The 52500-nt window shown below is 36.5% G+C and overlaps 1 protein-coding gene across 3 annotated transcripts; it reads left to right on the top strand.

Annotated features, from left to right (window-relative positions):
- The first annotated feature begins 12275 nt into the window (after positions 1-12275).
- On the top strand, positions 12276-47963 carry galcb (galactosylceramidase b). Of its 3 annotated transcripts, none has more exons than XM_061987710.2 (17): positions 12276-12458; positions 12596-12664; positions 12727-12790; positions 18629-18742; positions 23092-23231; positions 23464-23502; positions 27269-27399; positions 31605-31760; positions 31855-31979; positions 34127-34254; positions 35664-35753; positions 35825-35914; positions 35984-36128; positions 40022-40202; positions 41784-41947; positions 44252-44328; positions 47079-47963. In XM_061987710.2, the coding sequence occupies exons 1-17, from the start codon at positions 12279-12281 to the stop codon at positions 47229-47231; spliced, it is 2046 nt and encodes a 681-aa protein (XP_061843694.1). In that variant the 5' UTR covers positions 12276-12278; the 3' UTR covers positions 47232-47963. The 3 variants fall into 3 exon arrangements, with proteins under 3 accessions (XP_061843694.1, XP_061843695.1, XP_061843697.1); XM_061987711.2 differs by lacking the exon at positions 27269-27399 and adding an exon at positions 23654-23781; XM_061987713.2 differs by lacking the exon at positions 18629-18742.
- Positions 47964-52500: the final 4537 nt, after the last annotated feature.

The raw sequence follows: 52500 nt of genomic DNA, 5'->3' as shown, positions 1-52500 counted from the left end.
ATTCTCTGCAAACATTACAGTAAACATGATTGTAAATAATAATAATATTAATAATAAATAATAAATAAATAATAAATAATAATATTAGCGGGGCCATTTCATCATTATTCTCTGCAAACGTTACAGTAAACATGATTGTAAATAATAATAATATTAATAATAAATAATAAATAAATAATAAATAATAATATTAGCGGGGCCATTTCATCATTATTCTCTGCAAACATTACAGTAAACATGATTGTAAATAATAATAATATTAATGATAAATAATAAATAAATAATCAATAATAATATTAGCGGGGCCATTTCATCATTATTCTCTGCAAACATTACAGTAAACATGATTGTAAATAATAATAATATTAATAATAAATAAATAATAAATAATAATATTAGCGGGGCCATTTCATCATTATTCTCTGCAAACGTTACAGTAAACATGATTGTAAATAATAATAATATTAATAATAAATAATAAATAAACAATAAATAATAATATTAGCGGGCCATTTCATCATTATTCTCTGCAAACATTACAGTAAACATGATTGTAAATAATAATAATATTAATAATAAATAATAAATAAATAATAATATTAGCGGGGCCATTACATCATTATTCTCTGCAAACATTACAGTAAACATGATTGTAAATAATAATAACATTAATAATAAATAATAAATAAACAATAAATAATAATATTAGCCGGGCCATTTCATCATTATTCTCTGCAAACGTTACAGTAAACATGATTATAAATAATAATAATATTAATAATAAATAATAAATAAACAATAAATAATAATATTAACCGGGCCATTTCATCATTATTCTCTGCAAACATTACAGTAAACATTATTACTAATAATAATAATATTAATAATAAATAAACAATAAATAATAATATTAGCGGGGCCATTTCATCATTATTCTCTGCAAACATGATTGTAAATAATAATAATATTAATAATAATTAATAAATAAATAATAAATAATAATATTAGAGGGGCCATTTCATCATTCTTCTCTGCAAACATTACAGTAAACATGATTGTAAATAATAATAATATTAATAATAAATAATAAATAAATAATAATATTAGCGGGGCCATTTCATCATTATTCTCTGCAAACATTACAGTAAACATGATTATAAATAATAATAATATTAATAATAAATAATAAATAAATAATAAATAATAATATTAGCAGGGCCATTTCATCATTATTCTCTGCAAACATTACAGTAAACATGATTGTAAATAATAATACTATTAATAATAAATAATAAATAAGTAATAATATTAGAGGGGCCATTTCATCATTATTCTCTGCAAACATTACAGTAAACATGATTGTAAATAATAATAATATTAATAATAAATAAACAATAAATAATAATATTAGCGGGCCATTTCATCATTATTCTCTGCAAACATTACAGTAAACATGATTGTAAATAATAATAATATTAATAATACATAAACAATAAATAATAATATTAGCGGGGCCATTTCATCATTATTCTCTGCAAACATTACAGTAAACGTGATTGTAAATAATAATAATATTAATAATGAATAATAAATAATAATAATATTAGAGGGGCCATTTCATCATTATTCTCTGCAAACATTACAGTAAACATGATTGTAAATAATAATAATATTAATAATAAATAAACAATAAATAATAATATTAGCGGGCCATTTCATCATTATTCTCTGCAAACATTACAGTAAACATGATTGTAAATAATAATAATATTAATAATACATAAACAATAAATAATAATATTAGCGGGGCCATTTCATCATTATTCTCTGCAAACATTACAGTAGACATGATTGTAAATAATAATAATATTAATAATAAATAAATAATAAATAATAATATTAGCGGGGCCATTTCATCATTATTCTCTGCAAACATTACAGTAAACGTGATTGTAAATAATAATAATATTAATAATAAATAATAAATAATAATAATATTAGAGGGGCCATTTCATCATTATTCTCTGCAAACATTACAGTAAACATGATTGTAAATAATAATAATATTAATAATAAATAATAAATAATAATAATATTAGAGGGGCCATTTCATCATTATTCTCTGCAAACATTACAGTAGACATGATTGTAAATAATAATAATATTAATAATAAATAATAAATAAATAATAATATTAGAGGGGCCATTTCATCATTATTCTCTGCAAACATTACAGTAGACATGATTATAAATAATGCACTATACAAAGTCTTTTCAATAAAACACTGACACATATGTAACTTTTAAAACATACAGTATAGTGCATGAAAAGTGAACTATGAGTTATTTAAATATTTCAAATGATTGAATTACTGTAGATATGTTTATATTTCTATGTGGTATTGTTATTTACAATGACCCATTAATGTAGTATAAATGATAGCATGTACATATGACAATATTAATAATGATAGCATGTACATATGACAATATTAATAATGATAGCATGTACATATGACAATATTAATAATGATAGCATGTACGTATGACAATATTAATAATGATAGCATGTACATATGACAATATTAATAATGATAGCATGTACATATGACAATATTAATAATGATAGCATGTACATATGACAATATTAATAATGATAGCATGTACATATGACAATATTCATTTGTTGTATTTTGCTCTTGTTCACCTGCATGAATATATTCCTTTATCAAAATGTCAAATAGATTTAGCCAAACGATAATTAAACATATGTGACACAGTATTGAAATAATGTACAGTGTGTCTGGAAAGTATTCACAGCTTCACTTTTTCCACATTTTGTTATGTTCCAGCTTTATTGGAAAATGGAATAAATACATTTTTGTTCTCTGTCATGACTTGGTCCGGGGTGTGTGCTTTTCCAGGATGCAACGGAAAGTTGGCTCGTGCGAGACGGGAATTAAGGTACATGATTTATTTATTAACTATAAATACAAAAAAAAGGATCAAACAAAAAGCGCGCACAGTGGCGGAGAATAAACTATGAACAATTAAACAAAACTTGCAAACTATGGCTTGAATAAAGAAAACTTACTTGGCATGGACAAAAAAGGAGCAGCGTGAACATGGACATGAAAAAATGGACAGAGCATACATGTGGTGTGAGGTCGTCAGGACGAACAACAGAAAATGAATGAACTTAAATACTATGGACATGATTAACAACAGGTGCGTGACTCAAAACAGGTGCGTGACATGACAGGTGAAACTAATGGGTAACTATGGTGACAAAACAAAACAAAAGTGCACAAAAAGTCCAAAAATAAAACCTGATCACACAGACATGACATTCTCAAAATTCCACACAAAATACCTCAATGTGAGTAATATTATTTTTTTTTTTTTAATTATTAAAAATTAAAGACATGTAGTATATATATATATATATATATATATATATATATATATATATATATATATATATATATATATATATATATATATATATATATATATATATATATATACAGTATATATATACAGTATATATATACACATATATACATACATACATACATACATATATATATATATATATATAATCTCCTGATGATTGAGGGAACCCCTCATGAAACAGGCCTGTAGAGATGAAGTAGTCTTGTGATTTTTTTCCCACACATACATATATACATACATATATATATATATATATATATATATATATATATATATATATATATATATATATATATATACAGTAATATATATATATATATATACATATATATATATATATATATATATATATATATATATATATATATATATATATATATATATATATATATATATATATATATATATATATATATATATGTATATATATATATATATATTACTGTATATATATATATATATAAATATGTATGTGTGGGAAAAAAATCACAAGACTACTTCATCTCTACAGGCCTGTTTCATGAGGGGTTCCCTCAATCATCAGGAGATTATATATATATATATATATATATATATATATATGCATGTTTAAAATGTATTGAAAAACATTTTCACATTGCGGTATTGTGTGTAGAATTTTGAGGAACAAATAAATGTATTCCATTCTGGTATATAAGGCTGTAAGAAAACAAAATATGAAAAAAGTGAAGCGCTGTGAATACTTTCTGTATACATAATTTGGTATTTATTTAATTTAATTTATTAAACATTTTTATTTTCAGTTATTTTTTTCTTTTGATTATTTATTAGTATTTAAGTTTCAGGTAGCCTCAGTTTTACCATATTTTTATTCATCTTTTGTTATTCAGCACATTGAAGGGGAAAAAAATGAAGTAAAAGTTGTTGAGCTCATTTCTTTCTGTTTGTCTATTCTGTGCTATTTATACAAAGTAATATTGCACATTTAATATTGTACTTTGGAATAAGTCACTGAATTAGTATTTCATTTATATATGTATCAACACTTTTTTCATTCTAATCATGTATTGTTATGTAAATAACATGACCTTAAATTGTACCTTCAAAAAAATAAAAAATAAAATATATATATATATATCCATAAAAACATTTTTAAATTCAATACTTTTGAATGTATTTTAATAATGGTTTTTTTTTTTTTTTTTATGTTTCTGCTCCAATTGATGATGAATTGCCTGATCCAGTATTAGTTGACTTTGGTTAGTGAGCTTGAAGAATGAAGTCAAGCATGTTGCTCAGCAAATCAAAGGTCACAGGATGTGGTCTCTTGCTCTGCTCACACACTTTCCATTCGCCGCAACACACACACACACACACACACACACACACACGCACACACACGCACACACACAAACACACACACACACACACGCATTCATGTTGTTATTACCTTCTTGAGACCTGAGAAAAAAGCCTCCCTCTTTAGGACCAGCCTTTCTAGATATATAAAGAAGTGTATTTACAACATGAATAATATATACATACTATGCACATATAAAAAAGCTTGTTGTGAAAAATGAGTTGGAATTTCACAAGAAAAAGGTCACCATTTTACAAGAAAAAACTTGGAATGTTGTCAGTATTATAATAAAAGTCCTCATTTTACTCAACGCAAGTCAAAATTTGACAAGAAAAACTGAACATTTGTGCAATATTATGATAAAAGTTGGAATTTTACTCAACAACAGTCGCAGTTTTACAAGAAAAGCTTAACAATTGGGCAATTTTATGGAGAGACTCGTAACTTTACTCGACAAAAGTCACAATTTTATAAGAAAACTTTTAAATGTTGGCAATATTATATTGATAATTGAAATTTTACTTGGCAAATTTATGACAAAAGTTGTAATTTTACTCGAAAAAAATGTCACTATTTTACAAGAACAACAAAAAAAATGGCAACATTGTGATAAAAGTCTGAATTTTATATGACAAATGTCACCATTTTGCATTAAAAAGTAATAATTTTACATAAAAAAAGTAATAATTTTAGGAGAAAATATTGCAATATTACAGAAACAGAAAGAATATGAGAAATTGTTCCCAGTTTTATGAGAAAAAAGTTGTGAGAAAAAAAAGACAGCTTTTTAGTTATTTTTGTTTGTTTGTTTGTAATTGGTTTTTAATCTTCATTATTTATTTCAAGTTATTACAGCATGTTTTATTTTTTTGGATTAATTTTGGCCAAAGGGGGCGCATTTCAATTTCTTACACACACTTGTTATTTCATATGTTGACCAGAGGGGGAGCACTTCTAAGGTTTACACACACTTGTTATTTCATATGTTGGCCAGAGGGGGAGCACTTCTAGTGTTTACACACACTTGTTATTTCATATGTTGACCAGAGGGGGGATCACTTTTAAAAGCGACACACAGTCAATTTGAAAAATCCCTCCTTTTTGGGACCACAAGAAAAACTGAACATTTGTGCAACATTATGATATAAGTTGGAATTTTACTCAATAACAGTCGCAATTTTACAAGAAAAACTGAAAATTTGTCAAAAATTATGCTAAAAGTTGGAATTTTACTCAATAACAGTCACAATTTTACAAGAAAAGCTTAAAATTTAGGCAATTTTATGAAAAGAGTTGTAACTTTACTCGACAAAAGTCACAATTTTATAGGAAACTTTAAAATTTTGCCAAATATAATAACAATCGGAATTTCACTTGGCAAAATTTTGACTAAATCGACCAAAAATCCTGACTTTGGAGCAATGTTCACGGACTCTAGTCTTTGGCTCTCTATTAGATGCAATGTTATTGATTTATGTCATCACTTATTCACACCTCCTCATATGGAAGATACTTTTCCTTCTTCATGTCTCAAGAAGGCTAGAAATACAAGAACACACACACACACACACACACACGCACACACAGCCTCCCTCTTTAGGACCAGCCTTTCTAGATATATAAAGAAGTGTATTTACAACATTAATAATATATACATACTATGCAAATATAAAAAAGCTTGTTGTGAAAAATAAGTTGTAATCTCACAAGAAAAAGGTCACAATTTCAAAAGAAAAACTTAGAATGTTGTCAGTATTATAATAAAATTCATCATTTTACTCAAAAAATTAACATTTGTGCAATATTATGATAAAAGTTGGAATTTTACTCAATAACAGTCGCAATTTTACAAGAAAAGCTTGAAATTTAGGCAATTTTATGAAAAGAGTTGTAACTTTACTCGACAAAAGTCACAATTTTATAGGAAACTTTAAAATGTTGGCAAATATAATAACAATCGGAATTTCACTTGGCAAAATTTTGACTAAATCAACCAAAAATCCTGACTTTGGAGCAATGTTCACGGACTCTCGTCTTTGGCTCTCTATTAGATGCAATGTTATTGATTTATGTCATCACTTGTTCACACCTCCTCATATGGAAGATACTTTTCCTTCTTCATGTCTCAAGAAGGCTATAAATACAGGAACACACACACACACACACACACACACACACACACAAACACACACACACACACACACACACACACCTGAGAGTTGGCAGCAAATGCATTGCGTGCTAACTGCCACACACTCGGTGTTTACAAGATGTGCTGCAGGAAATGTAGATTGAAGCAGACGGCAAACACACAAACCACCACCACACCCTTCCTTCTAGGTCTGCATCTTTAAAAACATTTTTTTTAAAAAGCTGAAACCTTCCCACAGACATGTACAACTAAACCATGCATACATACATATACAGTAATTGTATTACAAATACAAGAAACATGAAGAAAAAATGGGTCAACTAGAATTTTCCAGGAACTAAAATGATTTATTGAAAGTATTTTTTGAGGGATGTCTTAAAAAAAATGTTTAAGTTGACTTGTTGACAAGATAGCAGAGGTGAAATGTGAGGAATGTGCGTGAGAACTCACACACTAAGCAGGGATAAGATCAACTTGTTTTATATTGGAAAAAGATGTTATTGTGTATCAATAAACATATACAATTGTGTTTACCATCAACACATTAGGAGAAAATACCATCTAAACATCACAAAACTCCACCAACATATTGGGCAATTTCCATAGATTCTACACCATTGTAGGGACAAGCAGTAGAAAATGGATGCAGTAAGACTTCTGCACTCTGACCCTCATTATTAGGGCAGTCATACTGGAAATATGCAACAATTATAAAGAGGTGTGGTGTTTATCATGCACAATCATTATGTAAGACAACAACACCCAGCTTTGGCTCTTTTTTTTGTTGTTTTTTGCATTGTAAATGGTAAATAAATATATATTTTTTTGCATTGTAAATGGTAAATAAATATATATTTTTTGCATTGTAAATGGTATATAAATATTTTTTATTTTTTTTGCATTGTAAATGGTAAATGAATATATATTTTTTTGCATTGTAAATGGTAAATAATGTTTTTTTTTTGCATTGTAAATGGTAAATAAATATATATTTTTTTGCATTGTAAATGGTAAATAAATATATATTTTTTGCATTGTAAATGGTATATAAATATTTTTTATTTTTTTTGCATTGTAAATGGTAAATGAATATATATTTTTTTGCATTGTAAATGGTAAATAATATTATTTTTTTGCATTGTAAATGGTAAATACATATATTTTTTTTGCATTGTAAATGGTAAATAAATATATATTTTTTTGCATTGTAAATGGTAAATAACATTTTTTTTTTGCATTGTAAATGGTAAATAAATATATATTTTTTTGCATTGTAAATGGTAAATAATATATTTTTTTGCATTGTAAATGGTAAATAAATATATATTTTTTTGCATTGTAAATGGTAAAATTTTTTTTTTGCATTGTAAATGATAAATAAATATATCTTTGTTTGCATTGTAAATGGTAAATAAATATATATTTTTTTGCATTGTGAATGGTAAATACATTTTTTTTGCATTGTAAATGGTAAATAAATATAAATTTTTTTGCATTGTAAATGGTAAATAAAATTTTTTTTCTGCATTGTAAGTAGTAAATAAATATTATTTATTTTTTTTGCATTGTAAATGGTAAATGAATATATATATTTTTGCATTGTAAATGGTAAATAATATATATTTTTTTGCATTGTAAATGGTAAATAAATATATATTTTTTGCATTGTAAATGGTAAATAATATATTTTTTTGCATTGTAAATGGTAAATAAATATATATTTCTTTGCATTGTAAATGGTAAATAATTTTTTTTTTTGCATTGTAAATGATAAATAAATATATCTTTTTTTGCATTGTAAATGGTAAATAAATATATATTTTTTGCATTGTAAATGGTAAATAAATATATATATTTTTGCATTGTAAATGGTAAATAATATTTTTTTTTTGCATTGTAAATGGTAAATAAATATATATATTTTTGCATTGTAAATGGTAAATACATTTTTTTGCATTGTAAATGATAAATACATATATATTTTTTTGCATTGTAAATGGTAAATACATTTTTTTTGCATTGTAAATGGTAAATAAATATTATTTTTTTTGCATTGTAAATGGTAAATAAATATATATATTTTTTGCATTTTAAATGGTAAATAAATATATATATTTTTTGCATTGTAAATGGTAAATAAATATATATTTTTTTGAAATGGAAATGGTAAATTCATTTTTTTTGCATTGTAATTGGTAAATAAATATATATTTTTTTGTATTGTAAATGATGAATAAATATATATTTTTTTGCATTGGAAATGGTAAATAAATATATATTTTTTTGCATTGTAAATGGTAAATACATTTTTTTTGCATTGTCAATGGTAAATAAATATGATATTTTTTTAAATACATTTTTTTTCATAAAAAAATACAATCATGTGTGCTTACGGACTGTATCCTTGCAGACTGTATTGATATATATTGATATATAATGTAGGAACCAGAATATTAATAACAGAAAGAAACAACCCTTTTGTGTGAATGAGTGTAAATGGGGGAGGGAGGTTTTTTGGGTTGATGCACTAATTGTAAGTGTATCTTGTGTTTTTTATGTTGATTTAATACACACGAAAAAATATTTTTATTTTTTATTTTTTTATTTCTTGTGCGGCCCGGTACTAATCGATCTACGGACCGGTACCGATCTAGGGACCTCTGTCTTAAAGCAGCTCTTCCTGAGGGTGTTTCAGTGTTATAACTTCACCTTTATCTTGACTTTTTACACCAAAATGCGTCCATTCTCCCTTTTCTGTCTACACACTGTGTCTGCTTGTAAGTACTCTGTGTGTGTGCGCTGCCCAACATGCTCCTCTGCTCATAAAAGCAGCAATGACACCACGTGACCACATGTACTTTTCAAACAGAGTATAGTACCGTGTTTGGTTCATTAGTACCGTGATACCATACTAGTACCGCTATACCGTACTACACTAGCAGAAAAGCCAAAGACAAAGAGCAAACAGGAAACAGTGACAAAAGAAGGCAACCAGGACAGGAAGTGATAGGTAAATAAGACATGGGTGTCAAACACCTGTTCAACACAGCTAGAAAACCACCGTCTCATTTGGCTTTTAGCTCTGGAACTTTGCTCTGCTCTCACTTTTTTTTTTTTAACAAGGCACAGGTGGTCCTGGGTGTGCCTTTCAGAATGTGGCCTAGTTTTTGAGAAGAAGGGGAGGGTCTATGTGGTGCTATGTCACAATACAGTCATGAACTGTGCTCCCCTTTCACTCATGCAGCCCCACACTTGTCTCTACTCTATTCACTTCAAGAGGAACTGCACTTTTTATTTTCTGCCCCATCATTCACAGAGTAAACATGTTTTTATGTTGTTTGTTTGCTCTAAATAATAAAAGACTGATAGCAAAAGGCAGCTGAACAATGCAAGTGCTGAGCGTTGACCTATTTCGCATTTAACGCCCTCTAAAAACATCCAAAAACCTCCCTCAACATTACATAAAACAAACAGAACCCTCTCAATTTTAGAAGAAAATATATTTTAGCATATATTAGTCACACCCAGACTATAAGGGGCAGATATATATGTTGTCAAATGAATTATTTACACAAAAATATTGTGTTTACATACCTTAATTGTTTCCAAACAATGTCTGTAACAGGGCAGTAAAACGGCTGATCAAACAAAACAGAAGTCATCGTAGCTGCGCAAGCTAGCTCTCCAATCAGCTAAACAGACTCAATAACTCCACGCTGACGTTTTGCTGAATTTACTGAGGAATTTGTGAGAGTGAAACAATACAAAAAGAATACTAACACAGACACATATTAGCTAATGCTAACAACGCTAGCTTCATTACATTAGGCTAGTGCAACCATGCATGACAACACTCCCACAGACGTCACACATGGGACGCTTTAGTGAGTATGAATAGTTTTAGTTGTATTGTAAAACTTACAAACGTTGCTTGGAGTGACGAATGAGGAATCCTCTCCGCTGTGGACAATTGTACTCTTCAACTCCAAGCACCTGCAGTGAATGAACTCCTTCAACAAACTGGGTGGCAAAGCACAAACAATAAAACAGCATTTCAGTATTTCTGCTTGGGTTTCATGAAAACTATCTAACACAAAACATTGTGGCAATTAGTTGAAAAACAAATCCATAAATGAGCCGCAGTGTTTTATAAGTCGCGGGGGTCAAAGTTGAGGAAAAAAGTAGTCTGCAATTTTAACCTACGTATATAATGTAGTATCAGGCACATTCATAATATATAATATTTACAGTATTTTGGTTATTTTAAGCATTACCAGCACTTCTTTCATGGGCAACAATCATTTTATTGAGCGTATAGTAATGGACGCTATTTCCTTCAACAACAACACCTACCCTAGTCATGACGGACTTGGTGAGAGCCAACGACAACTACTTTGGCACAAATGATGATGCAGAACCTTATCTTTTTTGAGCCTGAGTATACGGAGGATGACATCTCAGCTATTGTAAAAAAAAAACACATAACCCCTGTGTTCTCGGCTCTACGTTGGCTCCCAGTACATTTGAAGGGAAACTGCAGTTTTTAGGGGGGATTTTGCCTTTTTTATTTTTCAACAGCGCCTTTTTCTCGTCTTCCATGTTGTATTTTTTAGCCCTTCCATAGCGAGTTTACTGACATATAAATTAGGACTATAAACTACTTTGTTTCACAGATTAAAGTTAAAAGTTAACACACACACTCAGTGTGGCAAAATTATTCTCTGCATTTGACCCATCACCCTTGATCACCCCCTGGGAGGTGAGGGGAGCAGTGAGCAGCACCATCTTTGTTTTCTACCTGCCAACTGTCAGTTTAGCATCTTTGTTTTCTACCTGTCATCTGTCAGTTTAGCATCTTTGTTTTCTACCTGTCAACTGTCAGTTTAGCATCTTTGTTTTCTACCTGTCAACCGTCAGTTTAGCATCTTTGTTTTCTACTTGTCAACTGTCAGTTTAGCATCTTTGTTTTCTACCTGTCAACTGTCAGTTTAGCATCTTTGTTTTCTACCTGTCAACTGTCAGTTTAGCATCTTTGTTTTCTACCTGTCAACTGTCAGTTTAGTATATTTGTTTTCTACCTGTCAACTGTCAGTTTAGCATCTTTGTTTTCTTCCTGTCAACTGTCAGTTTAGGCTGCTCGCCGGCTCCTCATCACCACTTCAAGATGGCGGCCCAATTTCCCGCGTCACAGCTTATAACACAGACCTGGGCATTCGGCAGCCCAGCCCTGCTATAACATGTCTATGGAGACGTGTGCTCGTGTTTAACAAGACAACACTGCCTCCGAGCGTTTGCTTGGAGAACTGCATGGCGCGCGCGCAACCAACGCACATGCGCAGTAGGGATGAGGAAGTGACAGTTAGCACAATGGCTAACAGGACGTGTGTTCCTCCTCTTGTGCTTTCTTTAACTTTCTTTCTCAACTCTTGCTTCTCTCACACTTACACGTTGGACGACGCAGAAGGCCTCGGACGACTTTTTGACGGGATTGGAGGATTGAGCGGCGGAGGGGTGAGTTAATGAAGCATTCATGTTTAATACGTGATAAACAATACAGCTTGTGTAACTCCTTAAGTGTACTTATGTGTAATTAAGTGTACTTACGTGTACTTATGTGTACTTACGTGTACTTGTGTGTACTTATGTAGGCGACGTCGCGTCTCCTCGTCAACTATGCAGAGCCATACCGCAGCCACATACTGGACTATCTATTCAAGGTACATTAAAGTCCCTCTGATGTGACTTTACTTGACTTTTCTTTCTTTTCTTTTGTACTCAGCCAGACTTCGGAGCCTCTTTGCACATGCTGAAGGTTGAAATAGGAGGAGACGCTCAAACTACTGGTGAGACCACAAATTGTTCATTTTTGTTTGAAAAAAGACACTTCCGTACACACGATGACGTAGTACAGACCCCGGATGTGGCGCTCAGCACGACCCCCCCCCCAATTGGTTCTATTCCGACACGTGACTACTTCCCGGAAGTTAAAAAGCAGTGGTGGTCTTTTATTTTATTTTTTTTATATATTTGAAATTTTACAAAGCTTTATTTATAAATTTCAACATTTACAAACAGTTGAGAAATAATAATCAAAGTAAGTACAAAACAGCGCCAGGGGGTTGTAAATTCAAAGTAACTAAAATCCATCCATCCATCCATCCATTTTCTACTGCTTGTCCCTTTTGGGGACGCGGGGGGGTGCTGGAGCCTATCTCAGCTGCATTCGGGCGGAAGGCAGCGTCCACCCTGGACAAGTCGCCACCTCATCACATCTAGGGCTGCAGCTAACGATTATTTTTCTATAGATTAATCTATAGATTATTTTTTCGATTAATCGGTTAATCTATAGATTATTTTTTCGATTAATCTATAGATTATTTTTCCTTTTACCGATTATTTTTTTTATTTAAAATGAAGAGGAAAAAATAAATGTAGGCCAGTTTTTTCAAAAGGCATGGCTTTTATTTACAAAAAAAAAAGTATGGCCACTCAGTCAACATTGACAACAACATGACAAAATATTCTGTAACAATGTAAACATTTAAAACTTTTAACATTTAACAAAATTAAAAGTAGCTTATTTGCTTTTTAATGTGCAAATATAAAAGTAAACATCCAGTGCAAATCTTAATATTCTGCAATAGTATAAGCATTTCAAAAGTAAAAGTATTGCTTATTTTGCTTTAAAATGTGCAAAAATAAAGATAAACATCCAATACAAAAAAGTGCAAAACGGAAATATTCTGTAACAAGTGTAAACATTTCAACAAAAGTAAAAGTATTGCTTATTTGCTAAAATGGGCAAAAATAAAGCTAAACATCCAATACAAAAAAGTGTACAGTGTAAACATTTCAACAAAAGTAAAAGTATTGCTTATTTGCTAAAATGTGCAAAAATAAAGATAAACATTCAATACAAAAAAAGTGCAAAACTAAATATTCTGTAACAACAGTGTAAACATTTCAACAAAAGTAAAAGTATTGCTTATTTTGCTTAATAACACAACAATGATAGTATGATTAAAGTGAAAGTTAATTGTTGGTTTGTACATAGTATATGTAACTGTTAATGTTGTAAAAGGTATTTGCACAACTAATTAACGTTAGCGTTTGTGACACGTCTTGTGCCGTGGGGTTCTTTCAGGACCGACAGACTGAACGCCAGACGGCTTTGCCAGGTTTACAATCTTTTAATTTTACACAAAGTCTTTTCTCTTCCAACTCTTTTCTCTCCTCGCTTTTCGGCTCCTCTTCCTCGCTCGCTCGGATCGCGCACCTGGGCACGATTGCGGCGTCGCTCCCGGTGCGCCCCGCCTCGCAGCTCGCTCGCCGCCGCCGCCGCCTCTCCACAGCGTTAAAGAGGAGCGCGTCTTTGTAAACACTGAACAGGCACGCCAAACGCACCTCTCAGAGCGAAACGGTGCTTTAGTTTATGATTTTACAACGCAGATACAAATGACACATTCATGTTTTTGTGTAATAATGACAACGTATACGCACGCGGACGATTTACTTGGTGATGGCAAGAACGCTGTCGGTTTTCTTTTCAAATGTTCGTTCATAGCCGTTGGGCTGCTATGATAGGCCATTTCCGCTCGACACAGTGTGCATACAACAACATTATTAGGCCGTTTATTGAAATACTCCCACACTTTTGACGACTTTTGGCGTGCTTTTTTCCCCTCGCTCGCACCGTCTGCTTTGCGCTCCGCCATGACAGTAGTGTGACGTAAATATGCGACGCGCCGACGCACAAAAATGGCGTCGACGTATTTACGTAACCGATGACGTCGACTACGTCGACGCGTCGTTTCAGCCTTAATCACATCCATCCATCCATCCATCTTCTTCCGCTTATCCGAGGTCGGGTCGCGGGGGCAGCAGCCTAAGCAGGGAAGCCCAGACTTCCCTCTCCCCAGCCACTTCGTCCAGCTCCTCCCGGGGGATCCCGAGGCGTTCCCAGGCCAGCCGGGAGACATAGTCTACCCAACGTGTCCTGGGTCTTCCTCGTGGCCTCCTACCGATTGGACATGCCCTAAACACCTCCTTAGGGAGGCGCTCGGGTGGCATCCTGACCAGATGCCCGAACCACCTCATCTGGCTCCTCTCCATGTGGAGGAGCAGCGGCTATTTGGATGTAGTCGATATATATTTATATATATATATTTGGATATATAAATATTTTGCATTCTATTTTAGTTACTCACCTCATCACAGAGTAACTAAAATAGAATGCAAAATATTTATAAGAAACAAACAAAGTGTAAAGCCATAGGCTCACTCAACTTCAGTAAATAACTTAAATTTGTAACACAGCATCATTGTTTTCACAGCTTCTTGCTTGTTAGAGGTAGAGAGTGTTTTAACGTAGAGTTCTAATTCTTTTTTAAAGGCACAAAAAACAGGTCGGGTGTTGAGAAACTTACATTTATGAATATAAAACTTAGCCAATAGTATCATGAGGTTGCAAATGTAAAATTCCTTTTCAAATGAGTTTTCATCCAAATAGCACATCTTCAAAACAAAGCACACATTTGTCATTATTATTATTATGATTATTTATTATCAATAGGGCTTTTCTATTGGTATCTTTATTGCTCCATTTGCAGTGCAATAATGTTCATTGTCATTTCTGTGTTATTAATATTTACTTCACTCACTGCTTCTTTGCTATCATTATGGTATCACATTTGTAAATAACATTTGCTGATGTTGTTGTTGGTTTTGTTTTTGTTATTGTTGTCGGTCTGTCTTGTCCTCACAAGTTAAAGTAGCAATGATTGTCACACACACACACACACTAGGTGTGGTGAAATTATTCTCTGCATTTGACCCATCACCCTTGATCACCCCCTGGGAGGTGAGGGGAGCAGTGGGCAGCAGCGGTGGCCGCGCCCAGGAATCATTTTTGGTGATTTAACCCCCAATTCCAAGCCTTGATGCTGAGTGCCAAGCAGGGAGGTTTTTATAGTCTTTGGTATTTCCCTCTCTGTCCCACTTTCTTTCTATTCCCTCCTGCTCCACTCTGGCTGCACCAAACATGAAATCAATCAAACATTTAATAAAGTCAAATACCAATAAGGCAACAAGAGAAGTAAGTATCTTACACTTCTCTTTTCTAAAGTAAATGTGTACAGCAGATATATATTATTTGCCTAAAATGTTGTTTTTCCCCCTAAAAGTTAGTGGGTGTGGCTTGTATACCCATGCACTCTATAGTCTGGAAAGTAGGGTACACCACTGTAACGTCCAACAATACATCCTGTATGGCTTATTTTCTGCGACTAATCGGAAGCGCTAATAAGTGATAATATTATTGATATTATTGTTTACATCCAGAGCATCCATTTTTAGATCCAACTTGGAGTTGGTGAGCATGCTCTGGCTTTGTGAGTAGGAAATCCCACTTTGAGGAGCGTTCCAGTTGAAACTTCAGACTAGGAGCTCGGGAAATTCCGACTTCCCAGTATAAATGGAACGCACCTTAAATAAAACTAAAAGAAGGCATCCCGTACAGACGGTCAGAAAGATGTTCTGTAAATCCTAATTTTTTCAACATTTTGACAAAGGAACCACCATTGCATGTTATGTAGACCCCTCAATTGAAATAGGATGGATATTGAGTATTTATTTATGGGTACAAAGCACTCTACTGTTGTTTTCTCTCCCATGCCTGCTATATAAATACTGCTCTAAAGATAACACTTGAAAGGATACTTGTTAGTGATTGATACTGAAATGCTGATCTTGCCGATACCACATCTTTATGCTCTAATATTCTATTTTCAAATCAGATTATTGATACTTTAGTTCAGGGGTGTCCAAACTTTTCAGAAATACTAAAAGGTCAAAGTATGGGTGGGGGGGACATATTCATATGTTTTTATAAAAATTAAAAAAAGAAGCTAAAAACACATATTGTGTCAGCTTTGTATTATAGGTAATAAGGTGACAACGTGTATTATTATTATCAGTTAGAACATTTCAGCGTTTTCCGATTTTTTTGCTTGTTTTCTTCCTTTTTTTTTTACTGTAGTTTTTTTTCCCCATGTAAGATTAGAATAAAAATAATAATGTTTATATGATTATGTAACTGCTTGAAGTAGTCTGTCAAAAATGCACAAAAATAATAATGTTCAGTTACACATTTAACAGTTTTTATTTTGGTCGTCTTTTTTCAAATTAATTATTATTTTAAGTAACTAACTAACTAACTAAACGTTTATATTTTAACGATGGATGGATGTATTTTTAGCTTCTAATTTTGTAGATCGGGAGTGTCTACATGTTTTCTGTCAGGTTGAAACACTGATGACATCTATTAAACAGACAAAGAAGCAAGGAATTAAACAGAGACAGAATTCAATTTAGCTCAATTGAGGAGAAACGTCTTGTTCAGTCTCCCAACACGCTCTGACGAAAGATTGTACGCCTCCTCTTTATTTGGACTTTCCCTGATTACATGGCAACAGCTGTTTCTAAAGGAAGGGGGTCGTAAACAGCCGCTGCCTTTGGTCACAAAACAGTTCAAAGAAAAGGTGCCTGGAGGGGAGTCAGGTCCTGCTTCCTCTCCGCTTTGTAGATCTCGGGTCAAGATAAAATCTTCCTGTGGATTGTAATACATCAAAGAAACCGACACCTTCATGTCGCTTCCCATTCTACATAGTGGAGTTTTACAAGCCTTTTGCTTGGTAGGATCAAAGACAGCTTTTGTCCTCTCGCCGGGAACTCATGGCAACACAAAATTTTGTGATAGTTACAATTATTCTGACATTTTCCACCAAGGACCGCATCCTATAAAGGGGGGTCATTGTGGTTTTGTTATTCCAAAAAATGCTAAAAACACATATTATATTTATTTAAAGACAACACATTGTGTTATAGGTGACTAAGTATATTAGTATTAATTATTAGTTCAACATCTTGTCATTATATCCTGATTTTTCTTTTTTTTTTACATTTTTAATGTTTTTATTTTGAATATGTTTTTATTTCAAAATACAAACTTTTTCAATTTTAGCAGACACTGTAGGTCTATTTGCACAAAGATTGATATCGGTGATACCAGCCTGACTTTTACTTGGTGTCTGATCGGAAAGAAAACCAGTGGTATCGCAAATCACTAATATTTGTATTCCATTTTTCATGTAACTACTCTGTAAAAAATAAATATATATTGTCGGAGGCAGATATTTACATATATCCGAATTTAAGTGTTACTTCTTTTTATTTCATAAGCATATTACAAAACAGCTAGTGTTTTTCTTCCAATTGTGGTCTTTTGGTTGTCTGCAAAACTGTGTGCTTAACCTTGAATGAGGAATGTTAGAAAGAGAGATAATGGGCATTTGTTTTGGCTGGAGAGACATGACTGCCAGGGTGGGAGGAAGAGAGACTTAAGAGGGGAGAGGGTTTGTCGGGGGTGGGGGGGCAGACCATCTTGGTGGCGCGATTGAATGTTCTATGCTGGACTGGTCTCAATGTATATATGCAAAGCTTTGCAAATATATTACAAAATACCTATTCTGTCTCTGGGGTTTTTTCTACTCAGCTTTAAGTGTCGTAAAGAGCTTGGGAGCGACTTGTGACTTGAATTCCCTGGGAGGAACAACTGGTCCAAAACGCAACAATTTGTATTTGAGTGTTGCATCACACTGGACTATCATTGTCTCCTTTTCAAGATGGCACAGAGGCGTCACACATGCACCATGAGGATGATGAGAACTACTTCCGAGGGTACGAGTGGTGGCTGATGAAAGAGGCAAAGAAGAGGAACCCCAACATCACACTTATAGGTAACACAAGATTGTGGGCCTGCACCAGGTTGCAATGAACAGTAGTAATAATAAGAATTATAATGGATTAGATTTTATATCGCGCTTTTCTATTATTAGATACTCAAAGCGCTCACAGAGAAGTGGGAACCCATCATTCATTCACACCTGGTGGTGGTAAGCTACATTTGTAGCCACAGCTAGTACGTAGCTATCCACATTGCTATTAATAGCTAACAACACCCAAAGCGAGTGTACGGGTGTAGTTACGTCATTACCACCAAAAAGACAGCCAGATATACTGTGTAAGACACTTTGGAGAGTTAGCGCCCTCTAATGTTGCAAAAAGACTTTTTAACGGCTATTTTCAGGCACACATTGTGGCTTGTGTAACTTTGCAAAAATAGGACAAATTAAAGCTGCAAGCAGCATTGGTCGGGCCCGCATATTTGGCAGGTGCTAGTCCTAAGTGTCAGTCCTTAGTGTCCGAATACTTTTGTCCAGTTTTCGTCCTAAGTGTCCCAATACTTTTGTCCAGTGGTAGTCCTAAGTGTCCCAATACTTTTGTCAAGTTTTAGTCCCAAGTGTCCCAATACTTTTGTCCAGTGTAAGTGTCCCAATACTTTTGTCCAGTGTAAGTGTCCCAATACTTTTGTCCAGTGTAAGTGTCCCAATACTTTTGTCCAGTTGCCCAATGCTTTTGTTCAGTGGTAGTAGTATTTGTCCCAATACTTTTGTCAAGTTGTAGTCCCAAGTGTCCCAATACTTTTGTCCAGTTTTAGTCCGAAGTGTCCCAATACTTTTGTCTAGTGTACCTACCTTGTCTGCATTGTGTGGGCACGCTGGTGCTTCCTGCTTTTAAGCAACCATCTTGAAAAAACAGCAGCGCAGCAGCATCAGCGCAGCAGCATCAGCGCAGCGGTTCTTTGAAGGCTCATAAAATCAAAACCGGAGCAGTTAGAAAAATTATTTCGATAACTTTTATTTGGAAGGGTTCAATCTCTCTCCTGTGTTAGTTTGAAGCTGAAACGACAAACGCGCTCAGAGGAGATAATGTTTGAAGAGAAGTGACCGGTTTATAAAAAAAATTTGTTTTGAAGGGGAAATTGCAAACTTCCTGTTGATTTTTGCTGAGGGTTGTCAATCTATGAAATGTAGGTCTAAGTGAGACCTACATAAAGGTTTTTGTTTCATGTCTTTCCGACTTTCCCAGTGGGAGTTACAGGCAGTTTTGTCATGTTTTTCTTCTGAGGAGCAGTTTTTTCTGCGTTTTATAAAAAAATTGCGGTAGAGCACAATTTTTAGATTTGGGGTTAGGTTTTTTCATTAGATCGCAATTTTAGCCAGTCCTGATGTGTGTGTTCAGTTTGGTGAGTTTTGAAGCGTGTTAAGGGGGTCAAATTACAGCTCAAAGAGGCAAAAGTGACTGTTTTTAGTACTTTTTTGTCTTGAAGGGGGAATTGCCAACTTCCTGTTGATTTTTGCCCGAGGATATACAATTATGAAAGGTAGGTGTAAGTCAGACCTACATAGAGGTTTTTGTTTCATGTCTCTCCGACCTTCCTAGTGGGAGTTACAGGCAGTCTAGTTTTTTTTTTTTCCTAGGGGGCGCTAGAGCGCAATTTTTATTTTTGGGGTTTGTTTTTTTTTATCAAAAGGCAATTTTCGCTAGCCCTGATGTGTGCGTCAAATATGGTGAGTTTTAAAGCATGTTAAGTGGGTCAAATTGCAGCTCAAAGAGGCGGCCGGTATAATAATAATAAAACCTTACAAATTCAATAGGTCCTGTGGGAGTCCTTATGCAATGGGCCATGCGGGCCCTAATTAGAATAAAAATATGTTATGCATGTGATTGACTAATGATTTTTTGAAGGACTCATAGTTAGGGTTGGGTACCGTTCCCATTTGAATTGATATTGTACCAATATCTGGTATGTGAGAATCGATACCACTCTTCATCGGTAACCATTTTTGATGTTTTTGTGTTTCTTCAAATGTTAATTATTTAACATTTAACACTCACCCATGATCATTTTTGCACAGTACAGCAGTGTATTACATACATACTTGCCAACCCTCCCGGATTTTCCGGGAGACTCCCAAAATTCAGCGCCTCTCCCGAAAACCTCCCGGGACAAATTTTCTCCCGAAAATCTCCCGAAATTCAGGCACACAATATAAACAGCGTACCTGCCCAATCACGTTATAACTGTAGAATGATGGAGGGCGAGTTCTTGGTTTCTTATGTGGGTTTATTGTTAGGCAGTTTCATTAACGTCCTCCCAGCCGCGGCAACAACACACAACAACAGCATTTCGTCTACCATAAAGCAGTTCGTCTGCCGTAAACAGCAATGTTGTGACACTCTTAAACAGGACAATACTGCCATCTAGTGCATTTGATGAAAGAACTTTTTGCGTGCCACAAAGCAATGCATCATCAGTGAGGGCGTTCAGCATGGTTAGAAAAATAGTGACAAATAGAACAAGGATGGACAATTCAACCCTTAACTCAACAATGAGTAGATGAGTGTTATGTGTGTAAATAAATGAACACTGAAATTCAAGTATTTATTTTATATATATATATATATATATATATATATATATATATATATATATATATATATATATATATAAAATACTTCACTTAGTATTTCTTATATATATATATATATATATATATATATATATATATATATATATATATATATATATATATATATATATATATATATATATAAAATACTTGACTTGGTGAATCCTAGCTGTAAATATACTCCTCCCCTCTTAACCACGCCCCCAGCCACGCCACGCCCCCAACCACGCCCCCCGCCCCCCACCTCCCGAAATCGGAGGTCTCAAGGTTGGCAAGTATGATTACATACAGTGTGTTGCCCTAGTCATTGCCATTACATTGAATATACCAGTCTTTTCTTTTCTTTAAATTATATATATATATATATATATATATATATATAGTTATTTATGTTTATGTATAAAGCAGCGTCCCTTAGAGGGCCGTCGAAAAACATCTGTTAAGCTGTGGTCCGTATGGGCCGTAGCGGTAATTCACTTTTCCACCACTTGGGGCAGTAACGACAATATCAAACAAACAGACAGAAGCCTGGAGCTAAAGTCATAGAGAAGTTTAATTAGCGCAAAAATTATGACTAAAGCTGTGGAGCTGTATTTTCATTTGCAGTGAAATGTTATTGACAGTTTATTGAAGAAACATATATATTATTATTCATTTAGTTAGAATGTATGAGATGGCGACTTGTCCAGGGTGTACACTGCCTTCTGCCCGAATGCAGCTGAGATAGGCTCCAGCATCTGCCGCCATCCCAAAAAGGACAAGCGGTAGAAAATGGACGGATAGTTATAATTTATTCATATTAGCACTGCGTAATTGTATGTAAATGTATTTTTCATCAGTTTTTACGAGTCCCTTCTTTTGCAGCATATTTATTTCTAATCAGCCTGACCTAAGCCTTCAAAATAATTTGACAAGGTTTATCTCGTCAAACTGTAAGTAGGTTAGATATAATTATTGAATAAGATTAAAATCAAGAGTTAGATGACTGGTGATATTTGAGTGGGCCCCATACCTCTCTGTAATGGAAAATGTTGGGCCCCGAGGTCAAAAAGGTTAAGAATCCCCATAATGAAGTGTTGTATTGATTACACAGCAGCTGTTTGATTGCAATGTACGTCGTAGTTGTAGTTTTGATTACCAAATTTGAAGGTGTTGACATCGCCATGTAAAGTAGCTAATGCTAATCTATGGCAAATCCATAGTATATTAGCACCTTCTTTGTCGACATGGAAAACTGTATATTACCTAAAAGCAGTGTTGCTTTAGATGTTGTTTCCTCGCCAAGTGTTTCACCCAGAGTTTAGTCCGCAACCGAACGTGATGTCACGAGCAACAAAGGAATGGAAATATGATACTGCTTGATTTTGCGTGAATCAGCACTCTGAAGTACTGACCAAATCAAATTTGGTCGTCCAGTTTCCAAAAACAATTTGAAATGTGGACTGGTCAGACCATAGAACACTTTTCCACTTTGCATCAGTCCTTCTTAGATGAGCTCGGGCCCAGCCAAGCGTTTCTGGGTGTTGTTGATAAATGGCTTTGGCTTTGCATAGTAGAGTTTTAACGTGCACTTACAGATGTAGCGACCGACTGTAGTTACTGACAGTGGTTTTCTGAAGTGTTCCTGAGCCCATGTGGTGATATTCTAGTCGTGCCTGTGAAAATTCCGAGTATGGTTCCCATCCCTACTCGTAATACACAGAAGAAGGTGAGAATACTCATAATATACAGCCATTAACAAAAGCTTTGTTTGATCGCCACCTGGCACGCAGGTTTGCCCTGGGCATTTCCCGGTTGGGTAGGCCGTGGTAAAAGCTGGCCCTATGACTTCCCAGACACCACCGCAGCATATGTAGTCAACTGGATCCTTGGTGCCAAGCAGTTCCACGATCTCACCATCGATTATGTTGGGGTGAGTCACTGATTGATTGACACATTTGCAAGTATTTTATATGATCATTTGGTCATAAAGACCAGTGTTAGATTTGATTCACCTAACCTTTGTATCAAGCCTCAGTCCAGGGTGTACCCTGCCTTTCGCATAGTCCACTGGGATAGTCTTCAGCTCACCCAATGAGGACAAGCAGTATAGAAAATGAACTATTAATGAACTCTTATCCCTTTTTATTATTTCTGCTGTTTAGATTTGGAATGAACGGAACTTTGACAGCAAGTATATCAAGGTAAATACCACTGAAGCACATTTGTTTTCCAAAGTAAAGGGGGAGTGTCTATTAATGAAGAAAAACAGCCATCAACATTTTGTTTTGTCTCAACTTTGATCATCGGCAGTAACGATTCCAGCGGGCTTCTTCTTGTGTATTTGTTGGCAAGGTTCTAAGAAACATGCTGGATAAAGTTGGTCTAAGTGGTGTGGGCATCATTGCAGCAGATGGTGATTGGAGCATTGCCAAATCTATGATCCTTGACCCACACCTTAGTGATGCTATTACAGTGATTGGGTAAGTAGTTAGGTCTCACTCAAGTAGCGCTTTGTTTCACGTGGTCAGTGGTTCCATGGAGGTCTGCAATCTGCTTTGTGGTTCATCCATCCATCCATTTTCTACCGCTTATCCCTTTCGGGATTCATATGGGAACAGAATGTTCCTTCACAGTTGCTGAGAGGAGTAGCTACTAAGATCAAATGACCACTTTGATTGGGTGAGGCTAGTAAAGATGTGTCCATATGGACCACAGATGAGACCTAAACTTTTTGTTTTTGGCTGGTTTTCGAAATCAAAAGCTTTGGAAAAAATCTAGAACAAATGCAATGATAAACTTGAAATGTCTCAAAAGAGCAGATAAAAAGTTAGTTTTATAGTTCCAGGATAAGGGGTGGATGCTAACAAAATACAAATGTGAACGTTATCCTAAAATGAGTTGATGTTGTGGTGATTGTGGCAGTTTCTAATGCCCTGGGTTCACTGACTGACACCTAGGGGTGTGCCAACACACCCATTTATTTTGTAAATTTTTCCATGCTTCGATTACACATTTCCAGGACTTATCCAGATCCCAAATACACATAAACGGATCCCTATAGGTAAGAAATGTGGGTTTTCCATAATAGGGTAGGTCTTTATTGTCATTGCAACAAGTACAAGGAAACTATGTTTTCAGCACAAACCCGTTCAAGATGAGACAAACAAACAGTGCACAGGGTTACAGAACAAGGCGCCCCGTAAAAGGTGGGAAAAAGGTAAAACGCTGGAGAGGAAGATGATGAGTAAAAAGTGGGAAAAAACCTCCATGCTATGCACAGATAAACATATTACATTTAATCACGACAACTCGCAACAGAGGGGGGGAGTTGGGACCCTGGAGGTCAACTGCTGCTATAAGGCGCTGCCAGCCGTCCATCACCCTGAAGGGGAATCAAGCGGTGCTGAAGGCGTGGGATGGGGTAAGGGGGGTGTGTGTGTATATGCCCATTGCCTTGGGTGTGTTATGCAGTGTCCATAGGCTTGGGGCTGTTCCGCATGCAAGCAAAAGTTTGACTCCAGGTGTCGTTGAGGAGGGAGGGAGGTCAAAAGCGTCCATTATTGAGGTGTCCTCTGGGATGTTTTCAGAATAGCCTGCTCTTGCGTCAAGGCCATTCAAGGGAGTCAAATCATAGATTAGGATTTCTGTTTTTCTGCGAGCAGACATTACAATGGCTTCTCTGTTCTATTCGTCCATGCTGGCCCTCATATCCAATTTATCCCTTCCAACCAGCTTTTCCATGATAATAGAATAGGGCCCCTTTAAAGGGCAACTGCACCTTTTGGGGGAATTTTGCCTATCGTTCACAATCATTATGAAAGACATGAGGACGGATGTTATTTTATTTCTTTTTTTGCGTTCTAAATATTAAATAAATGCGATCAAAAGTCTGCTTACAATGGAGCCTATAGGTGTTGCGCAATTGCACCTACAAAGCCCTTAAAAATACATTCCAGACCATAGGGCTCACCAGATTATAAGGTGCACTGCCGATGAATGGTCTATTTTTGATCTTTTTTCATACAAAAGGCGCACCGGATTATAAGGCGCATTAAAGGAGTTATATTATTATTATTTTATCACTTCCTTGTGGTCTACATAACAAGTGATGGTGGTTATTTGGTCAAAATGTTGCATAGATGATGTTTTACACATCATCTTCAACTCATTTTCTGACAGTCTCTTCAGGATGCGTCTTATTTACGTGCCTCCACTTGGACAGCGTCATCTTTGTTGTAGCGTTCAAGGACGGGAGTGGAAGAAGTGTGAAAAGATGGAGCTAACTGTTTTAATGACATTCACATTTTACTTTAATCAATAACGGAGCAGCATCTCCTCATCCGTGGCTCACTAGTGAAACAACAACGCCGGAAATGTGTCCCGTGAAAAAACGCCCGACCGGAACTCTCTAATAAGTAAAGTTCCTTGGGTGAATAATGTAAACTCACCACACCGGTATGTTTTAGTGCTTTCATGGTGAGTCTACTGACAGATATAAGTAAGAACTTTACACTACTTTATATTAGAAATGGCAACATCAAATGGTGTCAGCACGGACTACAAAGGTGGACGCGCACAGTTGTTCAGGACTTATGCAGATCCCAAATACAGATCAGCAGGTACCAGAAGGTAAGAAAAGTTGCTTTTGCATAATATTGTGAAACAAAACAGCAGATAATATGTCTTACCTTATACACACACCATAATAATACTCCTATGTTGAAGCACAGTGCAATCCATCAAGCAGTGTGGCTTCATAGTTTACCAAAGTCCTACTAAAACATTTTGATGGATTTTTCAGCGCAGTGTGTAATGTTCTATATTTTCAATGGAACATATAACGTGTTGGTGTTGTTTACTTGAGTCATATTGCCATCATATTGCAGTTTACACGTATCTCTTATGTGTGACCACCAACCATCATATTGCAGTCTACACATATCTCTTATGTTTGACTGCCATCTACTGGTCACACTTATCATTACACTATGTACCAAATAAAATTGATTTGAGGTCAGTAAGCACAACCAAAATGATTCTGTACATAAGGCACACTGTTGAGTTTTGAGGAGAAAAAAAGTATTTTAAGTGTGCCTTATGGTTCGGAAAATAGGGTATATATGTTATGTAGCAACAGGCACATTTATAACATTTCATATTTACGTATTTTGATCATTTTAAGCATACGCTGCACATAAATTTCAAAAAAAGCATCAGAACGTTGCCATTTTTTTCCCTTCATCACTGATTATTAGACTTTATGAAAGCCAACAAACATAATAAAACATCACTTACTGCACAATGTCTACTGTCATTAGGATGCCGACTGCTAGGATGTTCCTATTTTGGTGAAGACTGACTCATAATCCTCACCAAGGAAAGTGATGGGGGGGCCCAAGCGTCTTTTCGTGTCGTCCTCGCCAGTTTCGGGTCCTAAATGGCTGTCAAACTTGTCAGAATACCCACTCAGACTTCTTCTGTCCAGGTGAGATGCATGATTTAGGATCTAGAATAAACTTACAGGGAGCAGGGAAGCGAGGAAGCAGCAGACCCCTCGATGATGCAAGCATAGGGCCACACGGAAGTGATCACGGCGCCGCTATAAATAGTCCGTCTGCGTTAGTGCTTTTAATAACATTATGACTAATACTTGTTAATAGTCAAGTCACCAAATGTAAATGGAGTATTGTTGGTGCTTTTATTGGTTGGTGATTTTATGGGTGTATTAGTGGAGCTCTCATTGACTTTTACTTTACGTTAATTAATATTTAGAATGCATTAACAAAAATCCATCCGTCGTCATGTCTTTCATAAATAATTGTGAACGATAGGCAAAATTCCCCCTCAAAAAAGTGCAGTTCCCCTCTCAGTACTCCTTTGTCTTAGGCCCTAAAGCACACATGTTCCCAATGTACCAGCTAAGTAACTTGACATTGAATGTCCTCTGCTCTCCATGCATGTGACCAGCTGCTGAGATACACTCTGGATAAAAGTGGCCTGGAGAGTGTCAGGATCATAGCCAGTGACAACTTGTGGGAGCCCCTTTCCTTGTCTCTTCTACTAGACCATGAGCTCAGCAGGGTTGTAGATGTCATTGGGTAACGTGCTGACTTTCTTCTCAATGGAATATCCAACACCTTCCTGAAATGTTCAATGCTTACTATTACTACCAATAGATACAACGTGGTTTTAGATAATGCCACATCTAATCCATAGCAATTTGAAGGAATGTTTTGTTTTTTTCAATTCCAAAATTATTTAAAAAATACAAAGCGGGTTTACGAATGAAGTCAAATAAGCAAGCTGTTGAATCTCCCAAAAAGCAAGAAGGGCTCATCAAATAATTGTACTGCTGTTGGTAATCCTGTGGATGTCAAAGAGCATACATATTGGCTTTTATGTTTGAAGTTTACTCAACACTAGCCAACTTACTTCACGTGGCATCATATAGCTCTTCTAATGTTGTGCTCTTTAATAAAGGGAATAGTAAAAGAGACGTACACAAAGCTGGTGCTCCTTGCTGACCATCATCATCTGTTCACTTCTGTCTGTGCATCATGTCCTTATTATGTTTCAAAACCTATGTGTAAACATGTGTATATATGTACATATGTATATGTACATATATACATATACATATGTACACATATATATGGACATATAAGTGTACATATATGTACACATATATATGGACATATATGTGTACATGTATGTATATATGTACATATATACACATATATTTGTACATATATATGTGGGTATATATGTACATATATATCTGTATGTATGTATGTATGTATGTACATATATATGTGTATATATGTACATATATGTGTATATATGTACATGTATATGTACATATATGTGTATGTATATGTACAAGTATATGTGTATATATGTATATATATATGTATATAGATGTGTGTATAGATGTACGTATATTTGTATATGTATGTATGTGTGTGTATATATATATATATATATATATATATATATATATATATAAATACATACATACAGGTATATATACGTACACACATATATATATATATATATATATATATATATAAATACATACATACAGGTATATATATGTACACATATATATATATATATATATATATATATATATATATATATATATATATATATATATATATATATATATATATAATGTGTACGTGTATGTATATATATATATATATATATATATATATATATATATATATATATATGTGTACTAGAGATGCGCGGATAGGCAAATATTTCATCCGCAACCGCATCAGAAAGTCGTCAACCATCCGCCATCCACCCGATGTAACGTTTGATCAGAACTGCACCCGCCCGCCATCCGCCCGTTATATCTAATATAGACGATGCAAGGCATTAGTGAGGCACCTGCCAACTACTCCGGTTTTCCCGTAATTCGTACGGTTTTCATCAACCTATTCCGGGTTACGGGTGCAGTGATAAAAAATAAGTTTTTTCATTAATTAAAAAAAAAAAAGGGTGAAAACTACGCGAATTGCACCTTGTGCAGACAAGATTTTTCGATCGGACACGGAGGAATTAGCGATGTAAAAGACCACGTCAGGACAAAAAAACACAAGTCTAATGCCGTTGCTAGCGATACAAGTGGAAAACTTTCAACGTTTTTCGTCGCCCAAACAGATTCTTTGGATGTGATAAATGCCGAAGTTTTATTTACGGAGGCAATAATTGAGCATGGACTTCCAATCGCACTGGCTGATCACATGGGACAGTTAAATGTTTGTAATGCAACCTTTAAAAATCATTACGCGGTGATCGCGGTCCCAAAAATAAACTTTTCTTGCATGATAATGTCCAGAAAAATTCGCTTTATATTACTATAGAGTCCTTTTAACGAATGAGTTTGATGGTTTATCACAAACCTTAAATGAAAGAAGTCCTTTGTTCTCTTGCACCATGTTCGATGTCCCGGTTTTATGACTGTCGTAGACGTACACAGCGTCGCAGCTCTTGCAAATCACGTAGCCAGCATTGCTGTCATCCTGATTTACAACCTCATAAAAACGAGTCCACGCTGAACTTTTCTGGCCTTTTTTTCTCCCTGGTCTTTAGTATTCCCTTTTTTAGTTTGTCGCGTACCACGTTTGCTGCCGGTGTTGCCATTTTTTTTTTCTTCTTCTGATGTGGCGTGCTGCAGGTGCCTGTGGCTGCTGCAGGTGCCTGCTGATAAATAATTGCCTGTTTCAAAGAGTGCTGCTCGTTTTTCGTATGTGGCTAACAACATTTAACTATGTATATATATTTCCGAATTGGTTTAACTGGCACCCGCAAAAAAAAATAAAAAATATCTCATTAATCCGCCCGACCCGACCCGCGGCGCGGATAAAATCGTATTTATTTAAATTTAATCCGCCCGATCCGCGGATAATCCGCCGAATCCGCGGTTGTGTCCGCAAACCGCGCATCTCTAATGTGTACGTATATATACCTGTATGTATTTATATATATATATATATATATGTGTGTGTATGTATTTATATATATATATATATATATATATATATATATATATATATATATATAATATACACACGTTTTAGAAGCTGTGTGCTAAACAGATGCTGCTTTAGTCAAACACCAAGCATCATGTAGCAGTATTGCCCAGTGCTAAACAAGAACATAATAAAACAATCCCTTACTGTACAACGTCTGCTCTCACTGGGATAAAGACCGATGGGGATGTTTATATCTTCCCCGTTTACATGAAGAATTAATCATAATCCTCACAAAGAGTTTAAAAAAAGGGCGCCGTAAACGTCTTTTTGTGTCTTTTTCACCATCTTGGGGTCTCAGTTGGAACTTCTTGGTTTATTTCCACATTCTTCTAATATACAAGTGAGAGGCATGATTTGGAATCTACAATTGACTTTCACCAGCTCAGAGGCGTTGCAGCAGCTCACCGGCTCAGTATGTCGACAAGCTAGTTGGCTCTCTATGAGCAATGCACCACTAAAAATGGCTCCTTGAAGTTAGCACTTCTAATAACAAATTGACTGATACATGCAATATGGAAGTTCTTGGACGGGTATGTGGAATAGCACTCTGTTGTTAGCTGATTTTTGCTAACGTTTCTTTACACTTTCAAATGCATAAAAACAATAAAAACATATGCAATCTTGTCTTATTGTGAATGATAGACAAACGTTCCCCAAAAAGTGCAGTGGATGATTTTTTACTGAATTAGAATAGCTGATTTCTATCGAGTGCTTCTCAGCTCCTTAATTTATTCCTGTTGTGCAAAAAAGTTCCCCAAAAAAAGCCGTCAGTGGATAATATTTCCACACGTTGTCCAGGCAGGTAGGTCATCTTTAGCTGCAAACACTAATGGCTCACAGCTCAAACACTACCATACTTGCCAACCCTCCCGGATTTTCCGGGAGACTCCCGAAATTCAGCGCCTCTCCCGAAAACCTCCCGGGACAAATTTTCTCCCGAAATTCAGGCGGACCTGAGTGACGTGTTGACAACACACAACAACAGTGTCTACCGTAAAGCAGTTGGTCTGCCGTAAACAGCAATGTTGTGACACTTTTAAACAGGACAATACTGCCATCTACTGTACATGCATATGTGACCCACCCATAATGTGTCACGTTTTTGTGTTGATTTATTTATTTTATTTTGTGGTTTGAATTCGTTTTTGGAGCTGTCATTACACATTTATCAGTATTCACATTGGTCAGTAGGGGGCAGTAGGGCGATTCTTCCCAATTGAATGCTATCGCCTGCAGACCAGAAGTGTCTTGTCATTCTGATGAGCGCGACCAGTCTGTGAACAATTGAAACGTCCTGTGTGCTTTTTCCTCCTGTATAACAGGTTAGTTTTGGTGAATCAACTCACTGAATAATATCCATGTGATCTTTATAAGTTTAAGTGCACATTCTGATGGTGGAGCCTAACTCTAAAGTGTTTGTGAGTTGTAGTTTGTAAATGAACACTGAAATTCAAGTATTTATTTTATTTATATATATATATATATATATATATATATATATATATATATATATATATATATATAGCTAGAATTCACTGAAAGTCAAGTATTTCTTATATATATATATATATATATATATATATATCTTAACCACGCCCCCCGCCCCACCCCCGACCACGCCCCCGCCCCCACCCCCCACCTCCCTAAATCGGAGGTCTCAAGGTTGGCAAGTATGAACACTGCTGACTACTATAGTTTGTTTATGTAAGTATACTTGATGTTATTGCACCTCCACCAAGCTCCATTTGCCTCTTCAGGGCCCACTACCCAGGCACCACCACCGTCACGGACGCCCTGAAGACTGGGAAGAAGCTTTGGGCCTCCGAGGACTACAGCACGTTCAACGATGATGTGGGCGCTGGTTGTTGGGCGCGCATTTTGAACCAGAACTACGTCAATGGATTCATGACTGCGTGAGTACCTGGTACCTCAAACTCAAACTGTCCATCTTTCATCTCCTGCCACAAGCATCTGTATGTAAGAATGCCAGTCATCTGTCTGTTCCAGTACTATCTCCTGGAACCTGATTGCCAGCTACTACGAGGCACTGCCATTTGGCAGAGATGGTCTGATGACGGCTGTGGAACCCTGGAGTGGCAACTATGTGGTGGAGTCTCCCATCTGGATTACAGGTAACACTGAAAACTACAGGGAAAAAAAACATTTTAGAGATCTTGAAAAGCAGAACAAATCAATTGCATTTGTTTGAAACAGCCCTTAAATCATCCAGCAGCTGCAACATTAGAAAATGGAATTGCTGAATAGACTAAATAGATTAGATAGGTCTAATATTTTTTATTTCGGACAGTCCAGATATAGACACGCTTCAACGGATGATTCTCTCTACTAGGGTTGTCATTTCTGTCTTGCCTCTTGGTAAGGGCGGTTCTCCACTCCCTACTTCCCTGCTTGCTTCTTGTCTGAACTTAACGCCTTCACCACTGCTTCATTCATGTTTATGTGTGCTATGCTATGTGAGGTTTTTTCCTCGGACTCAGCCTTAGACTGATATTTTTTTTACTCTTCCCCCTTTCCCAATGTCACCTTTCCCCCACCTTTTTTAAGGAGCGCCGTAAGTGGCTGATCCGTCGGCGGTCCCGTCTTGTCCCCTTGTAACGTATGTCTGCTCTTAGTGGGACTGTGCCCAAAATGACATTTCAGTTCTTATGTGTCTTGTACATGTTAAAGAATGGACAACAATAAAGCATCTTGAATCTTGTACAGTATACTGGTACTAATGAATCATATTCTGTACTATACCACCTCTAAAAAGTACCGGTTCCCACCCCCTTTACATATACATATATACACAGTAGGGTGGTCTCGAAACCGCTACCATTACCAAAATATATTGCGATACTTTTCTAAATAAAGGGGAGCACAAAAAATGTCATTATTGTGTTTATTGTAACAACAAATGTTAGTGTACATGAAACATATGTTTATTATTGTCATTTAGTCCTTAAATAAAATAGACAACTTGTCTTTTAGTAGTAAGTAAACAAACAAAGACTCCTAATTAGTCGTATACAGTAACATATTGTGTCATTTATACACCTATTATTTTATACACATTATGAGGGACAAACTGTAAAAAATTGATTATTAATCTACTTGTTCATTTACTGTTAATATCTGCTTATTTTCTGTTTTAACATGTTCTATCTACACTTCTGTTCAAATGTAATAATCACTTATTCTTCTCTTCTTTCATACTTGACATTAGTTTTGGATGATACCACACATTTAGGTATGGATGTGATACCAAGTAGTTACAGGATCATACATTGGTCATATTCAAAGTCCTCATGTGTCCAGGGACATATCACCTGACTTTATAAACATTATATACATTTTTTTAAAAGGACCAAAAAAAATTGTGATTATAAAAAATATCGATGTAATCATAGTAGTATGGACTAGATCCACACCTGTACTTGGTATCATTACAGTGGATGTCAGGTGTAGATCCACCCATGGCATTTGCTTACATTGTGACGGCGGTGAGCTATTGTATCCTCATACGGTTTTTAGTGAAGCATGTTTAGATATTCCTCGTCCTCCAGTGATAATGATGCTTGTAAGAAACTTACTTTATTTGTTGCCATGGAGACCAGGATTAGTGATTTAGAAGTAGCTAAAACACTGTGGATGGATGTTAGTTAGTTAAAGCAGCTCTTCCTGAGGGTGTTTCAGTGTTATAACTTCACCTTTATCTTGACTTTTTACACCAAAATGCGTCCATTCTCCCTTTTCTGTCTACACACTGTGTCTGCTTGTAAGTACTCTGTGTGTGTGTGCACTGCCCAACATTCTCTTCTGCTTGTAAAACCAGCAATGACATGACATGATGACGCGCCTTCATGCCTGTAAAAAATAAAACTATGTATATATATATATACGTATATATATATATATATATATATATATATATATATATATATATATATATATATACATATATATACCGGTATATATAATGTTTTCCTTCTGTCTGCCCTGGAGTCCAAATAATTGGCCAGGTGTGTCCCTGATGGTTCAGAAGGAAAAGTCAGGCCTTTTTAAAGTCATAATGGCTCACAGGACCATCTTCTCCAACCACACCAAAGCCAACAGCTCATGATTTGATGAGGAATTTCTTCATCTCAAATAGGAATGTAGTGTTATGTTACGTTTTATTGCCACACATGAGAAACAATGCACTTTTTGACTTGACTTGAAAGAGAATATTAGCACTTCCTGCCTTTTTATTTCCTTCTCTGTAATCCTCTGCCTGCAGCCCACACCACACAGTTCACCCAGCCAGGCTGGGCCTACCTGAAGACTGTTGCACATTTGGCTCAGGGTGGAAGTTATGTGGCCTTGACTGATGGAAGAGGAAATCTGACCGTTGTCATAGAAACCATGGCAAGTATCATCATTTCAGTACTACTTCATATTTGGTTGAAAATGTGGGTAGTGTCAGCAGGATTATGTGTGGATTTAGTCTTGGCCTGCTCCAACACAACATCATGCTGATTGACAATATCATCTCATGTAGGGTTGTACAGTATTCCCGTACTAGTACAGTATCGCAGTACTAATGAATAAAACACGGTACTATACCCTGTTTGAAAAGTACCGGTTCCCTATTTTTATTTTAATGGGCATGACATCACGTCGTCACATCATGACATTGCTGCTTTTATGAGCAGAGGAGCATGTTGGGCAGCGCACACACACAGAGTACTTACAAGCAGACACAGTGTGTAGACAGAAAAGGGAGAATGGACGCATTTTGGTGTAAAAAGTCAAGATAAAGGTGAAGTTATAACACTGAAACACCCTCAAGAAGAGCTGCTTTAAGACATGCAGCTAACATCCATCCACATCTAAAGCACTAATCCTGGTCTCCATGGCGACGACTAAAGTGAGTTTCTTACATGTAGCATTATCACTGGAGGACAAGGAATAGCTAAACATGCTTCACTACACACCATAGCTCACCGCCGTCACAATGTAAACAAACACCATGGGTGGATCTACACCTGACATCCACTGTAATGATACCAAGTACAGGAGCGTATCTAGTGGATACTACTATGATTACATCGATATTTTTTATCGTCACAAAATCTATTTTCCTTTTTGTTTAAATGCATATTATGTGTATAAAGTCAGTAAATATGTCCCTGGACACATGAGGACTTTGAATATATAATATATTACATTTGAACAGAAGTGTAGATAGAACATGTTAAAAGAGAAAACAGGGCGACACCTACCCTTTACATCAGTATTTTTTAACCATATTATTATTGCTTTATTAGGTATTGTATTGTAATCCTGCAATTACTTGGTATCGGATCCATACCTAAATGTGTGGTATCATCCAAAACTAATGTCAAGTATGAAAGAAGAGAAGAATAAGTGATTATTACATTTGAACAGAAGTGTAGATAGAACATGTTAAAACAGAAAATAAGCAGATATTAACAGTAAATGAACAAGTAGATTAATAATCCATTTTTACAGTTTGTCCCTCATAATGTGTAGAAAATAATAGGTGTATAAATGACACAATATGTTACTGCATACGACTAATTAGGAGTCTTTGTTTGTTTACTTACTACTAAAAGACAAGTTGACTATTTTATTGAAGGACTAAATGACAATAATAAACATATGTTTCATGTACACTAACTAACATTTTTTCTTACAATAAAGACAATAATGACATTTTTTGTGGTCCTCTTTATTTAGAAAAGTATGTAAATACATTGTGGTAGCGGTATGTAAACAATGGTAGTGTTGAATTGAAGTGTTGTTCCTCACAGAGCCACGAGCACTCCTCTTGCGTACGACCTCCACTCGCTCCATACAATGTCACCTCACAAAATGCAACCTTCCGTCTAAAAGGATCCTTGGTAAGTTGCCCTCCTGACTCAAATACAGACTGACAAACCTGAGGTGAACATCTCCTTATTTCATTGCTCAGTCCTCCATCAAGGAGCTCCAAGTGTGGCAGTCTCACTTTGACTTCAAGATGAACAAATCCACCTTATTCAAGCACCTAGGTCCACTGAAGGTAAAATAATAAATGAGCTTAGAATTTGAAATGATGTCATGTGACTTTTGTGTTTCATATGAATGGCAGCTTTCAGATGGCCAGTTCTCCCTGGAGCTGTGTGAAGATGAGGTTTACACACTCACCACACTCACTTCAGGGCAGAAAGGCAGCCACCCACACCCACCTGCTTCCTCTGCCTTCCCCAAACTCTACAAGGACCACTTTAATGTCCGTAAGTTGCTTCTTCCTAAACGGTACCAGTAGTGGTAAAAGCCTAATGGTTCCAGGATTCTTAACTTACCGTATTTTCCGCACCATAAGGCGCCCTGGGTTATAAGCCGCGCCTTCAATGAACGGCATATTTCAAAACTTTGTCCACCTATAAGCCGCCCCGTGTTGTAAGCCGCATCTAACTGCGCTAAAGGAATGTCAAAAAAACAGTCAGATAGGTCAGTCAAACTTTAATAATATATTAAAAACCAGCGTGATGTGGGCGCGCATGGAGTCGTATATCAACATGGACGGAGCTGCGTGAAAAAAGCCACCCGGCCTCTTCGCGTAAACTTAAACTTACCTTAACCACTCGCTCATCTTTTCTTCATCCATCCATCCCTTCGAGTTAGCTTTTATGATGACGCCGGCTGGAAAGGTCTCTTTTGGCAAGGTCTTCCTTTTGAATATCACCATGGGTGGAAGTTTCTGGCCATTAGCATGGCAAGCTAGAACCACAGTGAAGGATGACTTCTCATTCCCTGTGGTGCAAATATTCACCGTACGTGCTCCCGTTGTATCCACAGTGCGGTTCACAGGAATATCAAAAGTCAGTGGAACCTCGTCCATGTTGATAATGTTCTCTGGCCGGATCTTTTTTTCAGCTATCTTGTTTTTACAATATGCACGGAAAGTAGCCAGCTTTTCTTGAAAGTCTTTAGGCAGTTGCTGTGAAATAGTAGTCCGTGTGCGGATGGAGAGATTGCGTCTTTTCATGAACCGGAAACCTGTCGCTTAGTAGGAGCCATTTTGTGGTCTTTACAGATGTAAACACACAAAGGAAATGAAACGTAATATCCGCGCGCTTCTTCTTCTTCTTCTACGCGGGCGGGTGGTTGCTTACAGTAGAAGAAGAAGCGCTTCCTGTTCTATGGGGGTGGGTGCTTACCTTGGCGGTTGCTTGCGTAGAATAAGAAGCACTTCCTCTTCTACGGGGAAAAAAGATGGCGGCTGTTTACCGTAGTTGCGAGACCGAAACTTTATGAAAATGAATCTTAATATTAATCCATATATAAAGCGCACCGGGTTATAAGCCGCACTGTCAGCTTTTGAGTAAATTTGTGGTTTTTAGGTGCGGCTAATAGTGCGGAAAATACGGTAAGTCTTTAGCGCGCCTTTTTTACTCCGGTACTCTTGTCTTGTACTGTATATTCTACAGTATTTTGTATTTCTATAGTGTTTTGTATATTGTACAGGAGAGATGTCCGATAAATGCGTTAAAATGTAATATCAGATAATTATCGGTATCGGTTTTTTTATTATCAGTATCGTTTTTTTTTTTTTTTTTTTTTTTTTTTTTTTTAATTAAATCAACATAAGAAACACAAGATACCCTTACAATTAGTGCACCAATCCAAAAAAAACCTCCCTCCTCCATTCATACTCATTCACACAAAAGTGTTGTTTGTTTCTGTTATTAATATTGTGGTTCCTACATTATATATCAATACAGTCTGCAGGGATACAGTCCGTAAGCACACAGGCTGGTCCACTAATAGTACTAACCTTTAACACTTCATTTTACTCATTTTCATTCATTACTAGTTTCTATGTAACTGTTTTTATATTGTTTTACTTTGTTTTTTATTCAAGAAAATGTTTTTAATTTATTTATCTTATTTTATTTTATTAATTTAAAAACAAAAAGTACCTTATCGTCACCATACCTGGTTGTCCAAATTAGGCATAATAATGTGTTAATTCCACCACTGTGTATATCAGTTGATATCGGTATCAGTTGATATCGGTATCGGTAATTAAAGAGTTGGACAATATCGGAATATCGGATATCGGCAAAAAGCCATTATCGGACATCCCTATTGTACAGGATTGCTTATTATTTTTGTTGGATAATTGTTAGTTGTTGTTTTTTTTCTTTATTACCTTTATTACCTCTTGTGTAATTTATTTTTACCCCATATTTGGAGTCCTTAATCTCGTTATTTGCAAATATAATGACAATAAAGTCCATTCTATTCTATTCTATTCTAAGATGTGCACTTTGGGTGGGGCAACCTTTACATGTCTAATCTGACTTTCCACATATTCTCCTATTCTTAGACTGAGACTTCCTTTTATTGTCATTCCAATTTCAACTTTACAGTAGAGATAAGAACAAAATGTTGTTGCAGTAGCTGCTTGTAATGCAGAATAAAAGAGAAAGAAAGTGATAATAATAATAAGAAAATAAATTAATAGAATAAATAAATAGATTACTGTACAGATAAATATATTGTACTATATATTCCTTCTCTGAAAAATGGACAGTGCGCCCTATAATCCGGTGCGCCTCGTGTGTGTTCTAATTCTGCTTGTACTGACTGATTTTTATGTGATACAAGCTGTAATGATAAGTGTCACGTTCAAACACTGAGGACATCTATTAAACAAGACAAAAGGCAAGGAATCAAACAGAGACAGAATTCAATTTGGACTCAATATTGAGGAGAGACATGGCCACTGCACTCTCTGTACAGTCCTGCACCACGCTCTGACCAAGAAGGTTTTCGTCTCCTCATTTATTCAGATGTTCAATGTTCACGCACCAACACATGTCACAGCAGGAATGGGAAGTATGTAAAACTGTCATTGTTTTCGGTCGCTTTGAAGACCAAAAAGAGGATTTCTCGGGCTTGGGCTCTTCCTGGATCCAGCTGGGGCAGGTGTTGGAGGACAAATGGATAACCCCTCCCGTCTCCTGACCACAGTTACTTCAAGAGGGCAGCGGGTCGTAAATAGCGTTGACCTCGGTTACCAAATAGTTGGAAGAGAGTTTGTGAAATACTTCAAAGAGAGTTCGTTTAACACTTCAAAGAGAGTTCCTCTGGAAGTTGAGCAGATCCTGCCATCTGTCCGTGTTGAAATCACAGTGGCGGTTCACGAGCCTTCTTCCTCTTGTTAGGCCTCGAAAGACAGCATTCATAATACAACGTTTCTTTTGTGATAACTTACAAACAATTATTCCAACAATAAGTGTGACCAGTAGATGGCAGTCACACAAAACAGATACGTGTGAGAATGCAGGTTGACTCAGCCTGTTCAATAAATGGTGCTAGCAAGTACCCGCAAGCAAGCAACACCAAAACATTGAGGTTCCATTGAGAATATAGAACATTACACACGGTGCTCAAAAATCCGTCAGAATGTTTTGGTATGACTTTGGTAAGCTACGAAGCTGCACCGCTTGGCTTGTCGGAGCATTACGGATTCCATAGTCAGACGTACTGTGCTTCAACATAGGGGTATTATTATGGTGTGTGTATAAGGACCCCAAATTATTAATGTTTGTAAATTCCTCTTTTAATTTTTTTAACCTGACTGGGATCCCTGAGTGTGTAAATACTATTAGAGCAAAATATACAATATTATAATATTAAACAGCAATACAAAATACATAGAGGTATTTGTGAAAATAAACATAATGGTGATCTGAAAAATGTAGTTCAATTCAATACTTTTACTACCCTTGTGTCGATAATATCGATATCAGCATCAATTTTGTTTGTTTGCTTACAGCCCAATTAAGCATATTGACCTGATTTACATAAAACATGGCTCACAGAAACCTTGTAGTTCCATCTAGCTTGTAGATGTTTTCTGTTTGCGTGTTCTCACCCACATATTTCTCTGAGACGGCCAATTGTTCCCAGTCATGATGATTACATTGTGGAAGTAGATTTTCAAGCTATGGCTTTTCCTTGGCAAGATGACTGCTGCCAGTAGGCTGCTAGTCTAGTGAGAAGACTAATCAGCAATACATTGACATTTTTGTCATGCAATGTAGGCAGAATGTTTGTCATCTTTGCATTTTTATGATAACTGGCACTCAGAACGTTCTGCATTGTCATTCTGTAGGAGAACCTCCCTTCTCAGAAGCTCCAAACTTTGCGGACCAGACAGGAGTGTTTGAGTACTTCACCAACCTGACTGATCCTGGACCTCACGTCTTCACCTTACGCCAGGTTGTGACTCAGCGACCCATCACCTGGGGATCAGATGCAGACCAGACTATAAGCATCATTGGAGACTACAACTGGTATGTTCCTTTTCTCTGAAACTACATACCCCAAAAGCAGGGAAGTTGTCAGGTTGTGTAAATGGTCAATAAAAAGAGAACACAACAAATCCATTTCAACTTATATTCAATTGAATAGACTGCAAAGACAAGATATTTCATGTTCACACTGACAAACTTTCTTATTTTTTTGCAAATATTAGCTCATTTGGAATGTGATGCCTGCAACATGTTTCAAAAAAGCTGGCACAAGTGGCAAAAAAGAGTGAGAAAGTAGAGGAATGCTCGTCAAAGACTTATTTGGAACATCCCACAGGTGAACAGGCTAATTGGGAACAGGTGGGTGCCATGATTGGGTACAAAAGCAGCTTCCATGAAATGCTCACTCATTCACAAACAAGGACGGGGGCGAGGGTCACCACTTTGTCAACAACAAATTGTTTAAGAACAACATTTCTCAACAAGGAATTTCGGGATTTCACCATCTACGCTCCGTAATATCATCAAAATGTGGAGAAATCACTGCACGTAAGCCATGATATTACACACCTTGGATCCCACAGGCGGTACTGCATCAAAAAGCCACATCAGTGTGTAAAGGATATCACCACATGGGCTCAGGAACACCAGAAAACCACTGTCAGTAACTACAGTTGGTTGCTACATCTGTAAGTGCAAGTTAAAACTCTCTAATGCAAAGCCAAAGCCATTTATCAACAACACCCAGAAACACTTGGCTGGGCCCGAGCTCATCTAAGATGGACTGATGCAAAGTGGAAAAGTGTTCTGTGGTCTGACGAGTCCACATTTCAAATAGTTTTTGGAAACTGTGGACCAAAGAGGAAAAGAAGCATGGGGATTGGTCTAGGGTGAAAGTGTAAAAGGCAGCATGTGTGATGGTATGGGGGTGTATTAGTGATTAGTGTGTGATGGTATGGGGGTGTATTAGTGATTAGTGTGTGATGGTATGGGGGTGTATTAGTGATTAGTGTGTGATGGTATGGGGGTGTATTAGTAACTTACACATCTGTGAAGGCACCATTAATGCTGAAAGGTACATACAGCTTTTGGAGCAACATATGTTGCCATCCAAGCAACGTTATCATGGACGCCCCTGCTTATTTCAGCAAGACGATGCCAAGCCAGGTGTTACAACAGCATGGCTTCATAGTAAAAGAGTGTGGGTACTAGACTGGCCTGCCTGTAGTCCAGACATTGAAAATGTGTGAAGGCTAAAATATGAGAAGGGAGACTGTTGAACAACTTAAGCTGTACATCAAGCAAGAATGGGAAAGAATTCCACTTCAAAAATGTGTCTCCTCAGTTCCCAAACCTTTACTGAGTGTTGTTAAAAGGAAAGGCCATGTAACACACTGGTAAAAATGCCTTTTTTGCAATGTGTTGCTGCCATTACATTCTAACTTCATGATTATTTGCAAAAAATAGCAAAGTTTGTCAGTGTGAACATGAAATATCTTGTCTTTGCAGTCTATTCAATTGAATATAAGTTGAAAAGGATTTGTTGTATTCTCTTTTTATTGACCACAACTTGACTGCTTGTGTGGTGTGTAGTTGTGTGAGGTTGTCAGTGTTGTGTTCCAGGCGAGACGTGAGCGTGACGTGTGATGTGTTGATGGAGAGCATGCAGAGTGGAGGTGTGTTCGTAGCAGCCAGGGTGGATAAAGGAGGACAATCCATCCGCAGCAGCAAGGGAATCTTTTTCTGGATCTTTGCAAATGGCACATACCAAGTGACCAATGATCTGGGTGTGTAACGTTCTCCTGCTCTTCCTTCTACATGTGCTCGTTTACAAATAGCAGAAGTAAATACTGCGTAACATCAGCGTTTGCCAACATAACAGACACTCCTGTTGTGTGTATTTTATTTGGATTCTTCTCTTTTCAAATGTACTTTACTCTTATCTAACCTAACTGCTGCGCTTCATTTAATAGGATGCCTTGCCTGCTGGACAGTGACTAACCTTTTCATAAATAATTGAGTGGGTGGTAGAATCCTGGTTAATAGAGGTGTCAACAATTTAGATTTTCAAATGAATCGCCATTTTTATTTGGAACGATTCTTAATCGACTAAAAAAAATTATAATAATAATTTAAAAACATTTTTTTTTAAACCTGTCCTGTCCAGCCACTCAGGCTAGTTAGATACTTATTTTGTTGTTTTGTTTGTATTTGACTTTATTAAATGTTAATAATAATAATAATAATAGATTGTATTTATAAAAAGCACTTTACATTGAGTAAACAACCTCAAAGTGCTACAGTCTATTGAAAAAAATAATAAGATAATAAAAAATAAATAGAATAAAAACTAGACCAGCCAAATAGCTAAAACTGATATGCATATATCTTTAAAAAAAAGAGGCTTTTAAAAAAAAAAAAAAAAAAGGGGTTTTAAGCCTTTTTTAAAAGCATTCACAGTCTGTGGTGCCCTCATGTGGTCAGGGAGAGTGTTCCACAGACTGGGAGCAGCGGAGCAGAAATGATTAAATTCAGGCAACCTCAAAGTGCTAGAGTGTATTGAAAAAAATAAAAAGATAATAAAAAATAAATAGAATAAAAACTAGACCAGCCAAATAGCTAAAACTGATATGCATATATCTTAAAAAAAAGAGGCTTTAAAAAAAAAGAAAAAAAAAAGGGGTTTTAAGCCTTTTTTAAAAGCATCCACAGTCTGTGGTGCCCTCATGTGGTCAGGGAGAGTGTTCCACAGACTGGGAGCAGCGGAGCAGAAATGATTAAATTCAGGCAACCTCAAAGTGCTAGAGTGTATTGAAAAAATAAAAAGATAATAAAAAATAAATAAAATAAAAACTAGACCAGCCAAATAGCTATAACTGATATGCATACATCTAAAAAAAAAAGAGGCTTTTTAAAAAAAAAAAACGGGTTTTTAAGCCTTTTTTAAAAGCATCCACAGTCTGTGGTGCCCTCATGTGGTCAGGGAGAGCGTTCCACAGACTGGGAGCAGAGGAGCAGAAATGATTAAATTCAGGCAAATCATATTGTGGATGTAGATAATCTATATCTGCTGTACATATTTACTTTAGAAAAGAGAAATGTTAGACACTTCTCTTGTTGTCTTATTTGTGTTTGACTTTATTAAATGTTTGGCTAGAATTGTATTAAATGTTATTAAATTTAGACGAATGATGTATTAGATGTAGATGATCTATATCTGCTGTACACATTTACTTTACAAAAGAGACGTGTTGGATACTTCTCTTGTTGTCTTATTTGTGTTTGACTTTGTTAAATGTTTGGCTAGAATTCAGTTTTCTTTGAAGTAATTTATCAGAGCTGTTAGTTCATTTTATGGAGGAGTGTAATTAGTCATAGGACTTGCACCCAGTACTGATTTTGAATGGGGAATGGAACTGAATGGTGTGCTGCCCAAAGATTCACTAATTCATTAATACTGCTTTGTTTTTATTTTGAAAATGACTTTGTAATAACACCTTCATTGCAATATGACTAGATGTTGCTTCCTGGCAGTTCCACTGTAGACAAGGCACAGGAGCCAAGCGTGCACTTTTTAATGCACATAGGTTTTAACAAAGTCTTTCTCTCGCAGAACGTGACTTTTCAGTCACGTCCGTATCCTCTCTCCCCCCAGCTCTCACTGTTAAAGACAACAGATGATTAGATGAGCACGTACCACCTGGGAAATCTAATCACCTGTCAGCTGTGTCTCGCCGTCAGTACATGCCCCGCCCCCGTGCTCGTCCTCAGCACCATAGACAGAGGCGGTGACCTTTGCTCCTGCAGGCATGCTGGCCACACCTCCCTCCACAGCTAGTTTCACGTTTCTTAGCAATGATGCTGAAGTTAACAATACTTTATTTCCTCAACATTAACGGAAGTAAAGTCATTTATAGAGATGGGGTCAAAAACCATGTGCGAGCGGGCACTTTTTTAGTAAGAGGGAAAAGGTGGACTGCAATTTGAGGGGTTGTCGACATAAATGGGAACATTGAAGTGAAGAATGCAGAGGGATGGAAGAAGGAAATGCTAAAGATATGAATAATTTTTGTTTCTTCTCACGTCCATAGCTGGCCTCACCATCCTGGCTGAAGGACAGTCTGGAACGCAAGCATCTGATTGGCACACACTCTCACTCACTGTGAAGGTAAATGACATCACACACTGTGCAGGTAAATGACATCACACACTATCACTCACTGTGCAGGTAAATGACATCACACAAATATGTTTAACACACTATCACTCACATCTTCTGGGAAGGCTGTCCACAAGGTTGCCGAGTGTGTTTATAGCAATTTTCCACCATTCTTCCAAAAGCACATTGGTGAGGTCACACACTAATGTTGGTGGAGAAGGCCTGGCTCTCAGTCTTTGTTCTAATTCATCCCAAAGGTGTTCTATGGGGTTCAGGTCAGGACTCTGTGCAGGCCAGTCAAGTTCATCAAGTGTCATCCATGTCTTTATGGACCTTGCTGTCATGTTGGAAGAGGAAGGGCCCCGCTCCAAACTGTTCCCACAAGGTTGGGAGCCTGGAATTGTCCAAAATGTTTTGGTATCCTGGAGCATTCAAAGTTCCTTTCACTGGAACTAAGGGGCCAAACCCAACTCCTGGAGCGGGCCCCTTCCTCTTCCAACATGACTGTGCACCCGTGCACAAAGCAAGGTCCATAAAGACATGGATGACACTTGATGAACTTGACTGGCCTGCACAGAGTCCTGACCTGAACCCCATAGAACACCTTTGGGATGAGACTGAGAGCCAGGCCTTCTCCACCAACATCAGTGTGTGACCTCACCAATGTGCTTTTGGAAGAATGGTGGAAAATTGCTATAAAGACACTCTGCAACCTTGTGGACAGCCTTCCCAGAAGAGTTGAAGCTGTAATAGCTGCAAAAGGTCATATTGACCCCTATGGGTTAGGAATGGGATGGCACTTCAACTTCATATGTGAGTCAAGGCAGGTGGACAAATACTTGTGTCTACATAGTGTATGTTTAACACGGGGGGGGTCCAAAGTGAGGCCACTTTCAGCTGGCAGATCCTTTTTTGTTGGCCTTCGGCATGCAGACTGAAAATGAAATGATTTATTATTATGTTGTTAGTAATGCTGTCAAATGATGCATTTTTAAAATCAGACTAATCACACTTTTGAATTTGGATTAATCATGACTAATCACATGTCTTACTAGCAGAATAAATTTCAATTATCTTAAACATTTTAATTGCAGTATTTTTCGGACCATAAGGCGCACTTAGCATCCTTTTATTTTCTCATTTTGGTTGACCTTAGCGACCAGTTTTAGTTGGTACATGATGTAATAAAGATGTGACCAGTAGATGGCAGTCACACATAAGAGTGGACTGCAAGTTGTTCAATAAATGACGGCTGGCAAAGCAAGACAAAAATGTTGAGAATATAGAACATTACACACGGCACTCAAAAATCCATCAACTATTGTCTGAAAAGTACGGTCAATTAAATAACGCCCCAATAAATGTGATGTTATTGCAAGATACATAGAAGGTAAAGGAGCAAAACAAATTGTGGGATTAGTCTGTGTGTATTAATGCAATATTTCTTGTGATTAATCACATGCGTTAACTTCTTTGATAGCCTCATATATTACATTACACTGTCTTTGTCACCTATAACACAACGTTAACCAGCTTAGCATTTATATATATATATATATATATATATATATATATACAGTATATATATATATATATATATATATATATATATATATATATATATATATACATATACATATATATATATATATATATATATATATATATATATATATATATATATGTTAGTATATATATATATATATATATATATATATATATATATGTGTGGGAAAAAAATCACAAGACTACTTCATCTCTACAGGCCTGTTTCATGAGGGGTTCCCTCAATCATCAGGAGATGGAAAATCTCCTGATTTATATATATATGTATGTCTTAATAAGGTTATCCAAAAAATAGTGCTCGATACCGTAGTAGAGCGCACAAATGAGCCGTCGGCCCCCGGACAGAACGACTCTAAAACCAACAAAGGCTGCAACTGCCGCAAGAAACCTGATTGCCCTCTCAACAGGGGATGCTTACAAACATCAGTTGTTTACCAATCTAAGGTAACACGCAAGGACATTAACACATCCGACACATATGTAGGATTAACACCGAGGGAGAGTTTAAAACCAGATGGAACAATCACAAGGCTTCTTTCAGGAACCAAAACCTGCGGAATACCACAGAACTCAGCAAACACATTTGGGACCTCAAAGACAATAATGTTGAATATTCAATAACATGGCAAATTCGTGCATCCAGCACACCTTACAATAGTGGTAATAAAAGATGCAACCTATGCTTGAAAGAGAAACTGTTTATTATTTACCGTCCAGACCTGTCATCCCTCAACAAGCGCAGCGAAGTTGTATCAGCATGCCGCCACAGACGGAAACACCTCCTAGGTAACACATGAGCCAATCACCACGCCCCTACGCCAGCCTGTACCCACCCACTCTGTGCCCTATATAAACCATGGTATGTGAATGCTTCCATTAAAATCTCCTGATGATTGAGGGAACCCCTCATGAAACAGGCCTGTAGAGATGAAGTAGTCTTGTGATTTTTTTCCCACACATACATATATATATATATATATATATATATATATATATATATATATATATATATATACTGTATATACACACAATATACATATATACTACATATATATTGTATATATGTTTTTGTGTGTGTGTGTTATGATGAAAGCACAAAGACATGCTAATCAGAGCTAGCAGGTGTGAGGTCCAGTACAAGAAGAGCAGGTTTAGTAAGTAGAAGTGTTTGTAATATGACTGATTGTGTCCAGGGTGAACATGCATGTGGAGAGCTGAATGGTCATGTCCTGTGGAAGGAAGCTGTGTTCCAGACCCCTGAGAATGGCTGGGCTGCCATCGGGACACACTCCTTTCAACTGGCTCAGTTTGATAACTTTGCTGTGGAGGCACAACAATCCTCATAAACAACCTTCATTGAATTGTGATGGACTGCAGACATCTACGCTGCTGACTCGCAAGTCGCCAATGAAGGCAAGATAATACCCTGCTCCTTTTCGGTAGCCCCCGTCTCATCCTGCTTTACAGCAACTTGTTGAAGGGTTGACAACTCCAAAGTAGCACCAAGTCCAAACCCTTTGCTTCCCAAGTCCTAACTGTAGGCTGGTAAGTCCAAATGGTAAACCTTCCATATCCCAGGATCCACATTCAGTGGCCAAAGACCAGGTGTATGTACACATAAGTAAATATACATATATTAATATAATGGATATATAACTAATAATGAATATTAAGAGTATGTAAAAGTTTGACTCCTACATTGTTTACTTCTGTGACGACCTCCTTTTAAAGTTTGTTAATCAATCAAATACCAAGCAGCTAAAATGCACCTAACATTGAACACTGTTTCCCATCATGCTTTGTAATGGATTTAAACGGGTGTAATTTTGATGATTTTTTTTTTTTCTTTATGGTGTTGGACATTCAATGTTCAATGAGCAGATTGTGTTATGTGTGACCATGTTTGTTGCCTTTTTGTACTGCTTGATGCACCATGACTAGGGAAGGTTGTTTGGATTGGGTCATATAAGTCAATGATGTGCTGTTTTGATTGCAAGTTGAGGTCATTTGGTAACAAACTGGTAGCTATCAGACCCCTGGCTAATTGTATATGATATGAATACACTGCTACTCACTTCTGTGTTTTGTTTGGCCCGTCTCTGAATACGCCGGCGGGGCCGTAGTTTGCACACCCCTGCTCTAAAACCACATCCAAGGATCAACACACGTGGCAGGATCAGCATGGCAGTGGAGGAAAGTCAACCAAAGTGCCACGGTAAAGCTGAATGACTTGCATTGGATGGGTAAGTGCAAGTTGACCCATTTGTGGCTCCAGAACCATCCATTTACTGATGCTTCAAGGCGCTGGATGGAAACACATGAAGTGTTTAGTAGCCACATGAGGAGGCTTGTAAACATGGCGGTGAAAGGGATAAGATGCTGAAACACAGATTGGATTCTGATTCTGATTCTGATCAACTTAACCCCCCCAAAGGAGTGCATTGTGGGTAAAGTGGCGCCAATTGCCAAAGGAGATGAATATGAGATGTTTATAACTGACAGTAAGCACAGGTTCAGTAAAACTATAAAAACAACATTATTCTCTTCTATTATTCCAGTCATCTCATGCCTAATATTGACTTTATACAGCAAGTGACATTAAAAGAACATCATCTTGTCACGCAGCAATAAAAACTAGTCCTTGTTTATAAAAATGTATTCATGCACAGCAGATAGAAAATGAGCTGATTCACATCTAAAATGATGTACTCGCCTTCTTTCTTTTTAGACAATCGCTCAGTTTGTCACAACTTTGTGCAGAAACAGCAGATGTTTTTTTTGATCTGTTTGCTCAATTCTGACAGCTGCCAAAACACTGCAAAATGTAACCATTTAGCTTTAGCAGAGATGCTAACAGACAATATATTGTTGTCATTGTTCTGACAACTTGATATGAAGCACACCGCACCTTTTATATTGTATTTTCTCATACAATGTAGAGCAGGCCTGGGCAATTATTTGGACTCGGGGGCCACATTTAGAGAAAAAAAAGTGTCTGGGGGCCGGTATATCTATTTTTAGGAACACTAATACAAAACCTCACAATAATGTCTGATTGAATGCTAAAAACATTACGACAGACCACCTTAAAAAACCTAATGGAATTTTACATTTTTCTATGAAGGATAAAACACTGAATATTGACAAAATATGAATGTCACACCCCCTTTCCATCCACATATTTTACAATCAAGTGAAATGCAACAAACTGTGAAATATGAATGCAAAGGGTAGAAAATAAATCCACCTACAATCTGATACATCACTAAGCTTTAGAACTTTGTTGTGAAAATCTCCTTCCCCGTCTGTGGAAACGCTTCCCGCCCACACTGCTTGGTGCCTCGTCTGAGCTGCTGTGACGTCGATGACGATAGTAACTAATTAGATGACCATAGTAACTAATTAGATGACATAGTAACTAATTAGATGACATAGTAACTAATTAGATTAAAGTTAAGTTAAAGTAGCAACGATTGTCACACACACACTAGGTGTGGTGAAATTTGTCCTCTGCATTTGACCCATCCCCTTATTCACCCCCTGGGAGGTGAGGGGAGCAGTGGGCAGCAGCGGTGCCGCGCCCAGGAATCATTTTTGGTGATTTAATCCCCAATTCCAACCCTTGATGCTGAGTGCCAAGCAGGGAGGTAATGGCTCCCATTTTTATAGTCTTTGGTATGACTCGGCCGGTGTTTGAACTCACAACCTACCCATCTCAGGGCGGACACTCTAACCACTAGGCCACTGAGTAGTAGTAGATGACCGTAGTTACTGGAGTATCATCCCAAAGCACAGATTGCAAGTTTAGTATAGTTGAAGACTTAGGGTCATTATAAAAGATGAGTGCACATCATAATGGCAGCTACACTTTACATCTTAAACATCTAAATAAATAATTATTTGGGAATGTCCGGCGGGCCAGATTGAAAAGCTCAACGGGCCGCATGTGGCCCCCGGGCCTTCATTTGCCCAGGTCTGATATAGAGTCTTCTGGTGTGTTTAGTTAGTTGAACATGTTGTGAAAGTGCAGGGATTTAATTAACATACTTACAATTTATTCTGGCCCTCTCAGTTGTCTTTGTACTTTTTTGTCAGTATGAATATGAAATATTCAATTCTTATCATGGTGGTCTTAAAAAAAAGTCTTCAATTTGAGCTGCAGAGATGTAATATCAGCTGCTTCTTAAACTCTAGTACATTATTTAGCTTCTTTACCTCATCCATTACATAGTTACATCCCACATGCACTAAATCACAGCTGGGCACATATCTTGACTCGGGGGCCACATTGAGAGAAAAAATGTGTCTTGGGGGGCCAATGTGAATAAATAATATTTAGATGTACAGAATGTGTGTTTGGCTCCCTTTTGTTCAGGGAAACTAACAGCAAAAGTCACAATGTCCCATAGAGTTGTAGAAAAGTTATGACAGACCACCTCAAAAAAGTCAATATTAACTATGAACAATAAAAGACTGAATATTAACAAGATATTTACTTCTCAGACCAGCTCCTCCATAGTTGTGTATCTTTTACAATCACACAATACGTAAGAAAAATGTAACAAACAAACAATATGATGTATTATCACTTTTATGCAGACCTTAGTTGTAAAAATGTCTCCGTTCCTGACACGTGTTTGGGGCTGAAAACAAGCCCCCCCAACTCTGCTTTCTTCCTGGTCTGAGCTGCCGTGACTTAGATTACCCTAATAACTCCTAGAACACCCAAAAGTGCAGATTGCAACTTTCTACAGTTATGGTCACATCATCATGGCAAATACACTTTTCACGTTAAAGGTCTAAACAAAAAGGATGCAGTGTGACTAAGTACAAGATCAGTTCATGTCAATAGTTGAGAATCAAGTGTTGTCTATGTAGTATGTCTTTCCTGCAGTACTGTTAGTCACTCAAGTCTACTTTTACCACCGTATCTCTACACAGGAACTCGGGTATGGTCACACCAATGTGACTTTTATATACAGTATCTCCCCACTTCATGTGTAGTTCCCAGCAAAAACTGAAATCTAAGTAAGATTAAATATGTCAAATAAGGCTGATATTTGCTTATTTTCCATCTGATAAGATCATTCTTCTCACTAAGCAGATTTTATGTTAGAGTGTTTTACTTCTTTTAAGTGTTTTGCTCCCAAATGATCTCAGTAAGATATTACAGCTTGTTGCTGAGATTTGATGACCTATATTTGTCATGTCTGTATTATCATGTTTTGTTTTAAGTCATGTTTTGTTTAGTTTCTGTCTTTTCACTCCCTTGTCTGGTCACCATAGTTACCCATTAGTTTCACCTGTCATGTCACGCACCTGTTTTGAGTCACGCACCTGTTGTTAATCATGTCCATAAGTATTTAAGTTCATTCATTTTCTGTTGTTCGTCCTGACGACCTCACACCACATTTATGCTCTGTCCATTGTTTCATGTCCATGTTCACGCTGCTCCTTTTTTGTCCATGCCAAGTAAGTTTTCTTTATTCAAGCCATAGTTTGCAAGTTTTGTTTAATTGTTCATAGTTTATTCTCCGCCACTGTGCGCGCCTTTTGTTTGATCCTTTTTTTTGTATTTATAGTTAATAAATAAATCATGTACCTTAATTCCCGTCTCGCCCGTGCCAACTTTCCGTTGCATCCTAGAAAAGCAAACTCCCAAGATCAAGTCCTGACAATATTGAGTAAAACATGCTTGAAACTACAAACCCCGTTTCCATATGAGTTGGGAAATTGTGTTAGATGTAAATATAAACGGAATACAATGATTTGCAAATCCTTTTCAAGCCATATTCAATTGAATATGCTACAAAGACAACATATTTGATGTTCAAACTCATAAACTTTATTTATTTTTTTGCAAATAATCATTAACTTTAGAATTTGATGGCAGCAACACGTGACAAAGAAGTTGTGAAAGGTGGCAATAAATACTGATAAAGTTGAGGAATGCTCATCAAACACTTATTTGGAACATCCCACAGGTGTGCAGGCTAATTGGGAACAGGTGGGTGCCATGATTGGGTATAAAAGTAGATTCCATGAAATGCTCAGTCATTCACAAACAAGGATGGGGCGAGGGTCACCACTTTGTCAACAAATGCCTGAGCAAATTGTTGAACAGTTTAAGAAAAACCTTTCTCAACCAGCTATTGCGAGGAATTTAGGGATTTCACCATCTACGCTCCGTAATATCATCAAAGGGTTCAGAGAATGTGGAGAAATCACTGCACGTAAGCAGCTAAGCCCGTGACCTTCCATCCCTCAGGCTGTACTGCATCAACAAGCGACATCGGTGTGTAAAGGATATCACCACATGGGCTCAGGAACACTTCAGAAACCGAAGTGCAAGTTAAAACTCTCCTATGCAAGACGAAAACCGTTTATCAACAACACCCAGACACGCCGTTGGCTTCGCTGTGGTGTTCTGTGGTTACTTTTTGGTTGGCCAACGGTTTACGTTGTATTGCGCACCCTGACGGCAAGTGTGGGAGTCGGTTCTGAAGTATGAAGTAAAGAGACGCAACTTAATCACCTTGCCTGGTTATTGACTCCAACCCAGAATATTACACTGCCCATACCTATGCTCCTTCAAAGGCTGTGCTACTGGCTGCA

This window comes from Nerophis lumbriciformis, linkage group LG26, assembly GCF_033978685.3.
Source record: "Nerophis lumbriciformis linkage group LG26, RoL_Nlum_v2.1, whole genome shotgun sequence".
NCBI lineage: Eukaryota > Metazoa > Chordata > Actinopteri > Syngnathiformes > Syngnathidae > Nerophis > Nerophis lumbriciformis.
Note: the sequence above shows the minus strand (reverse complement) of the source record. Positions and strands in the feature narration are given on the sequence as shown.

What these genes read in the sequence shown, in the direction of transcription:
- galcb (XM_061987710.2), top strand. Translation starts at nt 12,279, where the DNA reads ATGCGCAGTAGGGATGAGGAAGTGACAGTTAGCACAATGGCTAACAGG. An exon ending in AGGAGACGCTCAAACTACTG is followed by an intron (nt 12,791 to 18,628) that starts GTGAGACCACAA and finishes CTCCTTTTCAAG; the next exon opens with ATGGCACAGAGGCGTCACAC. An exon ending in CCCCAACATCACACTTATAG is followed by an intron (nt 18,743 to 23,091) that starts GTAACACAAGAT and finishes CCTGGCACGCAG; the next exon opens with GTTTGCCCTGGGCATTTCCC.